This window comes from Bombina bombina, chromosome 2 (genome assembly GCF_027579735.1).
Source record: "Bombina bombina isolate aBomBom1 chromosome 2, aBomBom1.pri, whole genome shotgun sequence".
Classification (NCBI taxonomy): Eukaryota; Metazoa; Chordata; class Amphibia; order Anura; family Bombinatoridae; genus Bombina; species Bombina bombina.
The window spans coordinates 383930973-384003061 of NC_069500.1; positions in this window are offsets into that span (position 1 = coordinate 383930973).

The following is a 72089-nucleotide window of genomic DNA, read 5'->3' on the forward strand; positions in this document are numbered from 1 at the left end:
AGGCTCATCTTCCTTGCACGTCGCACTTCATCTGCCGTACCTCTCTGCCAATCCCTTCAATGGCTTCCTCTTGCCTCCAGGATTAAACACAAAATTCTCACTCTGACACACAAAGCCCTCAATTGCACTGCTCCCCCCTACATCTCAGACCTTGTCTCCAGATACTCTCCCTCCCGGTTCCTTTGCTCCGCTTATGATCTCCTACTCTCCTCCTCTCTTGTTACCTCCTCACATTCCTGTCTACAAGATTTCTCCAGATTGGCTCCCATTTTATGGAACTATCGCTCCACAAGAATCTCCCCTAGTTTTAAAAGCTTCAAGTGATCCCTGAAGACTCTACTATTCAGGGACGCTTACAACCTACACTAACCTTCCTATCTCCACTGCTATCCCCTAAAACCCCATAGCATGTAAGCCTATGAGCCCAGCTGTTTGTAGTTCACCTTCATAAGAGCCAACTACAACATTGCAACTCTCGGCAGGTCCCTCTCTCCCCATTTGATCTCTGTAATCATTTTTATATACCACTTATGTTCATATCGCTGCGGAACCTGTTGGCGCTCCACAAATACCTGATAATAATAATAACTACATTTGTTGAGCGACGTCTGCTGGATCCCTAAATCTTTTAGAACTATCCAAGTAATGCATAATAATTTCATTGGGGCTTCACTGGACATATGGGATGTAATTGTCCAACGCCCTAATCAGGGGCGAAACTACAGGGGGTGCAGAAGTCACAGGTGCGACTGGGCCCCTGAGGGTGGGGGCCCAGCTAAAAAAATTATAAAATAAAATGTTTTAATAAAAAACGTTAACCTACCACTGCCTGCACTGATATCATGTGAGTGTGACATGACTACAGGGGTTAGTATTTCTGTTTTACCCATTGGTGTTTATGTGTGTGTGTATGTATGTGACTGTGTGTGTATTTATGCATGTATGTGTGTGTATGTGTGTTTGTGTATGTTTGTGGAACCAGCAAATTACAGACCTTGTTACTACAGCATGGGGGGGCAGGGGGTAAACAGTGTCACTATACAGTACCACTATATACAGTATGGGGGGGTGGACCATGTCACTGACTACTGTGGTCACTTTATAAAGTACTGGGCAGGTAGGGTCAGGCCAGCCATCTCACCGGCAGATTACAAACTGTGTCACTAACTTACTATATACAGTACTGGGGGGTTAAATAGTGTCACTATATATATACAGTAATAGGGGGTCAGACCATCTTACAGACTGTGGGCACAGGGTACCTCCTTTTGGAAAAATTAATTAAACGGTAAGATGGCGCTAATAGCTTTGGGTTAAATATGGTTCTGTAATGATCACCAAATGTCCCTTTAATTATCTATATTCTATAGGGTTTGAAACTTTACTAGGAATCCAGAGGTAGCCTTCAGGTATATCGTTACCAAATAAAATATCTTATAGCAGTTCCCAATCAGTGCACCTCACACTTGTCTATTGTGACCAGGAAGTAAGAGTAGACTTAATTCTTAAGTTTAAATAAACATATATTTTATTATCCGCCAGTTAAAACAAACAGTATGTTGTCAAACGATTAGAATCTACTAAAGAACAAATTCATTCATACACACATACAGCCTCAGTTCCCTATCAGACTCTGTGTAGTGTCTATAAGTTAACCTAATTGAAATAGCAGCGAATTAGATCTTTCTACTGTGATATATAAAAAATGATATATAAAAATTGTGCAAAATACAAAAAATTGTGCAAAATACAAAAAAGGGATGGAAACTCCAAATAGTAATGAGATACTTTTTTCAGACACTTTTTTCCCCGGAACCGGTTCCTATTATACCCAAATATTCCTTCTTTGTGTTTATGTAAACAATGGAAATGTTAATGGTCTTTTTTTTTTGTTTTTGCAGAAATGGAATCTTCAATAGGTCAAACAGTCTTTTTCATAAGCACCTTTTCAATAAATAATTACGGATCCAATCTCAGTTAATAGCTGGGTTAAAATTTCAAGTTTCACCTCATACAGGTTTTCAGTTCAAGGTAACTTGGTAATAGTTCTTAAAAAAGCAGTAATTATTCAGCAGGTCAGCTAGTTTTTAGCTGTCTCTTACCTGCTTCCTCCTCCGGCGGTGTTTGTGTTATTGTCAGACCGGGAGTCCTCGTGCTCTTTCACTTCAAATGCGCTTCTGACGTCACCGGCTTCTAACAGCTGTTCAAAGGAATGAAAAAAATACTTGCACAAGTATGTCTTTGTGTCCGTTCACCGTTGATGTCTCTGCACTTAAGTACTTATCGTACGCAGAGGTCTTTGATTCTTCAGCTTAGCAGCTCTTTACTCCTTCCGAATCGTAAGTATATATTCTTTTGCAGGTATCGCTCACAGCACTTTCTACGCGTTTTCACCCCTCAGCAAGAAGATAAAGTAGTCTGTGTCTGAAGGTACCTCAATGCGATATCCAGCTAAGGCCTTAGCGTCTGTAACAGTCCGGCGTCGTCTGCTGGGAGAGAATGTCGGAAGTGAATGACGTCACTGAACTCAGCGTTCGGCGTGTCTCTTTCTGAAAACGAAGCACTGCTGTATCAATCAGGTGGGAGAAAAGTCGATCCGGTCACTCCTTTGATGGTTGAAGACTGTTAAAACAGGACATAAGGAGAATTCTCACCCGGGTATAAAGCTGACATACTCTTCTGCAGCTCTGCTTCTAGTTCCGCCGGCAAAGTGATCCAGAGATGAGAAGCGCGTCCACTCACAGGTGCAGCTGAGCCCGTGGGCCATGTACTGTCACTCCTCCTCCTGTGCAGCTGCTTCCGCTCAGCCGCTCCTGCCTCCTCACTAATTGCGCCTAAAAATTTAAAAAAATGGCGCCATTTTGTTTGTTTTTTCAAAACATTAAAAAAAATAAATGTTTGTTTGAACCCGCGGGGCCCCCCTAAGCCCTTGCCGCCAAACCCTAAGGACAGCCCTGATCTTCCCCGGAGCCAACTCAAGTTGCTGGAGGAGATGTGGTGAAGTTAGCACACATTCCCACATTTGGTGGTCATGCCCGCATTTAAGGCCCTATTGGTCTCAAATAGAGCGATGTATTACTCATACATTGGGCATAGACCTTTCCTTTTCATGCCCCATTATACTGCTTAATCATATTCCAAAATTAGGCTGTGTGTATCGCACAAAACTATTACAATTGATGCTAACTAATGCCAAACATCTAATACCCAGACTCTGGAAACAACAACAGCCTCCTACATTCGCTCAATGGGAATCTGAATTAAATCACATCACATTACTGCTACATTGGCAAGCAGAATTATATTCTTGATATAATTTTTATTTGGGAACAAAGAGGTAACATGTAATACTGAGGATGTTACTTATTTTGAGTGCTTTTCATTGTATTGATCTAGAGGTTTGGACATGACCTTGCCGTTATCTACGTGTTAAATGTAAGCACAGAGGTTTCTCTTTGTACATGTAAATGATATATGTATATTGTGAAGGATGTTCTTTCCCCTACCCCTGATTTCTTTCCTTTATACAATCATATCTTGGTTACCAATATGCCAGATTATACGTGATGTGTTTGCTTGCCCTGTAACTTACGATTGTAGTATATTCTTTTATTTCTGTAATTAATAATTGACTAACCTCAATGAAAACATTTACACACTAATGTTAAAAAACATTTATTAAAAAGTTATACACTTTTGAGTGCTTTTCCCTAATTTTGTGTGTATACATATATATATATATATATATATATATATATATATATATATATATATATATATATATAAGTATATATACATGTGTGTGTGTGTATACATATGTATTCATGTATGTAAATGTGTATACAGGTAGCCCTCAATTTACGCTGGGGTTAGGTTCCAGAAGGAATGGTTGTAAATAGAAACCGTTGTAAATTGAAACCCAGTTTACAACGTAAGTCAATGGGAAGTGAGGGAGTTAGGTTCCAGGCCCCTCTCAAAATTGACATAAGTAACTTATAATAAATTATTTTTAAAGCTTTAAAATGAAAACTATAAATGCTAAACAGCATTATAAACAGTATCAAATAATCACACAACACAGAATGCATCATCAAGCTAAGTTTAATGAACAAAAACATTTTTTACTTGCATTTTTCTGCATAAAGGTCTTTGCATTGAAACAGTAGCATACACTTTTAGCTAATATTGGGTCTGCAGCTATTCTATGCATTCCAGTCTGGACTGATTTAAAGGCACCCTCACCTCAAGCAGCTGGAATAGAATAAGAAAGGGAATTTTCCCTCACGGCTGCTAGATCTTGTTGCTTTGAAAGCTGCTCAATAGCTCAGGTCTGATTTGTTCACACTGAATAATTTCAGCCTGCTTGGCTTGCATATCTTTGCTGCAACACAATCGTACAGCTCCAACTACTGGCCTGCCCTTATTTTAATCAATGTGCTGCTTCTCGGTGCTTTTCAATAGCAGTCACATGACTGAAAATAAAGGGTGTTATTCTGAAACGGCACAAATTGAACCGGCACAAAGTGAGGGCCACCTGTATATGTATTTGCAGACATATATACACATATAAACACATAAATACATATGTAAACATATATAGGCATATCTATACATTCATTGGAGCCCTTTGTAATCAAGTAGCTGAATACATGTAAAATCAAATTTATGCAAAATTCCTATTTCATAAAGTGCTTAACTATGTACTGTAAACATTTCACATTCCCATGTTCTTCATATAGGGGAATATGTTCTATGTATTTTTAAATAAATATATATGCTATGTGAAGAACACTGGAATGTGAAATATTAATGTTGTGTTAGAACACTTGAGAAAATGCAATTGGGTTTGCCCAACTCCCCCCCCCCACACACACACACACACACTTTTCATGCTCCTTTGAAGTCTATGGGGGAATATGTTAACACAGGTGCAATATTTGTACTTCAGCTTCTTGCGCGCGTCTGATTAGCGTGCAAGCAAAACCTTTTTACTTTCAACTTGTAATATGCGCTACCAGATGCACCAAATAGCCTTCATCTAGCAAAGTTATCATGTGTGTGGGAGTGCAAACTACAGCTCCACTCGTAATGTAGCTCTATATGTCCAAAAGTATGTGGATACTATATGTAGCACTATATGTCCAAAAGTATATGGATACCTTGCCGTCACACCTATATGAGCTTGATGGACATCTGATTCCAAAATCATGGGCATTATTATGAACTTACGCCCTCCCCCCCCCCTCTTTACGGCTATAGCATCCACTCTTCATGATTTTGGAAAGTGTCTGTGGGAATTTGTACTCATTCAGCCAAAAAAGCATTAGTGAGGTCAGGTACTGATGTTAGACAAGAAGATCTGGCTTGCAATCAGTGTTCCAATTCATCCCAAATGTGTTCAGCTGGGGTTAAGGTCAGTGCTCTGTGCAGACTACTAGAGTTCTTCCACACCAAACTCATCAAATAATGTCTTCATGAACATCGCTTCGTGCACAGGGGTAAAGCAATGCTGGAACAAGAAAGGGCCTTTCCCAAACTGTTGCAACAGAGTTGCAAGCCTCCAAATGTCTAACATATCTTTGTGTACTGTAGCATTAAAATAAACCTTTCACTGGAACAAATGGGCCTAGCCCAAACCTTGAAAACAGCCCAGATCATTATCCCTCCTCCACCAAACTTTTCAGTAGGCACTATGCATTCTGATAAATAGCATTCTCCTGGCATCTGCCACAACCAGATTCTTTCATGAGACTGACAGATAGTGAAGAGTGATTCATTATTTTAGAGAACACATTTAATCTGCTCCAAAGTCCAGTGTTTGCATGCTTTACACCACTCCAGCTGATGCTTGGCATTTTGAATGTTGTTGTAAAGCTTGTATACAGCTGCTCGGTCATGAAAACCCATTTCATGAAGCTCCCTGATGTTGTTTCCAGAGGCAGTTTGGAGCTCTGTAGTGATAAATGCAACATGATAATCTATTTTTTACATGCTTCGGGCTTTAGCCCCTGAAGGCCCCACTCTATGATTTCCCATGGTCTGTCCCTTCTTGACTGGGCTTTTTTTTTTGCTCCTAGATGCTTCCACTTCACAATAATAACACTTAAAGTTTACCAGAAACATATTTTGTTGGACAGAAATTTTACAAACCGACTTGTGACAAAGGTGTCATCCTAAAACAGTGCCACATTTAAAGTCACTGAGCTCTTCAGAACAACCCATTGTACTGCCAGTGTTTGTCTATGGAGATTTCATGGTTTTGTGTTAGATTTTTTTGCACTCTATATCAATGGGTATAGTTGAAACATAGGAATATCAAGTATTTCTAACGTACGTTCAGCTTTAGCACAGTCTTGAGTAGTTTTGGGTTATCACACAAGAGATAAATGGGCCTATGGGTAGAGGGAGTTGGCATGGTCAAAAACCTGTGTGGTCTTACCAGCTTATGGAATAAAAAAATTTGACTTCTAAATACACTGGTCCATTAAAAGGTATTAAATACAACTGAAAACAGTATTGTTTGTGCTACCAATATTAAAACAACTCTTTTGAGTGAAATGATTATATATATATATATATATATATATATATATATATACAGTATACACACACACACACACACACACATATATATATATATATACACACACACATATATATATATATATATATATATATATATATATATATATATATATATATATATACATATATATATAAACACAGGCGTACCTCAGAGATATTGAGGGTTAGGGTCACAATATAGCAATAAAATGAGTCTCACTAATTATTTGTTTTCCAGTATATAAAAAGGTTATATTTACACTATACAATAGTCTATAAAGTGTGCAGTAGCATTATGTAAAGAAAAACAGTGTACATACCTTAAATCCAAAATCCTTTATTGCTAAAAAAAAATGCTAACCATCATCTAAACATTCTCTGTGTCATAATCTTTTTTGCTGGTGATGTGTATATACGCATATTTATGTGGATACATGTTTTTTGTGTGTATATATGTTGGAAAAATGGATAATAGACTTTCTTGACACAGTTTTGCCACAAACCTTCAATTTGTAAAACGATCATTATCTGTGAAGCGCAATAAAGCGAAAAGCAATAGAATGAGATATGCCTGTATATATATAAATACAAGAGTGCGCTTCAAATAGCTCTACCTATTATCTAATGTAACATATAAATTATAAATACAGTTTAACCATTTAATAAAATATACATGCTACAAAATATATAAAAGCAAATTTATACTTTATTTTCACAAGATATATATATATATATAAAACACTTTAAAATATTATAAGGTGCACCTTATAGTTAATAATATAACAATTTTATATTGCACAATAAGCAGCTTCAATACTGGACAAACCAGAACTCCCAAATGCTCAAGGATAAGGATATCTATGGTTACGTTAAACCAGATGTATATTTGTAACAATGTTCCTTTCACGCTTTTAGTAAAACTTTTCTTGTTGTAACAATTGTTAAAAGAGCCAGTGTGTTGTCCTCTTTTTGTTATACAATTATAGTCTTTTATATCCCCAAAATGGTCTTATTTTGACTGTATATTATACACATTGGGTAACTAATAATCGTTGGTTAATAAAATGTTCATAGACTGCAATTACTAATATCCTCTGTTGGCGTAGGTTTAATTGTCAAAATATTTGCCCCAAAAGGAAAGTTAATTTTCACTCACCAGAATCCGAAAGGTTTTCACTTTTACCTTTCCCCGACTATGCTACTCTTTCTTTTGCAGTGATATTGGCGTTTCCAAACCAGTCGTTGTTCAGGCTGTGACGTGTGACTCCTCACGTGATCGCTCCACTGCACCAATAGCCAAGTCGGGTTACCGGTGGCAATTTTTCAAATTTGCAATAGGATTTCTTCAAAGTTGCAGATTTCTTTCAAAGGTATAATATCCACAGTAATGGGGTCTCAACTGATCTTCCTTTCTCTTCAGTCACCCTCAATTATACTTGCACATCGGAGTTACTGTTTACAGGAATACAATTCCGTTGTAGAAGCTGGCCAGCTAAATGGATTCAATCCTCAGTCATCTACGCGTTTCAGCTTATGAGCTTTTTTCAAGATGAGTTTATTCCTCTGCAGCAGCCTTTTATACAGATTTCCTTAAAGGGATATGTCTTTCTTAAAGGGACAACTTATATCTTAGTTGCATCTTCGATTTTCTCTGCTTATCCTTTTTTATTGTGAGCTAGGGGTATTTTGTTGTAAATATATTACAATGAATTTAATCAAAAAACATCAAATAACATTAAAAAATGTTGTTATACACAATCACCATATATTTAATTTACTGGTGTTTACTATTTAGTGATTGGTTCAATCAAATGAATATTTAGAAGAAAGAGGATCAAAATAAGATACTCAAAAGTAAAAAATAAGATACTCAAAAAATAAAATAAAGAAAATCAAAATATTAAATAATTAATTAAATTGCTATTTTTTGCAAGTTCATATATTTGATTTATAAATTGATTTATTTTCTTAATACAAGCATACTTTTAAATAAAATGCATACATATTAATCTAAATTAATCCATATTGAAATAAAAAACTAGAATATTTAAAATAAATCTCAGATATTAAATGGTATATGTTACTTTCCTATTATTTGCTATAAATAAATACGGAATTAAGTGATTATCTATTAAAACTATCATACAATTAAAAATTATTTCTAAAACGATTAAAATCTATTTCTAAGATTACTAAAATAATACCAAATTTACCATTTAAAAATATATTATATAAAAGGATTAAGATCTAACTCAGCATTGAGACCTAAGGGGGTTTTGAAATTAAAAATTAATTCGGCTTCTGTCCTTAAAAGTTTCTTATTAATATCTCCCCCATGCCAGTCTTGTTTAATCTTTCTCAAGCCCCAGTATTTTAAGCCTTTCGGGTTTTGGTTATGTTCTTCTTTGAAATGTTTAGAGAGCAAATGTTTTTCGTTTCCATTCTCTATATTGAGGATGTGCTCTCTAATCCTATCCCTCAACCAAATATTGCTAATGGCATGGGCATTCTATTAGATACACAACATTTTTATCAAAAAATAATATAAAATTAGAGATCAAATAAAATGTTCTGATAAAAATGTTGTGTATCTAATAGAATGCCCATGCCATAAGCAATATTTGGGAGAGAAATATTTTACTAAAAGCGTGAAAGGAACATTGTTACAAATATACATCTGGTTTAACGTAACCATAAATATCCTTATCCTTGAGCATTTGGGAGTTCTGGTTTGTCCAGTATTGAAGCTGCTTATTGTGCAATATAAAATTGTTATATTATTAACTATAAGGTGCACCTTATAATATTTTAAAGTGTTTTAGATATATCTTGTGAAAATAAAGTATACATTTGCTTTTATATATTTTGTGGCACGTATATTTTATTAAATGGTTAAACTGTATTTATAATTTATATGTTACATTAGATAATAGGTAGAGCTATTTGTAGCACACTCTGTTTTCTTGTATTATATTTGTATTCAGTGTGGGTTTTGGAAAACCACACATTATAGAGTTGCTTTATTCTACCATTAAGGGTTTATTTTTCCTGTTATTTATAGTATGCCTGTATATATGTAAAACCTGCCCTCCTCCAATACCATATATGCTCTCTCCTGGTCACTCTCCTCAACCTATCCAATGATTATCCAGCACAAAACCACTGGTCAGAGCTTCAAGGAGTTACTACCAAACTCCAGCAAAACAGCACAAAGGAAAAGGTAGAAGCTCTCCAATATGCCAAATTTTAATTCTTTATTTGAATCATTTGCAGAGTCAAACAACCACAACGTTTTGGGGTAATTTTAATCATGTGTTAAATGTTTGTACAGGTACACCTGTTTAAATAGCTTCACTGGGATTTTAACCCTTACAATCTTGTAAAGCACATAGCTTCTATGAATTAGTGCCATCTATTGATCAGATCAAGGTATAATCAAGTACAAAGGTTTAAAAACAAACAGCTATGAAGCCTCAAATACAAACCACTTAAATGACTAACCTATAAATCATTGCATACAATTTACACTAAATATTTGTAGCAAAAATATTTACATACTATCACATTGCAATGATATTCAGTTTTAACAATATCAAACTCATATAAGCAATAAATATTAAATTAATAAAAGACAGCCCAAGCAATTTCTCTATTTAACCCCTTCGGCTCCAGGGTATCAAGGTGGAAGATCCAAAAGGTCTCACGCTGTTTGAGCGAAACATCCCTATTACCACCTCTTCTAGGGACCTTGATCTGTTCAATAACCTGGAACCGAAGCTGGCTAACATGATGTCCTGCTGCTATAAAATGATAAGCAACCAGAGCTGTCAGTGGCTTACATCTAATATTGCTCTTGTGTTCTGTTATGCGATCACTTATCCTTCTAGAGGACTCGCCAATATAGGCCTTCCCACATAGGCATTTAATCATGTAAATAACATAACTACTATTGCATGTGAAATAATACTTATAATAAAATTTATGTCCACTATGTGGATGTAAAAAATAAGGACTTTTAACTATAGAGTTACAATTACTGCACCCAAGACAAGGAAAACAGCCTAAATTTTCTTAGTGATATAATATTGTACCAATGTTTTACCAGAGCCAATGTATGCCCTAATTAAAGAATCTCTCAAGCTTTTACTCTGCTTGTAGGCTGGCATTGGCATTTGGCCAAACTCTTCTACTTCTGAATTGCATCTTTTCAGAATGCCCCAATGTCTTTTTATTATCTTCAAAACCTGATTGCTCTGTCTAGAAAACTCAAACACAAAAATCATCCTCTTAGAGTCTTTACTAGCAGACTGCTTAGGTTTCCACAATGCATCACAATCCAATTGGGACACCATATTTATGATGTCCGCAATTAGATCATTATGGTACCCCCGCTGTAGAAATTTTTCACCCATCTCAGATAATCTAATGGGGACCTTAGATTCTTCAATTACAATTTGTTTCACTCTGAGCAACTGACTTTTGGGTAATGACCTGATCAAGGAAGGATGATGGGCACTATCATAAACCAATAAGTTATTTCTGTCTGTGTCTTTCCTAAAGATATCAGTTTTAAAACTATATCCATCCTTGAACACAGTCACATCCAAAAAATCAATTGAACACTCACTATAAGTTAATTTGAACTTGATGTTACTAGTTGAGTAATTCAACTCATCCACGAATAGCACAAGGTCCCCAACGTCGCCCAGCCATACCCCAAAAATATCATCAATGTAGCGCCACCAGGTGGCGCCACATTGACGAAACAGGGCATTTTCAAACACAAATTTCTCTTCAAAGAGATTCATAAAAATGTTGGCATAATTAGGGGCGACGTTGGAGCCCATGGCTGAACCCTGCAACTGTAAATAGATGGAATCCTCAAAAAGGAAATGATTGTTGTAAAGTATTATCTCTAATAGTTGCAAGATAAACCAAATCTGTGGGTGTGAGTATGAACCAGCAGTAAATAATGCATGTTTTACAGCTCCTAGACCACTCTCATGGGTAATTGAAGTATAAAGACTTGCAACATCCAGACTGAAAAGAATGAATTTATCAGTCTGGAGTTGCAAATTATTTAACTTGACCAAAAAATAATTGGTATCCCTAATAAAAGTGCTTGACTGCTCCACCAGGGGTTTCAAAAGTCTATCCAAGAATATAGAGACATTATAAAAAATAGAATTAGTCCCAGCAACAATGGGACATCTTGGTGGAGCAGTCAAGGACTTATGGATCTTCGGCAAAATATATAACACTGATGTAATAGGATCTTTAACAGTCAGATATTTAGCTGTTTTATCATCAATAATACCATTATTTAATGCAAATTTGATAGTGGTTTGTATTTCTTTATTAATTTTAATAATGGTGTTACCTGGAATCACCTGATAGACATTACCAGTGTTTAGCTGTTGGAAAATCTCGAACTTATGATAACAAGTACCAAAGTATCACAAAAAAAAAAGGAAATAAGTGAAATAAATTTGATATGATAAGATAAACACAAAATAAAAAATATATGTGGTGCCACTAATATATGTTAAACCATAAAAAATGATTTAATATAGAAATATAGAAATCTAACAGAAGACTGAAGAGTGCCAAGAAGAATATACATATCCTTATATGAACTCTATATTAAATAATTTTTTATGGTTTAACATATATTAGTGACACCACAAATATTTTTTATTTTGTGTTTATCTTATATCACATTTATTTCACAAATCTCGAACTTATGATCTACTTTATTTAATACAACTGTTGCCCCGCCCTTATCTGCTTGCTTCAATACAACCTTTCATTAGATTTAAGAGACTTAAGGGCTAGATGGTCTGCAGCTGTAAAATTGGCCAAATTAGGTTTAAATTTAAATTTCTGATGAGTAATTCTAGATTGTAATTTATTTAAATCAGAGAGCACAAGTTGTTCAAAAGTTTCTATACTGTGGTCAGTGAGTGTGGGATAAAAAGAACTTTTGTTAAATAGTCCCAAATGTTTAATGCTCAAAGGGTTAACTTTATTATCACCAACACTGACAGACTCAGATTGTGCCCAATCAATTTCTCTATTTAACCCCTTCGGCTCCAGGGTATCAAGGTGGAAGATCCAAAAGGTCTCACGCTGTTTGAGTAAAACATCCATGGATTTTTCGCAGGGGGAAGGTGTCGACAGTCCAGGAGATGGGGCCAGAAGCACTGCAGACACCCACAAGAATATCCAGATAATGAAGACCTCGCAACAAGATATAGTAATCAATATATCAGACTGTCCACTTAACAATAGAGAGTCTGCGATTCTTCAAAAGGGACTTTCTTTTTGCCCGTTTAGTGACTGTAATTTTTTCAATTTAAACAGAGATTTTTTCGCAATATCAGATTGAAATTTTGGCACAATAATAGAAATAAGAGTGTGATACAGAGCAATGTCAATTTAGGCAATAATGTCTTACAATCTGAGTCTATCAGTGTTGGTGATAATAAAGTTAACCCTTTGAGCATTAAACATTTGGGACTATTTAACAAAAGTTATTTTTATCCCACGGTCACTGACCACAGTATAGAAACTTTTGAACAACTTGTGCTCTCTGATTTAAATAAATTACAATCGAGAATTACTCATCAGAAATTTAAATTTAAACCTAATTTGGCCAATTTTACAGCTGCAGACCATCTAGCCCTTAAGTCTCTTAAATCTAATGACAAGGTTATATTGAAGCAAGCGGATAAGGGCGGGGCAACAGTTGTATTAAATAAACTCAGAAACAGCAGTTATGAAGCAGCGGTCTTTAGTCTGAGCAGGCGGACAGGAATCGCTGCAATTCAACCCGATCGAGTACGATCGGATTGATTGACACCTCCCTGCTGGCGGCCAATTGGCCACGAGTCAGCAGGGGCGGTGTTGCATCAGCAGCTCTTGTGAGTTGCTGGTGCAATGCTGAATACGGAGAGCGTATTGCGCTCCGCATTCAGCGAGGTCTTGCGGACCTGATCCACACTGTAGGATCAGGTCCGCAAGACCTGTGATAAATAGAGGCCATAGAGTTATAGCGGGAGCAATAAATCCCGCTCCACTTGTAATTTAGCCCAAAATAAATGCTAGATAGATTGATACATTCCAAGAAAATATTAGTCTGAAAATAATTTGCAGATGTGTTTTATAAAGTTTCATTAGCTGTTTATATATTGACAAAATAAGTGTAAAGTTTTAGTGTCTATAAAACAATGGGAGCTACCATGTTGTAACTTAGGTTACCTTCTCCGCTGTGGCCAATTAGAGACAGTGATAAATAGGTCACTAGAGTGTGCAGCCAATGGCTGTGTGGAATATAATAGTGTTCTGCACTTCCATTTTAAACGGGAACTGAAAAGCTCACAATTTCAAAATGGAATTAAAGGAAAAGGGGACAAAATAAATAATGAAAGTAGATTTTTTTATGTATATGATTTATCATTTTATATTACCTTCTGAAAGTTTTTAATCTCCCTTTAAACCTGTTGTATTCTGGCTAAGATTTTAGTAAGCACACTGGAGATGGGTATTCAGAACATGTGTTAAAGTGGTCTGTGATACACAAAGCTAACAGATCCTTGGGGGCTGACTAAAATGTCAAGGTTTGCATTTTATTTTTTTGTATGTTGTCATCTCTTGTTCTATTACTGCTGTTACAAAAATAAACAAGGTTATTTAAATATATAAAGAGCAACATGCAAAATATCTAAACAGCATCATTCAATATTCTTTAATATGTGTACTCATGTAAATGCAACAAATCAACATGACCCATAAATCACATATTTGTAAACATATTGCCTCGACACCAACGGTCTGATTCTATAATGCTCTCTTGGCTTGTGAGATTCTATAAGAAACCCTGTCCTACGTCTATAAAGGCAGTTTTTGAGAACACAGTAAAAATTTTATTATTTACATTAAAAATTGTAACAAAATTGATCTGTGAAAATCATATTTTATAGAAAAATTTAAATTCCTATTTGTGCAGGAAATAAATTATTTAAGGTGCACAAAAGAAATTGAAATAAAACTAGACTGTACACACAAAAACTGTACAGCCCTTTTTTTTAATAGAATTCCATGAGAGCATCCCCTGCAAGTGTCATCCTGTTTTTTCATGTCTGACATGGCAAAGTTTAACCCATTAATGGATACCATACCCTGTATGTAGCGCAGTTGTTAAAGGGTCTACTAGTGCAGTTTTTCCAACAATGGAGGCATGCAGAAATAGTTCGGTCTTGCTGACATAGGAAAGACATGCTCTATTTCTGAATCATCTAAGAGGTATGTAAATGATCCCAAATGTACAGGTTACGTTGGTGGTCATTAAATAATCAAACCCTAAATGTGGTGTATGCTTATAATCACCTTCAAGGGTGTGAAAGTAAACAGGAATATAAACAATACACATGAAAATCATGTAAAAGCTAAGATATTTGGGTGGATTTAAAAAAATAATTTTTTTTTGTATCTTTGAGTAGAAACAACGTTAAAGTCTCTATATGTGCACTTTTAGCTTCAAGTAAAAACTGTTTTTTATTATTTTATTGAAATTTTGAAGCATAAAGTATAAAAAAGATGTCTCAACAAAAGCATAATCCAAGATACCAAATTGGAAGCACATTGTAAGACACTTTATAATGTAATAAGAATTGATACGATATGGCACAGTGTTACAGAAGGAACATGTATTAGCTGCTTATATAATTCATAAACAGATATACATAATGAACAAGGGAATATAAAATGTGATCAGTATCCTCTAACCAACCTAAAAAAAAAGAGAAAATGATAAGACAGGGAGCAGTAATCAGCAAATTATTTAAGGTAGCAAGAAAACAATATATTTCTCCCGCAGAAATTTTAAAGGGACAGTAAAAAAACAGAATTTTTATTGTTTAAAAAGGTAAATAATCCCTTTATTACCCATTCCCCAATTTTGCATAACCAACACAGTTATATTAATATACTTTTTACCTCTGTGATTACCTTGTATCTATGCCTTTGCAAACTACCCCCTTATTTAAGTTCTTTTGACAGACTTGCATTTTTAGCCAATCAGTGCTGACTCCCAGGAGCTTCACGTGCCTGAGCTCAATGTTATCTATATGAAAGACATGAACTAATGCCCTCTAGTGGTGAAAATCTGTCAAAATGCTTTCAGATTAGAGGCAGTCTTCAAGGTCTAAGAAATTAGCACACAAACCTCCTAAATTTAGCTTTTAACTAAGAATACCAAGAGAAAGCAAAATTGGTAATAAAAGTAAATTGGAAAGTTGTTTAAAATGACATGCCCTATTTAAATCATGAAAGATTTTTTTTTTTTACTTTACTTTCCCTTTAAAGAATGATACTTTACCAACCCAACAGATCAACACATAATGGTATTTTTCTGCAGTTAATATGTTGGTCAACTGACATCAGTTACTGATAAAGCAGGGGTTTAGTTCCAAAATTTGGAAATCATTTTTCTTACACTACTTATTAGTGTGTGTGTTAATTTAGAGAGGATGGAGCTATAGGCATTGTTTTATTAATTAAAAACACCATAGGGTCTATACGGACTGAGAAGATATAACCTTTTTAATTTTTAATTACACTAAGCTTTTATTAAAGGACACTGCCACTAAATATGTGTAGCTGTACTTTTATTATTCCACCTTCTCCAGCACTTGTATACATTTTGGTTAGTCTGAGAGGGATAAGGTACCATCTAGTCAAAAATGTTGGATTCATCTAGATAAATAATTCTAGAAAAAGAGGATCTGCCATTGTTAAAATATAATTTGCCATTCTTTATTAACAACCGTAATAACTACTCATTACTCTCTGCATGCTTTCTGGAAAGACGGAAGGTTTTGGGAAAAGTGACTTATCAACAATTTGAAGGCTGAGGATATTGTACCCTTGCACAATGTGTACGATAGTATATAGATTGAAATGGACTCGGAAGTCTAGAGAGACTTTTTTCGGGGTGTGATTAGATAAAATAAGACAGTAGTAAATACCTGAACCAAAGATTTACATTCCCATGTTCCAGGTCCATTAGCTCAGCTCTCAACTTAAACTTGCCTTACAACAGGAATGAGTAACAGATGATTGGCCTATGGATGTTATTAGGGCCTTTAAAAAGTTAATTCCTGGCCAAGGATAAATTCAGAATTTTGGAGGAGAGGGATAGGATGAGATGGAATTGTTGAAATCGAGTCAAATTTTGTAGTATCCTATTCCACAATTTGAAAGTCTCTAAAATTAAAGAGGTTTCTCTCTGAGTGAAATAATATAAAGGCATCCAATTTCATGTATAAAACCTTGTTAAATATATCTTCATGTGAAAACCAAGAAAATTTGTCATTTATTAAATTTTATTTTTTTACCAAATATTTTATGAGTCAAAAATATGTGAAATTGTTCCCTTTTATGCTGAAGCATATGTGGTAGTTGTTGCAGTGTGGTCTGTTAAATAATTAGCACCATAAAATACAGGTAGATATTTTTTATGTGTATGTCTATTGGCTCCAGAGCAGCATCAGAGCCCCAGGGTTTCCGCTAGTTAAGTAGCTTTGGTCTTAAAGTGAATGTCAACTTTCATGATAAAGTGCCTGTTTTTTTAAAAAAAACTATAAAAAACAGGAGCACTTTCATTCATGAAAGCTTACATTGCACCAGATTTTACAAATACTTACCTTCTTCTCCTGAAACACCGGATCGCCAATCCTATACCTGCAGGTTCTCTTCATCAGCATTGACTAAACCGGCTCTCTCCAATCACGGTTTCTCCCCAGGAGCATTCATCTGGTTAGGCCACGCCGTGGTTGGAGGAAGCCGGTTTTGTCATTGTTGTGTAAGTACAGCAGGAAGAAGCAGGTGGGATAATCAGCGATACGGCTTTTCAGGAGAAGAAGGTAAGTATTTGTAAAATCCAGTGCAATGTAAACTTTCATGAATGAAAGTGCCCCTGTTTTTAATCGTTTTTTTTAAAAAACAGGCACTTTATCATGAAAGTTGACATTTACTTTAAGACTGCTGCTACTTAACCTCTCCCCCACCCAAAGTGTGGCAGATTTCTATCATCCCGATACAATGATTGACAGCCCCCACTCCTGCGCAATTGGCCATACATGAGCAGGGGGAGGCATTGCAAAACAGTGGTTGTGCAATGTTAAATGCGGGAAGAGGATGCTCGCCGCGTGGCTGGGCACACAAGATTCATGATGAAGTCCTATGCCTTGGTTCGATTTGCTCCTTTGTTTATAAGCGAGTGTTCCAGTTAGCAGGTGGACAATTTTTGTACCATGTTCAGGCACACTACACTTTGGTATAGTCATTGAAAAATTGCAACCACATATTGTATCCTGCAACAATGATCACATTTGGGAAGTGCAGCATATATGATATACACAGGCTACTTATGCCATAATGTGATTTTGTACAGTGGGAGCGGGTTACCCATATTTTCATACTTTACAAATTTGCCTCTATGCTTCATTTTAAATAGCGCTGAAAGTCTATAGCTATAATACAGCTGACAAAATTCATCTTTTTAAATGTCTTTTGCCAGGTTTGTTAAAACATATTTAATAAATAATTGTAACAAGTATGTAATATAAAAATCATTCTCATGTTAACTTTCTCAAGAAAGAAAAACAACTACATTTTCTGTTATAAACAAAAATCATTCATCATAAAACAACAGTTACTATAAAACAACAATTAAGCCATATGTATGACTGCTTTAATTAACTAATGTTTATTTCCTGAGCAAAGATTCTTTATTGGCATCAAAAGATCAGCGAAGCAATATCTAAGCTGTTATACAGTTTAGCTCATTACTTATAAAGCACAATATTTACACAAAGCATTTATCATTTCATAAGGGTTTTTATATTTGCTTGTTAGTATATTTGCACACAAACATGCATATTTACAACTTAAAAGTCTATGAAAATCACAACATGTATTTAGAGAGTTAATATCACTGAACTTTTCTACAGCAAGTAATATACAGATTCCAGTAATAAATAATTGATTGATTTGCAAATCACCTATCACATAGATTGTTGTGTTTCTTCTTTCTGGCTTTCAAAGTATTAAATTTGCCAGGCAACTTTTGAAAATATTTATCAAAGCTATGGGTCTTGGTATTTTGAGGCATATAAATTTAATCTTTGTTAATTTTAATGCAGTAAATGTATTTTTAGAGATTATGTAAGTTTTATAACACAGTATTGTAGTATGTAATTCTACCATTATTAACATTTCATTTTAAGAGAGACTTGACACATATTCCACTGTCTTTTTAAAATCTCCAATGGCACGTTGCAAGTTAAAGGGACATAGAAATAATAATTTTAGTTCAATGCATCATTTTAAGTTTTTGCAAATAAACCATGTTAATCTTTTTTTTTTTTTTTTAAGTTTTTTTTTATTTTATAAATATTATAGTAATACTATTTATTTTTTATTTCTGGAAATCTTGGTAACACAGCCTTTCAGATGTCATTGAGAGGAGGACTGGCACATTCTTATTACCCAGTAGCGTAGGTATAACAACCCCTTTAAAATTCTATAGTTTATATTGAAAAAAGTGGTAGAGGACTCTTGGTTATCGTGTGGCAACATTTATGTAAGACAGGTTACAGCAATAGTAACCAGTGCTTCTGGGAAACACCAATGGTTGCTCACTGCTGAGGAGCATAGTAAATTAGGCACTTGGCTGGGCAGGCACAGCTCTGTCAACAAATGGGGCAGTGTAGAGACAGAATGCATGGTGTGCATATACTGTATTTTACACTCAAACCCTATACATCCATATATATATATATATATATATATATATATATATATATATATATATATATATATATATATATATAATTGTACCTACATTTATAGATGATTATATATAGGTAAAGATATATATAGAACTATCTATTTACAAAATACGAAGAACATATTCCCTTATGTGAAGAAAATGGGAATGTGAAATATTTACAGTAAATACACAGTATAACACTTTATTAAATTTGCATTGCATAAAAAGGTTTTTACATGTTTTCATCTACTTAACTGCAAAGGGCTCCAATACATATATATATATATATATATATATATATATATATATAAAATATATATATATATATATATATATATATATATATATATATATATATATATATATATAAAAGATAGATAGTTAGAGCCCAGCACCATAAATTTCAATGGCTTCCAGCCTGTGTGCCCGTCACTGTGGAGTATCAGCCACACTCCAAAAGATACAGTCCATACATGCAAAGTGTAACAGCACCACAGCACAGTCTTGCTTCTTAGAGGTGAAAAATTCTTTTATTGAGGTACAACAACCATAAAAAGGCGACGTTTCGGACCTACATGGTCCTTATTCATGCATAGTTAAAAAACAACTGAACAAACATTTAAAAAGGGTATCAGAGCCAATCAGGGTTTGGTGCTGTAAACTAATTGATTTAACTCATACCTGTTCAGGTATTGCAATTTGCTTTACTTAAGAGCCCTCTGGTGGCCCCAGAACACATAACACATTAAAACAGAAAAATATCTTATAAAAACAAATACAGATCATAGTCCCTATTCAGACCATAAGGGTGTAAAGTATTCAAACGTTTAATCCACCATACTTCTTTTTGCTTTAACTTTAATTCCCTATTGCCCCCTCTTCTATGTATGGGAATATGGTCTATAATTTGAAAGCGGAGTTGGCTAACTGTGTGTCCCATTTGTGTGAAATGTGCAGAAACTGGTAATGACAAATCTTTAGATTTAATAGAGGCCTTATGTTGGCTAAACCTATCCCTGGCAGCCTGGGTGGTCTCGCCGATATAACAAAGCCCACATGGGCATTTAAGTAAATAGATTACATAGTTGGTCTGACATGTATATAATCCATTTATAGTGTATTGTTTCCTTTTATCATTTTGTGCTAGGTATTTGCCTTTAATTATAGAGTTACACTGGGCACAATGCAGACAGGGATAACATCCCTTATTCGGTGTAGTTAGGTAATTAACATTAGATGGTTTGATAGTACCTATATCAGCACTAACAATATTATCCCTAAGGTTTTTAACCCTTCTGTATGAGGGCATGGGGGGTAATTTGAAAGATTCTACTTCTGGATTATATTTAGACAGTAAGTGCCAATACTTTCTTACTATTCTAAAAACATCACTACTCAGATCGCTATATTCCATAGAGAAGACCAGTCTGTTAGATCTATTTACTGTGCTATTTTTAGGATGTTTTTCAATTTGTTTTGTTTGTGTTTTATCTAACTCTTCAATACTCCTAGCTACTATCTCTTCTGGATATCCTCTTTGGATAAATTTATTGCCCATAGATTTCAATCTTTCTGGCAATATCTCTTGGTCTTGAACTATTCTCTTTGTACGCAATAGCTGGCTCCTGGGTATAGATTTGAATACAGTTTCTGGATGAAAACTTTCATATCTTAGCAATGTATTCCTGTCTGTTGGTTTAGTATAAAGATCAGTACTCAACTTTGTACCTTGCTTGTAGACAGTAGTGTCAAGAAAGTTAACTTTTTGATGAGAATATGTGAGTGTAAACCTAATGCCCACCATAGAGGCATTAATGTCCTCAACAAACTGAAGTAAGGACTCCAATGAGCCCCCCCATATGCCAAAAATATCGTCTATATACCTTAGCCAGAGCTTACAGCTACTGATGAATGGCTGACTATTGTAGACAAATTTGTTCTCAAAGCCACTCATAAACAAATTGGCATATGAGGGGGCTACATTGGAGCCCATTGATGTCCCCCGTTTTTGCATATAATATGTGTCCTGAAAAAGGAAATAATTACAGTACAATATCAATCTTAGCATGTCATCAACAAAATCAATCTGAGATGGATTATATAGTTTGCTTTCACTTAAAAAACTTTTAACAGTAGTTAAACCAGCTTCATGTGGAATTGAAGTATAGAGATTTACTACATCAAGTGTAAAGATTAAACATGTATCCTCTATTTCAACTCCTGCAAGTTTTGTTAGAAAATCATTTGTGTCTTTAATAAATGATTTTTGTTGTTTAACTAAAGGAAAGAGGATCTTGTCTAAAAAAATTGAAGTGTTAGAAAACACAGAATCAGTGCAAGCCACAATAGGGCGTCCAGGTGGATGTGTGAGGTTTTTATGCACCTTGGGCAATGTATAGAAAACTGGTGTTATTGGAAATTTGTTAAACAAAAATTCATAAATCTCTTTAGAGATAATATTGCGTCCCAAGGCTCTATCTAAGATTCCTCTAAGTTCACTTTGTATCTCTGTAAGGGGGTTGTGATCTAGTATTTCATAAACTCCCCCATCTGATAATTGTTGTAGAATTTCCTGAATGTAATAATCAGTATCTAATATCACAATAGTTCCGCCCTTATCGGCGTTTTTTTATTGTGATATTTGTATTACTTTTTAGGGTAGATATAGCCTCCCATTCCCCTTTAGTTAAATTGTGTTGTTTAGTATATGGCTGCAATTTTGCTTTCTTTACCAAACTAGCAACATCCTGTTGGACAAACTTAACAAAGGTTTCAATACCAGAGTTACTTCTAGGAGGTATAAATGAGGACTTTTTGTATAGATTCAACCTTTTTAGATTAAAACAATCATTCTGCATTACTTCATTTATTGCATTTTGATCACACAAATTAGCCATATTACTCCCACCATATAGTGCCTTTAACCTTAATGTCCTGAAAAATTTATAGAGATCTTTGTCTATCTCAAAATCGTCATGATCTTTAACAGGGCAAAATGACAGTCCTTTCATCAAGAGACTAAGTTCGTTATCTGATAGCTTATATCTGGAGATATTAATGACAAGGTTTTCTTCTTCAGACACAGGGGAGTTAATTTTAGGCAGTTCATTTACCTGTGTTGTTATCTTCTCATGCCCCGTTGATGTCTCCCTCCTCTCTGCTGTCTGTGCGGCCTGTATAGTTGCCGCTGTTGGTTCCATGAACTGCGGGTATACATCCTGGGCTCTCTTTGATCGGCGGTGCTTCCGCCCTCCCCTCCGGTGTCTCCTTCCGAACCGGAGTCTAAAAAACTCTCCCCGGATGATGTGCTTTCGGCCTTGTCCTGATCTTGATCCGTTGTTACTCTCGGCGTTCTCCTCCAGCGTGGGCCCTCACGTGACCTAGACGCATTGTCATGTGACCAATGATAGACTCGATGGTTGGCGTAATCCAGCTCATCTCTCACGAACTTAACCCTTTTTCTTTCTTCAAGCTCCAAGCGGTATTGTGATAACAAGGCATCAATTTCGTCTTTGGTGGTCTTTAACATCTCCAAGGTAAGCTTAGTTTCCATAGCTCGTTCTGTGTCTTGTACAGCTTTTTTCTGTTTTTCGATTTCAATTTGCAGACATTCCACCGTCAGGACAATTAGGTCAAATGAACATTTGTTCAATATACTTTCAAACTTATTTTTATAGATTTCGTTATTAGACAGGATGGTAGGTCTTAACTTCACCCTTAAGCCCCTAGGGATCCTTTTAATACGATAGTATTCTGCAAGTGTAACTGAATGCAGTTCCAGGGATATCAATTTTCTTTTTGTTTTTTCATACTCTTTCTTGATATCAACTTCAGCAGTATCCCTTAGAAAATTCCTTGATCTAAGGGCTAAAGAAGTGATGCGTGCAGCATCAATGTCCGAATAAGAGAACATAGATGGTTGTTTACCCTCCATAGTGTTTTCACTCGTATTAAAAGGATCCCTAGGGATATCACATTTGAATTCGAATATTACATTTATAAAACACAATTTTAGACTAGAAACACTATTTCGAATGTCACATTTGAATCGAATGTCACATTTGAATTTGAATATTACATTTAGTAAACACAGTTGTAGACTAGAAATACTATTTGAAATTTGAATGTCACATTCAAATTCGAATGTCACATTCAAATTCGAATATTACATTTCGAAATTGAATAAATACATAGCTAAACATTCTATTATTCAAACAAATATTTTCTAATTTCATTGAAAATTTGAAAATAGAATGTAAGAATGTTATATAAACATTCGAAATTCGATTCGAACAAACAAATGTATAAAAATTTGTTTTAAATTTCGAATTTTTAGAAACATTCGCCCATCCCTAATATATACCTATGTGTACTATGTGTACATATGTATTTATGCATTTATATAAATACATAATGAATATTTACAGACATATAAACATATGTATACAAATACATCTACATAATTAAGACATATGCATATGTTTGTATCTCCATGACATGTGTAAACAACCACAACAAACCCATTATTGCTCGTGCGTAACTGTTAATGCGCCACTCTGGCCATAAATGGAGACAAAAGAAGAAAGACAAAAAGAGAGGAAAGAAACAAGAAGGCAAGAGAGAAAAGAAGAGGGAATGTGAGAAAAAAGGCCAGGAGAGACAAAGAATGCAAAAAAGAAAAGGAAGTAGGAGAAGACAATGGGGAGGTCCACAGAAGTGTAAGAGAATAGGAGAAGAATAGGGTAGAGAGAACAATAAACAAGGAGAGAGGTAGAATAAGGAGAGAGTTAAAGGAGGGAAGAATAAAGGGTGAGAGAGTTGGAGGGGGAAAAAAGTGAGAAGTGAGTAAAGGGAGGGGAAAGTGAAGATGATGAGAATAGAAGAAGGGGAATGATAAACAGAATGGAAGAGAGAATAGAGTGAAAAGAAAAAACAATGAAAGGGAAGAAGAAAGAAGGCAACACAAGGACAGGGCCTTTACTCCTTTATCATTTATGGCATGAGGTAATAATTACCTTAAAATGCACCTAATGTTCATATCACTGCAGCACCCAGTCTTAAGAAGAATCTTACGGCGAGATTACGAGTTTTGCGTTAGCCTTAAAAAGCAGCATTGAGAGGTCCCAACGCTGCATTTTATCTAACGCTGGTATTACAAGTCTGACAGGTAGAGGCTCACCGCTCACTTTTCTTCTGTGACTCGAGGCTACCGCAAATCCCCTTACGTCAATTGCGTATCCTATCTTTTTAATGGGATTTGGCTAATGCTGGTATTACGAGTCTTGGAGAAAGTGAGCGGTAGAGCCTCTACCTCCAAGACTCCAACCGCATTTAAAAGTCAGTAATTAAGAGTTTTATGGGCTAACGCCGGAACATAAAACTCTTAACTACAGTGCTACAAAGTACACTAACACCCATAAACAACCTATGAACCCCTAAACCGAGGCCTCCCCACATCGCAAACACTATAATAAAATTATTTAACCGCTAATCTGCCGACCGGACATCGCCGCCACCTACATTATCCCTATGAACCCCTAATCTGCTGCCCCTAACATCGCCGACACCTACATTATATTTATTAACCCTTAATCTGCCCCCCCAACGTCGCAGCCACCTACCTACACTTATTAACCCCTAATCTGACGACCGGACATCGCCGCCTCTATAATAAATGTATTAACCCCTAAACCACCGCACTCGCAAACACTATAATAAAATTTATTAACCCCTAATCTTGCCCTCCCTAACATCGCCGCAACCTACATGCAATTATTAACCTCTAATCTCCTGCCCCCAATGTCGCCGTTACTATAATAAAGTTATTAACCCCTAAACCTAAGTCTATCCCTAACACCCCCTAACTTAAATATAATATAAATAAAACAAAATAAATTTACTATAATTAAATAAATTATTCCTATTTAAAACTAAATGCTTACCTATAAAATAAACCATATGATAGCTACAATATAATTTAATCATTACATTGTAGCTATTTTAGGATTTATATTTATTTTACTGGCAACTTTGTATTTATTTTAACTAGGTACAATAGTTATTAAATAGTTAATAACTATTTAATAGCTACCTAGTTAAAATAATTACAAAAGTTACAAATACACCTAACACTACACTATCAATAAATTAATTAAATAAATTAACTACAATGATCTAAACTAAAATACAATAAAATAAAATAAACTATATTACAAAAACAAACACTAAATTACAAAAAATAAAAAAATATTACAAGAATTTTAATCTAATTACACCTAATCTAAGCCCCCTAATAAAATAAAAAAGCCCCCCAAAATAATAAAATTCCCTACCCTATTCTAAATTACAAAAGTAATCAGCTCTTTTTCCAGCCCTTAATAGGGCTTTTTGCGGGGCATTGCCCCAAAGTAATCAGCTCTTTTACCTGTAAAAAAAACAAATACAAGACCCCCCAACATTACAACCCACCACCCACAAACCCCTACTCTAAAACCCACCCGATCCCCCCTTAAAAAAAACTAAAACTACCCCATTGAAGATCACCCAACCTTGAGTCGTGTTCACCCAGCCGGGCACCGATGGGCCAAAAGAGGACATCCGGTGCTGCAGAAGTCTTCATCCGATCGGAGCAGAAAAAGGTCCTCCATCCAGCAGAAGTATTCATCCAAGTGGCATCTTCTATGTTCATTCATCCGGCACGGAGCGGGTCCATCTTCAAGACATCCGACGCGGAGCCATCCTCTTCTTCCCGACGACTAATGACAAATGAAGGTTCCTTTAAATGACATCATCCAAGATGGCGTCCCTCGAATTCCGATTGGCTGATAGGATTCTATCAGCCAATCGGAATTAAGGTAGGAAAAATCCGATTGGCTGATGTAGTTCAATCTGATTGGCTGATTGGATGAGCCAATAGAATGCAAGGTCTGGCTGAATTGGATTGGCTGATTAGAATCCTATCAGCTAATCGGAATTCGAGGGACGCCGTCTTGGATGACGTCATTTAAAGGAACCTTCATTTGTCGTTAGTCATCGGGAAGAAGAGGATGGCTCTGCATCGGATGTCTTGAAGATGAACCCACTCCGCGTCGGATGGATGAAGATAGAAGATGCTGCTTGGATGAACACTTGCTGGATGAAGGACCTCTTCTGCCCCAATCGGATGAAGACGTCTGCCGCTCCGGATGTCCTCTTTTGGCCCATCGGTGCCCGACTGGGTGAACACGACTCAAGGTAGGGTGATCTTCAATGGGGTGGTGTTAGGTTTTTTAAGGGGGGATCGGGTGGGTTTTAGAGTAAGGGTGTGTGGGTGGAGGGTTGTAATGTTGGGGGGGTCTTGTATTTTATTTTACAGGTAAAAGAGCTGATTACTTTTGTAATTTAGTATAGGGTAGGGAATTTTATTATTTTGGGGGGCTTTTTTATTTTATTAGGGGGCTTAGTTGCCTGTAAAATAAATATAAATCCTAAAAATGTAATTATTAAATTATATGGTAGCTATCTTATGGTTTATTTTATAGGTAAGTATTTAGTTTTAAATAGGAATAATTTATTTCATTATAGTAAATTTATTTCGTTTTATTTATATTATATTTAGCTTAGGGGGGTGTTAGGGTTAGGGTTAGACTTAGGTTTAGGGGTTAATAACTTTATTATAGTAGCAGTGACGTTGGGGGCGGGAGATTAGGGGTTAATAATTGTAGGTAGGTTGCGGCGATGTTAGGGAGTGCAGATTAGGGGTTAATAAAATTTATTATAGTGTTTGCGAGATGGGAGTGCGGTGGTTTAGGGGTTATTACATTTATTATAGTGGCGGCGATGTCCGGTCGGCAGATTAGGGGTTAATAAGTGTAGGTAGGTGGCGGCGACGTTGGGGGGGGGGGGCAGATTAGGGGTTAATAAATATAATGTAGGTGTCGGCGATGTTGGGGGCAGCAGATTAGGGGTTCATAGGGATAATGTAGGTGGCGGCGGTGTCCGGAGCGGAAGATTAGGGGTTAATAGTATAATGTAGGTGTCAGCGATAGCGGGGGCGGCAGATTAGGGGTTAATACGTGTAAGATTAGGGGTGTTTAGACTCTGGGGTCATGTTAGGGTGTTAGGTGTAGACTTAGAAAGTGTTTCCCCATAGGAAACAATGGGGCTGCATTAGGAGCTGAACGCTTCTTTTTTGCAGGTGTTAGTTTTTTTTTAGCCAGCTCAGCCCCATTGTATCCTATGGGGAAATCGTGCACAAGCACGTTTTTCCAGCTTACCGCTACCGTAAGCAACGCTGGTATTGAGGGTTGAAGTGGAGCTAAATTTGGCTCCACAATCACTTTTCTGAGGCTAACGCAGCCATTCAGAAAACTCGTAATACCAGCATTGGCTTAAGGGAGCACTGGAAAAAAAAAGGCTTGTTAGCCCCGCAGGTCTTTACCGACAAAACTCGTAATCTAGGCATAAGATTCTTCATAAGTTTTTTGTGATTTGAGGGGTGTTTGCAGTTGCCCCTATATCACTGGCACCAGGTATAGTGCTGTTTGTTACTTGTACTGTTACTGCAGAATATAATGGCACTTTGTAAATAAATAATTACTGCTAATAAAAATAATAATTAAAATAAGGAAGACAAGAGAGTAGGGGAGGGTCATGAGAAAGAAGCAGTAAGGGGGAAAGGGAAAGAAGGAAATGCAAGAGTGGGGCTTAGAGAGAAATAAGTTACAGAGGTGATAAATTTAATTTGACCTGTAGCCTCTGCTGCTTTAGAACAGCTTCTTACTATAATTTATGTCTCCCAGGAGAACTTTATGAGGGAAGGGAGCATTGTAGCTGCCACTGGACCCACAATGGGTAAAAAAAAGACTGGGCAATGGAGAGAATGGGGTGGGGGAAGAGAATTGGGATTCACTGTCATGTTTCATACACAGCGTAACTCTGTACACATCTCACAGAATCACAAAGAGCTGCAGGTCACTGAGTCTCTCTGTATTCCATATTATTTCTCCCTTGTCTTCTATTTCTCTGAGTAGCACAATCTGAGCCAGTGACCTGCAGCTGACTGGGAGGATTTGCACAGGGCTGCAGGTCACTGCTATCTGGCACTCTGCTACACTGAGAGGGAAAACAATGGTTAATAAAGGAAGACTGGCAAAAACATGTAGATTGTTCATTTATGATTGTAATTTAATGTTTGTATGTTTAAAATTGTTAATTATATTTAAAAATTAAACAAAATTGTTAATAGTACACATCAGGTATTGATATAAACGCTTACATTTAGACACATTATGCAGTTTCTAACAATAACTTATCAATTAACCCTCATTCTTTACATTTAATATAATTTCATAGATTTTACTTTCATTAGAGGGGCAGTAAACACCTTGGCCTAGATTTCTAGTGGCGCGCTAACTGTTGCGCACAAGGGGTTTATATTGGCTCTTTGTGCGCGTAGGAAGTAGGGCTTTATTACGAGTTGAAAGTAAACGCATTTGCTTGAGCACAATTAAGTTTAATGTGCATTGAGATAGCACGACTTCAGCTCTGATTAACTGTTATGTGAGCCAAATAAGTTGCACAAAAAAATACATTTAAAAGTACAGTTACACTCATAATAACACTGTCTAAGCAAAACGATTACAAAAAAAATATTGCATTAAAATCATTAAAAAGTTATAAGGGCTCAAAGATATGAGGTCTCAGGAAAAGGGCTGAGAATGGGCTTTAACATAGAGATACATACACGTCTAAATATGTATATGTATGTATATATGTGTACATAAGTATTTAAATGTGTATATGTGTATTTACAGACACATATACACATATTAACACATAAATACATATGTATAAATATAGAGACGTATATATATATATATATATATATATATATATATATATATATATATATATGTGTGTGTGTGTGTGTGTGTGTGTGTGTGCATTGGAGCCATTTGCAGTCAAGTAGCTGAAAACATGTAAAATCATATTTACCATTCAATTATTCTTCACATAGGGAAATATGTTTTAAGTATTTTTAAATAAATTTTACTATATATATCTGTATATATCTTTACCTATATATAAAATCATATATTTATATTAGTTGCCTATATATATTTTACCAAAAAAACCATCAGATTTATATAGAAATATGTATTTAAGAATAAATACAACATTGGAATGTTAAATACTTCATGTTGTCAGATTTGTGCAACTTGTTGGGTGTTTTTTTTGCAAATTTTCACACTCCATTAAAGTCTATTGTGGAATACGTTAATATCCAAAGTTAGACTTTTTGCGCATGCAAGCAAAAGCTTTTTACTTTTAACTTGTAATAAGCGGGCTACCTGACGTGCGCAAAAAGCCAAAGTCTAGTGAGGTTAACGCGCAAGCGGGATCGCAAACTAACGTTTAACTTGTAATCTAGTCCCTTGTAATTACATGATTTGGGTGAGTTTGAAAATGTTTTGAATGCATTAAAGGGACATAAAACCTAACATTTCTCTTTCATGATTCAGATAGAGCATACAATTTACTCAATTTTCCAATTTACTTCTGTTATCAAATTTCCTCCATTCTCTTGGTACCCTTTTGAGAAGGAGCAGTAATGCATTACTGAGAGCTAGCTGAACACATTGGACGAGCCATATATGTGCAGCCACCAATCACCAGCTAGCTCCCAGTAGTGCATTGTTGCTCCTCAGCCAACCTAGATGTGCTTTTCAACAAAAGATAACATGTGAACAAAGTCAATTAGATAGCATAAGTAAACTGGAATGTCGTTAAATTACTGCATGCTCCATCTAAATCCGGACAACATGGCAAGTGCCCCTCCAGTTGTATGATTTAAAAAATGCCTAATTTACACACTTAAATCACAGAAAAATGGGGTAAAATAAATGATAAAAACAAGGTGGTTTACTACACCTAATTAAACATTTTGAGCTAGATTACAAGTGGCACTCTAACATTAGCGTGTGCGCGATATTGCAATTTAGTAACCTTGCTAACTTGTGTTCGTATTACACATTGAAAGCAAACACATACCGCCACCGCAATCTAAATTTTCACTCATCGAGATTGCATGAGTGAAGACCTCATGTAAAGGGTTAGGGATAAAATAAAAGTTGCAGTATACACAACATAAATGCATTAAAATAAAGTGTTACACTCATGAACACTATAAAATACTTTATAAGGGTTAAAAGTTGTATGTATATGACAAGGTGTTGGAATGGAAAGGCCTATATATATATATATATATATATATGTGTGTGTGTGTGTGTATTTATGTATGTATATACATGCATATATACACATATAAACTCGTACAGTATACGTATATATATATATATATACACACACATACACATGTATACACATGGACTCATATAAATGTATATATGGTGTATATATATACAGTATATATATATATATATATATATATATATATATATATATACATACATTTTTGAGCCCTTTTCAGTCAAATACCTTTAAACTTATATATTTTTTATTTGATTTTACTATTTTATTGTGTATTTACTATAAATGATTTACAGTCCAATGTTCTTCACTTTTAAATAGATATTCCTACATAAATCTGTATATATACTGTATATATACCTGCATATATTCATATAGAAATATAGCTATAGATATACAGGCAGTGCCCAGGTTACAAACAAGATAGGTACTGTAGTAAGTTGAATTTGCATGTAAGTTGGAACAGGCACTTTTATTAGGTGAAACTGTAGCCAAACATTTTTTTTTAGTTTTTAATAGCATAGGAAAAAGTTTGTTTTGTTATCTGTGCCCCAGTTCAGGAAATTTCACAACACTTTCTGTCATTGTGACAATAGGATTTTAAATATTTTGGGTTATCCTGGAAAGGATTGGTGATAAAGCTCTATTTTCTCTGTTTGTAAGTACGAGTTGTACTTAATCAGATGTCTGTAACCCGGAGACTGGCTGTACATAAAAATCATCATATACTATGTATATATATATCTATATACGAGTATCTTTTTTAAAAATAAAAAGAACATTGTCTTCTATGTGAAGAGCTTTGGAATGTAATGTATTTATAACTAACGTCGGGTGAGCGCATTTGGTCAAACACAGTTGTGTTAGATCTTTTTTAAAAACGTAATTCATTGAAGTCTATAGGGAGAAATCGTTAGTGTGGTCACAATATCTAAAGTCCTGAAGTTTGCGCGTGTCAGATTCGCTCACAAACCATTGACTTTTAACTTGTAATACGTTCACTAACCTGTCTGCATAACAAGTTTACTTCCAGCAGTGTTTGCGCTCAAGCAAAATCGCTAAATACCGCTCCCCTTGTAATCTAACCTTTGATTTTTAAATCTCAAAGTGTTTGCTGTCCCTTTAAACTCTGTGAAAACGTCTGAAAAATGATCTTCATATAATCACCATATAATCAAAATTAGGGCAAAGAGCAACAGAGCTTGCATGCAATGTTCTCACACAGCGCTTCTGACGGAATATAAGGGGGGATATACTGAAAAAAGCTAATTTGTTATAAAAAATAAAATGATCTTTAAAAAAAAAAAGGAAGCATTTTAATTTTTAAACTAGAATTTCTCTATAAATGCTCTTATTCAAAGTAGCCTTATACTTATGCACATTTTTTTATATTCAATGTAAAAAATGATATCCATTTACTCAGGAAGCAAAAATGAAAAATAAAAAAATATATGTATTGCTGAAAGATAAAAACTTAGAGTAATAGAATGTGTTTGACATCTTCAATGGTTCCTATTTATCCTGCAAGCCTGGCCTTTCAATTCACTTGAAGCTGCTGTTTCAATCTGTTCCATCTTTGATCTTTTAACCTTCCATTTCCGATAGGTTAAGACTAATTCACAAGAGCGACTGCTGCTTTTGAGCTGTACCTTTCTCCAACATCCTTCGGGCGCACATTGACTGACTGGGAAGAATTCAGCATTAGACGCCATAATGCTCCTTTCAAACAACAAAATTATTTATCTGAATTCCATCAGGAAAGGGCATAAGTACAGTTACTGACACAATCTGGGTCCTAATAGCATTTTAAAAACGATTTGCTCTCATGCAATGTCTAACCATGTTTGCTGTAATAAAAGACTCGCTGATTTCAGCACAGCTGTTTGATTGGAAAGCTAGAGGCACCTGGGATATTTGGAGTTTAGCAAAAAGATCATTTTAAACTACAATGGATTCTACCATGTTATATAAAGTACATTTGAAAATGAATTAGTTAAATGCATAATAATAGCTGAAACTGTATTGCATTGAAGGTTCTGAATTTCCATATTTAAACTGAAAGAAAAGTATGTTTCTCTGTTTTCCAAAATAAGGTAACATGAATTCTGACAGCTCTAACAATTCTCTTCATTGTACAGCAAAACATTTTTGATGTGTACAAGCACATTCTGAGAAAACTATACTTTGTTCAGAAAACAGATATAAAAATACACTGGGATAGAAGAATGCCTGACTGCAGCACTGTCAAATTTGCCTTCAAAAACAGATCCCATTTCTTCACACGCCATCAAGAGTTGTCACTTTTGTGTCAGACAACGTTCTGTGCCCATGTTCTTTACAAAGAAGCCATGTTTTTCTTTTCTTAAAGTATCAGGTTCTATTGAAAACTAGATTAAAGTTTAAAAAAAAATGTAATGCAAACAATACATTAAAATATTAACATTAAAATAAGTTAAAGTTAATGACAATTACACGTATGTCTACATTAACAGAAGGTGTATGTTTGTGCATAGCACATCCCTAACTGCTCACTGACCGATGCGGGTCAACTACTATATATTGGAGTACATACAAAAAGTTTCATGCCCTTTAATATAAATATATATATATATATATAAATATATATATATATATATATATATATATATATATATATATATATATATATATATATATATAGTGATTGCATAAGTCTGTGAAACCTTGAATTGTCCTCAGTTTGTTTGATTGTGAGCTTGCATTGTATAGCTGTATTAGGGACCCAGGTTTTGGGAGAAACTTTGACATGGTGCCTGGGCTTGTCCCATTTGGCCAGATGGGGTAACTAACTCTTCCAGTTTTGCCTTAAATCTTAGCTGAGAGCTGCAAGTGAGTGCTGGACTTCCTCTGTGTGTTGTATTAATTTATTTTGTAATTTTCTGTATGGACCTTGCACCCAGACTTGTCTGGGGTTAACTGCCTGTGACTCTGGAGACGGTACAGATACCTGTGATAGCTATTAAGCACCAAGGGGTGTGCATGTTGCAGGGTCATACTATGTGTACCCAGTTCAGTCTGAGAGTTCAGTCCCCTTCCGTGTTTTGTATATATATATATATATATATATATATATATATATATATATATATATATATATATATATATATAAAATTTATATATTAGGGATCTGCATTTGTTTTTGGACGAATGTACATTTGTTACAAAAATTGGATATGTGAAAATTAAAACATACCGAAGAAAATCTAGTGCAAGTTCTGGGAGCCAAATGTGCTAAGTCTTCTGCTAGCATGCCCAGGGCTCTGGCATGAAGAGGAATGAGTTAGCACACTCTCCAGAGTGTGTTAAGGTAAGTATTTTACACTTTAAAAGTAAGTATGTAGCTACAGGTGAACTTTTAACCTGTTGCTTCAAAACATTTACATTCATTTAACAGAAACAAATGTAAATTTTTAACAAAAATTTGATTTTCATTTTGTGTTAAACAAAACGAAAACCAAATAGTATAGAGAATATATATTCGGGGAAACAAATGTCCTCAAATATTCGTTACAAAATTTTTGTATGTAACAAAAATTTCTTCCCACAAATATATTATGTTAAAAGTACAGCAAAGAGTCCTGAGAAATCTCCATAAACATACCTCAAGGAGCTTTCCAACTATTATTCACATCTCCAACCTTATATGTACACTAGGGATGGGTGAATGTTTCTAAAAATTCGAAATTTAAAACAAATTTTTATACATTCGTTCATTCGAATCGAATTTCGAATGTTTATATAACATTCTAACATTCTATTTTCGAATTTTCATTTTCAAATTTTTCAATAAAATTTTAAAATATTCGTTAGAATAATAGAATGTTTAGCTATGTATTCATTCAATTTCAGAATGTAATATTCGAATTTGAATGTGTCATTCAAATTTGAAATAGTATTTTTAGTCTACAACTTAGTTTAATAAATGTAATATTCGAATGTCACATTCGAATTTGAAATAGTATTTCTAGTCTAATACTGCGTGTTTTAAATGTAATATTCAAAATCGAATGTGACATTCGAATTCGAATGTGACATTCGAATTCGAAATAGTATTTATAGTCTAATACTGTATTTTTTTAAATGTAATAATCGAATTCGAATGTGACATTCGAATTTGAATGTGACATTCAAATTCGAAATAGTATTTCCAGTTTACAACTGTGTTTAATAAATTTGATATTCGATTTGAATGTGATATTCGATTCAAATGTGATATTCGAATTCGAAATAGTATTTCTAGTCTAATACTGTGTTTTATAAATGTAATATTCAAATTCTAATGTGATATTCGATTCGAATGTGATATTCGATTCGAATGTGACATTCGAATTCAAAATAGTGTTTCTAGTCTACAATTGTGTTTTTATAAATGTAATATTCGAATTCGAATGTGACATTCGTATTCGAATGTGGCATTCGAAAACTGTAAATAACATTCTGATGACCCCTGCTTCTTAACTCTCTGCTGTAGACTCGCTTGTGTGAGCCTGCAGCCAAATACGATCCAAAACTGCATTTGTAGCTTCTTAAATGGAGCGCGCACTGTAAATATGTCCTCAAATATTACTGAATATCTAAAAGGAGGATATTTATATACTTTTGTAATTTTGTTGGATAATAAATACAGTGAACTGTTTTTTGGATAATAGAGTACATTTTGTTTTATTCTATGGCTCTATGATATATTGGATTGAACACCAAGGTAATTTAAAACATGTCAAGAATAAAATAACAATGAAAGCGAAAGAAATTTGCCATGAAAAAAAATGTTACAGCCAATTGCTAAATAGGTCTTTTAAAAAAAAAAAAAAAAAGATGAATACGATTATGCATTGCTTAAGGCAGTGTTTTTCAACCAGTGTGCCATGGCACACTAGTGTGCCGTGAGAGATCCTCAGGTGTGCCACGGCAGACTGACAACAGTGTGACATATTTTTTAAACTTTGCTTGTTTTTTACTCCCAGTGCAGGGGTAGTTTGTAGGAGGCATGGCATAACAGCACAATACAAACAGTATGTGTGTGTTTGTGTGTATGTGTATATATATATATATATATATATATATATATATATATATATATATATATATATATATATATGCTGTATTAGGCTACAATGTGTGATTTTTTTAAAATTTTGGGATGGTGGTGTGCCACAGGATTTTCTAATGTAAAAAAGTGTGCCACGGCAAAAAAAAGGTTAAAAATCACTGGCTTAAGGTATGTACATTTAGAAAATATTTACTTCATAGTGTTAAATAGGGTCTATGGATTATTCTTTTAAATCATGTTACAGTGTGTAAAGAAAATCATAGTAATTAAGTATAAACATATATGGAACGCTGTGGGACATCCTGGTTGGCAGAGCTGCACAATTTGGTTGGTGAGGGGTATATAAGAAGTTATGTGTACATATTAACTCTGTATATGTTTAATAAAGGGGGAGACCCCGAGACGTCATTAAACCAGTGATTGTTTTTGATCATAAGTCCGGTCTCTGTTTGGATTCCATATGTATACAGTATATATATATATATATATATATATATATATATATACACACACACACATAATCTGGCATCAGAATATTAAGAACATCTAGGGCTTTAAGAATTTCAGATGTGTTCTAAAGAATTGTATTAAAGATAGATTACATCATATGAAATAAGTTCAAATGTATTGCATCTCCTCCTGACATATTTTTGTATTCATTGGCCTGGGTCCTATAGAGAAATAACATTTTAAGGTTAAAGATGACACCATTTTTAATGGAAGAGAAAACAAAGAGCGCATCCGGATTCAAGTGAGTTTATTCAACAATGGTAATACTGACACACAAATAGGATAACACTTACAAGATTCCAGATAAAATAGGCAGATAGACAGATGTACAATTCGATGCTGACCGGACCAATCGCCACAAGCCCTCCAAGTGGTAGCTGGACCCCCACAGCAAACGACTTATTACAAGTATATTCACAATTTCACCTATGCAGTGTATATTTCAACCTCAACGCGTTTCCCCCGTTTAACGAACAGGCTTTTTCAAGAGGACAGGTCTTAGCAATATACTTAAGCTTAAGTTGTACTGTTCATTTGATCTAAATATAATATTCCACTTTGTGGTTTGCTTGGCACTTCAATAATTTCAATATTAGGTAGAAACAAATAAATAGAAAATGTTTAAACTTGTATACTGCAAGGGGATTGCGGCTAAAAATATAGATAATTTATTTGTATACACTTAGACTCTAGATCTATTTGTGTTCTATATTGCCAGTCATATATTGCCTTAAATTACTTTAAACTTCTACTCGGACAAATAGCTAAAGAAAATAACACAGCTGCCAAGATCATTAGCTGTGTATCAATGAAAAAATCTGCTGAGACTGAATGTTGCTTATATACCTACCTTAGCTTTTGCTTGCATAACTAGCTCACAGATAATATACTTCTAGTAGAAAGAGTTTTATCCAATTAATAAAGCCTGCTTGTGCAAGTTTGGATATTGTTTAACTTAATAAAATCTTGAATATTCGAGTACCGCTACCGAGGTATTTGCAAACTAGTGCTGTTGCATTGCTCTGAATCATGAGCCACCGCTATAACACAAACACTACACCAATGTTCTTTGATAATAGAGTACTTTTAAATATCGAATGACATTTTAAACTACTGCCGAACTTAACCAAATATTATTTTAACAACAGGAGAGGCAAGTTAAAAGAGGTCCCCGAAACATCACCACAATAAAGTGAGCATGGAACTTTGGCTGAAATCCAGCGAGTGAGGTCTGTATGTTATATATATAAAACTGGCATTGGAATATTCAGAAAATCTAGGGCTTTTACATTTTCAGATGTTTACTTCAGTGAGAGGATTGCATTAAAGATAGATTACAATATTTGAGACAAGTTCAAATATATTGCATTATATTGTAATGTAAAAAAATAGTGTCAGATGAAAGCTAAATTTGTGCTGAATATATAAATGTATAATTCACAGATAGATAGATAGATAGATAGATAGATAGATAGATAGATAGATAGATAGATAGATAGATAGATAGATGGATAAATAGATGATAGATATTATAGATAGATAGATGATAGAGTTTTCCTTTGCATATATACATTTATATTATTTATGTTAGGGTCCAATAAGTAATTGGAGCTTAATTGCTCAGTGTCAAATTACACAATAAAAATATAACAATAGAAAAATAGAGTTAACACTTTATTTAAAAAACACTTAAAGCCCCAAAAAAACTTTCATTTTTCAAATAGGGCATGTAATTTTAAACAACTTTCCAATTTACTTTTATCAACAATTTTGCTTTGTTCTCTTGGTATTCTAGTTGAAAGCAAACCTAGGAAGGCACATATGATAATTTATAAGCCCTTGAAGGCCGCCTCTATTTTATTTACTTTTCACAGCAGGGGAGAGCAAGCTCATGTAGGCCATATAGATAGCATTGTGATCACGCCCGTGGCTAGTGGCAGACACTGCACTAATTGGCTAAAATGCAAGTCAATAGATAATAACTAAAAGTCATGTGATTAGGGGCGGTCAGAATATGCTTAGATACAAGTTAGTCACAGAAGTAAAAAGTGTATTAATATAACAGTGTTGGTTTTGCAAAACTGGGGAATGGGTAATAAAGGGATTATCTATCTTTTTAAACAACAAAAATTCTGGTGTTGACTGTCCCTTTAAACAAAAAAATATTAGTCTGAAATTGGGATACAAAAGAGAGTGGGTATCACAACTGCTCCTTTATTTTAATATTCAATCTCAACACAAAATTACAATAAAAACATAAAGGCCAGAGTACCAGAGGGGGTGATCGGTTTGTTTCACAACTATTTGGAGTAAAAGTAATAGGGGAAGAGCTTACTGCAAAATCATCAAACAGGCTCAAATGCGTCCTCCTGCCTGCAAGCTTCAGATATTGATATTGAGCTCCTCTTATTAGAAATTAAACTATTAAATCCAAACGTTGTCTGTTCACACACGTTTATTAAATATTTTCAAATGTGTTCACTATGATTGAATACTTAATAGCCTCAATATTTATTGTTGTATAACGTAACATATGTTGCCAAAAATATCACATACATAGTTATTAACACTGTTAGCTAACCAACCTTCATGATCACACCACCCACTGCCCAACAACGCAATTTGTCACTACTAATGTGACTTCTAACACTCTGCAGGCCGCCTCATATCTCACAGAAAGACAGTGCAAGTTCATGTGTGCCATATAGCTAACATTGTGCTCAATACCGTGGAGTTATTTAGGAGTCAGCACTAATTTGCTAAAATTCAAGTTTGTAAATAGCACTGAGATAAGGGGGCAGTCTGCAGAGGCTTAGATACAAGGTAATCACAGAGGTAAAAAGTATATTAATATAACAGTGTTGGTTATGCAAAACTGGGGAATGGGTAATAAAGGTATTATCTATTTTTTAAACAATACAAAATTGTGGATAGGCTGTCCCTTTAAAAATCTCAATGTTGCTGGTTGCAAACAGTTGTTATATGGATTATTTAGATTCAGAATCCTTCCAAACAGCAGAGGTTATTTTGCTGTTCCTCTAGTTAAAAAATAATATATATATATATATATATATATATATATATACAGTGGGGCAAACAAGTATTTAGTCAGCCACCAATTGTGCAAGTTCTCCCACTTAAGAAGATGAGACACCTGTAATTTTCATCATAGGTATACCTCAACTATGACAGACAAAATGTGGAAACAAATCCAGACAATCACATTGTCTGATTTGGAAAGAGCAATAATTAGAAAATGGAAGACATACAAGATCACTGATAATCTCCCTCGATCTGGGGCTGCACACAAGATCTCACCTCGTGAGGTCAAAATGATCACAAGAATGGTGAGCAAACATCCCAGAACCACACGGGGGACCTAGTGAATGACCTGCAGAGTGCTGGGACCAATGTAACAAAGGCTACCATCAGTAACACACTATGCCCCCAGAGGCTCGGATCCTGCAGTGCCAGACGTGTCCCCCTGCTTAAGCCAGTACATGTCCGGGCCCGTCTGAAGTATGCTAGAGAGCATTTGGATGATCCAGAAGTGGATTGGGAGAATGTCATATGGTCAGATGAAACCAAAGTAGAACTGTTTGGTAGAAACACAACTCGTCGTGTTTGGAGGAGAGAGAATGCTGAGTTGCAACCAAAGAACACCATACCTACTGTGAAGCATGGGGTGGCAACATCATGCTTTGGGGCTGTTTCTCTGCAAAGGGAACAGGACGACTGATCCGTGTACATGAAAGAATGAATGGGGCCATGTATCGTGAGATTTTGAGTGCAAACCTCCTTCCATCAGCAAGGGCATTGAAGATGAAACATGGCTGGGTCTTTCAGCATGACAATGATCCCAAACACACCGCCCAGGCAACGAAGGAGTGGCTTCGTAAGAAGCATTTCAAGGTCCTGGAGTGGCCTAGCCAGTCTCCAGATCTCAACCCCATAGAAAATCTTTGGAGGGAGTTGAAAGTCCGTGTTGAGCAGCGACAGCCCCAAAACATCACTGCTCTAGAGGAGATCTGCATGCAAGAACGGGCCAACATACCAGCAACAGTGTGTGACAACCTTGTGAAGACTTACAGAAAACGTTTGACCTCTGTCATTGCCAACAAAGGATATATAACAAAGTATTGAGATGAACTTTTGATATTGACCAAATACTTATTTTCCACCATAATTTGCAAATAAATTCTTTCCAAATCAGACAATGTGATTGTCTGGATTTGTTTCCACATTTTGTCTCTCATAGTTGAGGTATACCTATGATGAAAATTACAGGCCTCTCTCATCTTCTTAAGTGGGGGAACTTGCACAATTGGTGGCTGACTAAATACCTTTTTGCCCCACTGTATATATGTACACTTTATAGGCATTTCCAAGAACAATTAAAAATAAACATATTTTACCAACAAAAGACCAAAGAAATACATTTATCTGCTAGTTATGCTGACACCCTACAGGATTCTACAGCTTGTAAATCAATCTGTATTCAAACAAAAATGTTATAGTTACAGAGTTGTCCCTGTAATAATTAAATGATAACTGTTGTCAGGCTACAGTAAATCTATTATATTAGATTGTATTTGAACAATTTTTTATTTATTTTTTTGGGGGGGGGGGGGGTAGTTCTACATTTTATTTTATTAGTTAAATCCAATTTTAGTCATATGTAATTCAGGGTTTTTAAATTCCACCACAAATTAGGTAATTTTATTGCACGCTTTCCCCAATATACAAAACATAATTATTAACCTGTATATAGGTGAGTAAAATCACTACAATGACAGAAAACCAATTAAACCATAAGAGATAAATAACAGGAATGTAATGCACATTGTGCCTAATGATAAGAGGAGTTTTAAGAAAGCAAAGCAAATATTAAAAGAAATGTGTAAACACGTCATTTTCAATATACTATTTTTATGCAAAGGGAAATTAAGTTAGCATCAATATGAATACCTACTGTATACAAAACTGGAATTGGAATATTCTATTGACAGAAGTTTTTTTAAACTAAAGGGCCCGAAAGGGTTATGAAACCCCAAAATTGTCTTTTTTTATTAAAAGTATACAATTTTTTTTAAATAATTCCAATTTACTTCTATTTTCAAATTTGCTTCATTACCATGGTATTCTTTGTTGAAGAGATACTTATGTAGGTCTCTCGAGCACTACAGGGCATGAAATAGTGCTGCCCTCTAGTGCTCTTGCAACTTCTGTAATATAGTACTTTAGACAAATGAGCGCTCTTGAGCTTACATTGCTGATTTTCAACAAAAGGTACCACAAGAATGAAGAAAATTTGATATTAGAAGTAAATTAGAATTATGAATTGGATTCCTGTGCTGCAGCATCATTGCCGTATGACTTGCTGAATGTAATGAGAGGTCATGACTGACTAAAGTGACAAATGCATTACTTACTATGCATAAAGCATGTAGGACCGCTCTATACGCTACTACACTGCAAAGAAGAATACGATAAGTGATGGAGTCAATCGTTAGTAACAGGAATACAAAAACATTATTTATTCTAAAAAGTTAAAAATGATACAAAATAGTAGCGCATTAAGTTAAGGAAGCATTTTATACAATACTTGCTATTACCATCACTTTAACTGTTGGAGGTATAACAATGCTATATACTATTTAAAATAAAATGCTTAGGCCTAGATTTAGAGTTTTGTCGGTAAGGACCCGCGTAGCTAACGCCGGCTTTTTTCTGGCCGCACCATAAAAATAACTCTGGTATTGAGAGTCCACATAAAGGCTGCGTTAGGCTCCAAAAAAGGAGCGTAGAGCATATTTAACGCAGCTTCAACTCTCGATACCAGAGTTGCTTACGCAAGCGGCCAGCCTCAAAAACGTGCTTGTGCACGATTCCCCCATAGAAAACAATGGGGCTGTTTGAGCTGAAAAAAAACCTAACACCTGCAAAAAAGCCGCGTTCAGCTCCTAACGCAGCCCCATTGTTTGCTATACGGAAACACTTCCTACGTCTGCACCTAACACTCTAACTTGCACCCCGAGTCTAAACACCCCTAACCTTACACTTATTAACCCCTATTCTGCCGCCCCCGCTATCGCTGACCCCTGCATATTATTATTAACCCCTAATCTGCCGCTCCGTAAACCGCCGCTACTTACATTATCCTTATGTACCCCTAATCTGCTGCCTTAACATCGCCGACCCCTATATTATATTTATTAACCCCTAATCTGCCCCCCACAACGTCGCCTCCACCTGCCTACACTTATTAACCCCTAATCTGCCGAGCAGACCTGAGCGCTACTATAATAAAGTTATTAACCCCTAATCCGCCTCACTAACCCTATAATAAATAGTATTAACCCCTAATCTGCCCTCCCTAACATCGCCGACACCTAACTTCAATTATTAACCCCTAATATGCCGACCGGAGCTCACCGCTATTCTAATAAATGTATTAACCCCTAAAGCTAAGTCTAACCCTAACACTAACACCCCCCTAACTTAAATATAATTTTAATCTAATGAAATTAATTAACTCTTATTAAATAAATTATTCCTATTTAAAGCTAAATACTTACCTGTAAAATAAACCCTAATATAGCTACAATATAAATTATAATTATATTGTAGCTATTTTAGGATTAATATTTATTTTACATGCAACTTTGTAATTATTTTAACCAGGTACAATAGCTATTAAATAGTTAAGAACTATTTAATAGTTACCTAGTTAAAATAATTACAAAATTACCTGTAAAATAAATCCTAACCTAAGTTACAATTAAACCTAACACTATACTATCATTAAATTAATTAAATAAAATACCTACAATTACCTACAATTAAACCTAACACTACACTATCGATACATTAATTAAATACAATATCTACAAATAACTACAATGAAATAAACTAACTAAAGTACAAAAAATAAAAAAGAACTAAGTTACAAAAAATAAAAAAATATCTACAAACATAAGAAAAATATTACAACAATTTTAAACTAATTACACCTACTCTAAGCCCCCTAATAAAACAACAAAGCCCCCCAAAATAAAAAATGCCCTACCCTATTCTAAATTACTAAAGTTAAAAGCTCTTTTACCTTACCAGCCCTGAACAGGGCCCTTTGCGGGGCATGCCCCAAGAAGTTCAGCTCTTTTGCCTGTAAAAAAAACATACAATACCCCCCCCCAACATTACAACCCACCACCCACATACCCCTAATCTAACCCAAACCCCCCTTAAATAAACCTAACACTAAGCCCCTGAAGATCTTCCTACCTTATCTTCACCATACCAGGTTCACCGATCCGTCCTGAAGAGCTCCTCCGATGTCCTGATCCAAGCCCAAGTGGGGGGCTTAAGATGTCCATGATCCGGTAGAAGTCTTCATCCAAGCGGGGCAGAAGAGGTCTTCCATCCGATTGAAGTCTTCATCCAAGCGGGGCAGAAGAGATCTTCCATCCGATTGAAGTCTTCATCCAGGCGGCATCTTCTATCGACATCCATCTGGAGCGGAGCGGCAGCATCCTGAAGACCTCCGACGCGGAACATCCATCCTGGCCGACGACTGAACAACGAATGACGGTTCCTTTAAATGACGTCATCCAAGATGGCATCCCTCGAATTCCGATTGGCTATCAGCCAATCGGAATTAAGGTAGGAATATTCTGATTGGCTGATGGAATCAGCCAATCAGAATCAAGTTCAATTCGATTGGCTGATCCAATCAGCCAATCAGATTGAGCTTGCATTCTATTGGCTGTTCCGATCAGCCAATAGAATGCGAGCTAAATCTGATTGGCTGATTCCATCAGCCAATCAGAATATTCCTACCTTAATTCCAATTGGCTGATAGAATCCTATCAGCCAATCGGAATTCGAGGGACGCCATCTTGGATGACGTCATTTAAAGGAACCGTCTTCTGCCCCGCTTGGATGAAGACTTCAATCGGATGGAAGACCTCTTCTGCCCCGCTTGGATGAAGACCTCTACCGGATCATGGACATCTTCAGCCCCCCGCTTGGGCTTGGATCAGGACATCGGAGGAGCTCTTCAGGACGGATCGGTGAACCTGGTATGGTGAAGATAAGGTAGGAAGATCTTCAGGGGCTTAGTGTTAGGTTTATTTAAGGGGGGTTTGGGTTAGATTAGGGGTATGTGGGTGGTGGGTTGTAATGTTGGGGGGGGGTATTGTATGTTTTTTTTACAGGCAAAAGAGCTGAACTTCTTGGGGCATGCCCTGCAAAGGGCCCTGTTCAGGGCTGGTAAGGTAAAAGAGCTTTTAACTTTAGTAATTTAGAATAGGGTAGGGCATTTTTTATTTTGGGGGGCTTTGTTGTTTTATTAGGAGGCTTAGAGTAGGTGTAATTAGTTTAAAATTGTAATATTTTTCTTATGTTTGTAGATATTTTTTTATTTTTTGTAACTTAGTTCTTTTTTATTTTTTGTACTTTAGTTAGTTTATTTCATTGTAGTTATTTGTAGATATTGTATTTAATTAATTTATTGATAGTGTAGTGTTAGGTTTAATTGTAGGTAATTGTAGTTATTTTATTTAATTAATTTAATGACAGTATAGTGTTAGGTTTAATTGTAACTTAGGTTAGGATTTATTTTACAGGTAATGTTGTAATTATTTTAACTAGGTAACTATTAAATAGTTCTTAACTATTTAATAGCTATTGTACCTGGTTAAAATAATTACAAAGTTGGGGGGCGTGTCTGACCATCGGCCAAGATGGCTGCTTTGTGATTCTAGCTGCTTGAAGGAGAAGATGAAACCACTGTTTACTTCACCCTACACGACTAATCTAGTATTATTTTGAAGACTCATTGATAGTGAATACTTGTGGAGCTAATCTACATTATTTTTATACCGGTTTTCAGTTCAGCAGCCTGAAATTGATGTGGTGCGCAGTGGAGGCCTACTCACGGCTTGGAGCAGCATCTACCCCCCCAGTATCCTGATCATTCAGAACATCCAGTCATTTGTACTGAAGTATGAAAAATTAGGGAAAGTAACGATACTCGATATAGACGGCCACTTTATGTTTATTCTGGAATAAAGATTTCATTGAAGGATAAAGCATTAACACAGTTACTGAACTTTTATTAGAAGCACAAGAACGACATTGCAGCGCAAAATGGAAGCTGTGGTGGACTGGGAAAATTCTGTTTCAAGCTTGATTGCTCATTACACGCAACAGTTTACCAGGGAGTTGCGACTGACTTTTACTGCACTTGGATATGAAAATGCCCCTGAGCGGTTTATACAACAGCCCCAGGATATACCAGCTATGGAAGCGCTACCGGAGGCTGATATTGTAGCACCTCAGTCCCCAACTCTCTATGCCGTAGCAGCACCACGGTCTCTAACTGCATACCCTGTAAGTATGGGAAAGAGACCACTTGTAAGCGTGCCCAAAGCACCTACAGCTGCTCAGTATAAGACGGAACATCCAGATGATTTGGCTCCCTTGCTATTGACTCAAGCGTCTACTGTATTGCTACCCAGACAGCTCAAAGGGGGTGAGTGGATATCTGCGGGATCTCGCTATGTGTTTCATGTGAGGCATGCACCTACAGATGGAATTTACTGTCTGCAGACGGCTCCCCCATTTGCTTCAGATCTGTTTGTTGTTGGGCCATGTGAACTATGGCGGTGGGACGTTGCCATAAAATGTGAGAGATCCGGAATTGGATAAGAACTTTTTTCCTCCCTAGAGGCTTTGGGACGCTCAGGATCGAGGTGAATTGCTTGATAACAGGGTCGGTTGGAACTTGGTTTAGAGACCTCTCCCCTGCCTCTCTGAGACTTGAGACTATTTTGCTGTTGCTCACTTCAATGTTAGGGTTTTGTTTTTTTTTTTTTTATGAGTCTCTTATGTTGCTAGTTTGTTTGCAAATTTGAGCGAACTGTTCACAGTCTGCCTCCTATTTTAGTACTTTAATTCCACACAAGCTTAGTGCCCAGATAAGACACAGCTCACTTCACCCTGTTACACGTCAGTGATCTTCTCTATCTGTTTGCAGGGCTTAGTACGGGAATCTACTAACATGCTTGGGGAAAATCTGTTGGATGTTGTCTAGTTAATGTGGGGTATTAAGGGAGATAAAGAGAATTACGGCTCTATGCACACATGCTGTTAGCTGGATAGTATAGATGTTGATATTTATATAAGCTTGTTAGTTCTCTGATATACAACATAGGAGATTTTGTCAGATCATCTAATATGCCATTTTTTATAGCTAAATATCCTGTTTAAACATGATACCATATTGCTGCCATATTGCTTTAGATCTAGCTATATGAGATGTTTATACAGCCTTAAGTATCATTGTCCCTAACTGCTAAGTTACATCTTTACTCATTCCCATGTTGACATATGGTTGCGGGTGCCTATTATATTAACCATATTTGTTATATTTTTGAAAAGTAGGGAAATAGATCCCTTTAAAGTAAGTATTTCAAAATGTATGCAATTATTGTGCTAGTATTTGAACTCTTTATTTGATCCCCCAGTTTCGCCCTGTCAGCGGCTGAGACAGGGTGAGAGCTATAGTTGTTATTGTTTCACCAAAGATAGTCTTACATATTAGTACATGGGTATACTGTGGTGGGCTACTAGTTTTTGCTTTCTAAAATAATAGTTTAACTACCTATTTTTATCGTTTGTAACGCTGAGTATAAGAATGTCATGCTTGTGTTTTTGTTTTTTTTTCTATCCATTGTCCATTACAAGGGTCCAAAAGTGGCCCTATATTATCGGCCAAAGTGTGATGTTTAAGGTTCACTCTACCTTTTTTGTTTTGTGTGGTACAGCCTTATTTGTTATATGCGTGACTACCTTCCATATATGTGCGATATTTTAGATGCAAGGGTTCCAAAGTGGCCCTATATATTATTTAGAAAATTTGAGGTTAAATTATTAATGCTGTATAATATTATGGAAATGTGTGATATATGTACAGTACTATATATTATTATTACTCGCCCTTACGGGTTGGGGGCTTATGTAACAGATTTCTTTGTACTGTTCTATTATGTACCTCAATAAAAATTATTAAAGTAAAAAATAATTACAAAGTTGCCTGTAAAATAAATATTAATCCTAAAATAGCTACAATGTAATTATAATTTATATTGTAGCTATATTAGGATTTATTTTACAGGTAAGTATTTAGCTTTAAGTAGGATTAATTTATTTAATAAGAGTTAATTAATTTCGTTAGATTAAAATTATATTTAATTTAGGGGGGTGTTAGTGTTAGGGTTAGACTTAGCTTTAGGGGTTAATACATTTATTAGAATAGCGGTGAGCTCCAGTCGGCAGATTAGGGGTTAATAATTGAAGTTAGGTGTCGGCGATGTTAGGGAGGGCAGATTAGGGGTTAATACTATTTATTATAGGGTTAGTGAGGCGGATTAGGGGTTAATAACTTTATTATAGTAGCGGTGCGGTCCGCTCGGCAGATTAAGGGTTAATAAGTGTAGGCAGGTGGAGGCGACGTTGAGGGGGGCAGATTAGGGGTTAATAAATATAATATAGGGGTCGGCGGTGTTAGGGGCAGCAGATTAGGGGTACATAAGGATAACGTAGGTGGCGGCACTTTGCGGTCGTCAGATTAGGGGTTAATAAGTGTAGGTAGCTGGCGGCGACGTTGTGGGGGGCAGGTTAGGGGTTAATAAATATAATATAGGGGTCGGCGGTGTTAGGGGCAGCAGATTAGGGGTACATAAGTATAACGTAGTTGGCGGTCGGCAGATTAGGGGTTAAAAAAATTGAATCAAGTGGCGGCGATGTGAGGGGACCTCGGTTTAGGGGTACATAGGTAGTTTATGGGTGTTAGTGTACTTTAGAGTACAGTAGTTAAGAGTTTTATAAACCGGCGTTAGCCCAGAAAGCTCTTAACTACTTACTTTTTTCCTGCGGCTGGAGTTTTGTCGTTAGATTTCTAACGCTCACTTCAGACACGACTCTAAATACCAGAGTTAGAAAAATCCCATTGAAAAGAGAGGATACGCAATTTACGTAAGGGGATCTGCGGTATGGAAAAGTCGCGGCTGAAAAGTGAGCGTTAGACCCTTTTTTGAGTGACTCCAAATACCAGAGTTAGCCTAAAACCAGCGTTAGGAGCCTCTAACGCTGGTTTTCACGGCTAACGCCAAACTCCAAATCTAGGCCTTAGCCTGTAGTGTTATATGAATTATTTCGATTCAGAAGCTTTTCAAACAGCAGAGGTCATATTACTGTTCCTTTAGTTAAAAAACAAAAAAAAACTTTAGTCATTTCCAATCAGAAATAGAGATAAACAGCTCAGTTTTTCTGAGGTCTGGGTAACTGTCTCAAATTCATTTGGGATCTCATGTGGAGTAACCAATGAAACATTACAAAATAAAACAGACCAATTTAAAATAAACAGATTTTACCAATGCTATAATATTAAAGGCCAAGTGTGTTTGTCCGAAGCTGTCATGCGCAGTAGAGACAGCGCAAGGACAAACACAACTTGCCTTCAACACACTGACCTGGCATATGGGCCTGCTTGGGCTGACCGTGCATGACGGGGTGGGCCAGGTGGGACGCGGATGAGGGGGGAGAAAGGAGAGAGCAAAATAGAGGGGAGAGACAGCAAAAGAGAGGAGGAAGAGCACAAAAGAGGGGAGAGAGATGGGGGATAGAGAGAGAGCAAAAGAGGGGGGATAGAGAGAGAGAGCAAAAGAGGGGGGATAGAGAGAGTAAAAGAGGGGGGATAGAGAGAGCAAAAGAGAGGGAGAGAGACAACATAAGAGAGGGGGGAGGGAGAGCAAAAGAAAGGGAAGAGAGAGTAAAATAGGGGAGATAGAGAGAGCAGAAGAGAGGGAGAGGGACAGCAAAAGAGAGGGGGGAGAATGGGGAGAGAGAGCAAAAGAGAGGGGGAGAGAGCAAAAGAGAGGGGGGGGAGAGAGAGCACAAAAGAGAGGGGGGAAAAGAGAGGAGGAAAAAGAAGAGGGGAGAGAGAGAGAGCAAAAGAGAGGGGGAGAGAGAGAGCAAAAGAGAGGAGGGAGAGCACAAAAGAGAGGGGAGAGTTAGCACAAAAGAGAGGGGGTGAAAGAGAGGGGGGGAGAGAGAGCAAAAGAGAAGGGAGAGAGCAAAAGAGAGGGGCAGAGAGAGAGAGCAAAGAGAGGGGGGGAGAGAGAGAGGGGGAGAGAGAGAGCATAAGAGAGGGGGGGGAGAGAGAGCAAAAGAGAGGCGGAGAGAAAGAGCAAAAGAGAGGAGAGAGAGAGCAGAAGAGGGGGGGGGGAAGAGAGAGCAAAAAAGAGGGGGCAGAGAGAGCAAAAGAGAGGGGGGATAGAGAGAGGGGTGGAACCACTGTACTGCAAAAACTGGCCCGTGTACACAGGCTTTAGGACTAGTAAATAAATAAAAGATCAAAGAAAAACATTTATATGCTAGTAACAGCTTGTAAATCATTTAGTGACAGCTTGTAAATCATTCTGTTTTCAAACAAAAAAATGTTATAGTCACAGAGTTGTGTCCTGTAATAATTAAAGGATGACTGTTGTTATGCTTTGTTAAATCTATATTAGCTTCTCTATATTAGCTTATATTTGAACACTTTATTTTTATTTGTATGAGAAAAAAAGAAAACACAGCGCATCCGCGATTCACAGCATCGTTTAATTCATAACACACAGCTCCACGTAAAATGTCACACTTACAAGATAAAGGATAAAAACTAGCACTTAGCCCACTGGCTGATGAGAAGACCGCCTGTAGTAGTTACCGGAAAGGATCACCTGGACGCCGGCCAGCAGCACCTGGAGTCACACTTCTCCTTGTCTCACAGAGCGGTAATAGATCAATAGCATATAGCAGTCCCTTTACCCAACGCGTTTCCTCTGCTCGCGGGCAGACTTTTTCAAGGGGATTTGTTCAACTGGAGTACTATACACTCCATACATAGACTGCTTTATAACGCCAAACTTCCTCTAGCTTAATTACATCAGATGTGTCCAGGTACCATAAGTGCTCTAATAAAATGGCAAATACCTAAATGCTTATAAAAAACGGACACATAGTATACACAATTGATAGAATAAATAAATAAATAGTTACAGCAATTGAGGATAACTATTTGCTATACATAATATAAATAATAAAAAAAAAAATAATTTCAATGTCTACTAAAATAGATACATCTTTCCAAACGTCTAAGTACATACTTCATCATCTAATTAATAACAGTGGACACTAAAAGTAATTTCCAAATTCAAAGTATGAAGTTAAAATATATATATATATATATATATATATATACAGATATGTCCATAAAATTCACTATTTCTATAAAAAACACACCATGATTAAAAAAATCCTAAGAGAAAATATATAAGAAGTTTAAATAAAATAGAATGGAATGGAACATACTCTTCTTAGTACTTCCTAAAACCACCACAGACCACATAGCGGGAGTCCCGTGAATCACCGGCTGCTCTGCCTGTTCGTTCAGCTTACCTCACTACATCGAGGAGTCTATCAGAACCACAGCTCCTACCATTTGGAACCTAACAGCTTCTTGCAAGAGTGCAGCTAAGTGTTCTCTTATATAAATATATGAACATTGTGCATTTTTACCGAACTTGGATAACACTGTTTGGGGCTATTTTTGAGACTGTGCAATTAATTACAAAGTGTTTTGGACTTCTATAAAGGACATTGGGACTGACATATACTCCTCCGTTGGGAGCTCAAGAGAAAGAGATAGTTATACATTCCATTAGAGTTTGTGTACCTGTTTAAATATTTCACATTCAGTATTTCATTTGTAAATTTGTGCCTATACATACCTATAATAGTTACATAAGGGCTACTGAGAAATAGGGTAAGCTTGATCGTCATTCCCTCAAGCTCATTTAGCGCAGTATTTGTTTGTTTTAATTTATTTTTATTTATATTAGTCCATTTCACTTTTTCTTTGCTTTCTCCCTTTTCTAATGTTAGTTAAAAGGAAGTAATATTTTTTACAATTTCACAAAACAAATATCTGAATGAATGCATCAATGATATTTAAAGAAAATGAAAAAATACTGATGAAATTTGTAAGCATTCATTCATTTTATTTAAATTACTTTTTTAATTCTTCCCTCAAGCGGGCTGGAGAGCCGCTCTAACCACGATTCTTTTCTTCCCCAGTTTTGCATAACCAACACTGTTATAGAAATATACTATTTACCTCTGTTATTACCTTGTATCTAAACTTCTGCAAACTGCCTCTTTATCTCAGATCTTTTGACAGACTTGCATTTTAGGCAATTAGTTCTGGCTCTTAAATAACTTTACATGCTCAAGCACAATGTTATTTATATGAAACACATGAACTAACAACCTCTAGCTGTGAAAAACAGTCAAATGCATTCAGATAAGAGGCGGCTTTCAAGGGCTTAGACATTAGCATATGAGCCTACCTAGGTTTAGCTTTCAACTAAGAATACCAAGAGAACAAAGCAAATTTGATGATAAAAGTAAATTGGAAAGTTATTTAAAATTGCATCCCCTTTCTGCATCATGAAAGTTTAATTTGGACCTTACTATCCCTTTTAGCCTCCTATTAACGCGACCCGGGGATCTGAGAAGAAGGATCAAGTTAGTGCAGCTCTGCAGCTCGTTAAAGGTAAGTATAATGTTACAGGTGAACTTTTTCACCTGTAGCAAAGGAACATTTACTTTTGTTTAACGAAAACTAATGTAAATGTTCCACAGATATTCAGTATTGGTTTTGTTTAAAGCAAAACACAATAGTGTAGCCAACGAATATTAGGGGAAACAAATTTCCCCAAATATTCATTCAGAAAGATTTGGACAAACCAAATTTTTTTTATGCACAAGTCTAGTTAAATCAAATTTTAACCATGTGTAATTCAGGCTTTTTTAATTATAGCACAAAATTAGGTAATTATATTGCACCTTTTCCCCAATATACAGAAAGAAAAGCTAATATTAAAAGAAAAGTTATTTTTATGCAAATGGAAAGGCATCAATCTATAATACACAATGAATAACCCATTACAATAAAGTTTAAGACTGCTATAAATGGAGCCAGCAAACTGCTTCTGAATTATTATTTTTTTAAATCTAGGAGCCAGCCTATGAATTAAAGGGACACTATAGTGCAAAATTGCATGCTGTAATTGTTTAGTGCATGTCATTTTTGCACTACTGACGAAATAACTGTGTGTGTTTTACCCACCCAAATGTATTAAATACACAGGTAAAGTCCTACTAGAGATCCACAGTAAACTGCTAACCCTGTGCAGGGCACAGAAGGCAGGACTTTAGCTATGAGTTTAATTATTTTGCGTTGGTATGCAGGAAGGTTGAGATGTTTGCAAAAATAACATGCTATAACAAATTAGAGCATGTCATTTCTGCACAACCTTCACTTAGCATGCACTGAACAGTTATTAACTTGGCAGAAACACAGAGAATAATATTTATCCCATTAGCTTTCAATAACATACAGGACATAGAATTAATCCCCTGGATTCCTTGAAGGTACAAAACACATCTGAACCACTTGACTGCCAGTTACACATGGAACACAGAAGTTAACTACTTTGTTGCTTAGTTACTCACATGAATGATAGCACTGGATACCAATACAATACAGACATGGACAGATTATGCCCACAAATACCAGTAACACACTGAACACACATATCAATCCCTTGGCTACTAGTAACTCATAAACCAGAAAATAAACTCTTGGCTGCTAGGGATACAACAAATCAAGACTAATCCCACATTTAACACTAAAATATTTCCAGATGTATCTTCCAAACCCTTTTACTGATTCATTCACTTAAGAAGGCATCCATTAGCAACAATGGTACCTAGCAAAAAAATTTTTTATCAAATTAGTTGCCTTTAGTGTAAATATTCTTTGTGGCCCAGCAATTTGCTTTTGAGACTATATATAGTATACTTAAAGTGACAGTAAAGTCCAAATTAAAAATGTAATGATTCAGACAGAGCATGTAGTTTTAAACAACTTTCCAATTTACTTTTATCATCAAATTTGCTTTTTTCTCTTGGTATTTTTTGTTAAAGGCTAAACCTAGGTAGGCTTATAGGCTGATTTCTAACACTCTGCAGTCCAAATAATATCTCACTGTCTGGCTGTGAATAGCTAATAACAAGTACTTAAGAGTCAGCATTAATTGCCTGAAATGCAAGTCTGTCAAAAGATCTGAGATAATGAGGCAGTCTGCAGAGGCTTAGATTCAAGGTATTCACAGAGGTAAAAAGTATATTAATATAACAGTGTTGATCATGCAAAACTGGGGAATGGGAAATAAAGGGATTATCAATCTTTTTAAACAATAACATTTTTTGTATTGACTATCCCTTTAATATAATGAGGTTACAATCACAATCAGAATTTGATTGTTTCTTCAGCAGTATTTTTTTTTATGGTTTCTGTGAAATATGATCCTATACTTATCATGGGCCAGTCCTGCTTAGCTGATCACAATCTAATTTCTCAATACTTAATTGTTAAGTGATATAACAGCTAAAATGACTTGATAAATAGCAGACAACTCTTTTAAAATTATTACATTTACTACCCCCCAAATTTTTTGAATATAACATTTGTTTTGTACATAGGTGACATTATGAAGATTTGTCTTCAAACAAATAGAAATGCTACCTGCTCAACCGGTAGAAAGTAATAGTAAGCACTTTTACACTAATAAACATTAGTGAAACCAATAACAAACACACATGCCACTATACCAATAATTCTCCTGTTTATATTGCTTAAAACATACACACACATCTCTAGGGGTTTGGTGCATAACAGGTTAATTACAAACATTCCACTTATTAGCATCATTACACACTATCAAAACCAGTCAATCAATATAGAGGTCCTGTGATGCAATCACGAAACCCACAAAATCCACATTATGTTAATAATAAATTGTGCACTTTTGTATTGTTTCTGGGGTAACAATCCCAAGTTTCTATGGTATTAATGGCAGAAGCAATTTTTTGAATGTGATCACTTGAAAAACACACTGACAATACAGTTCAGCATTTAAATATCTTGAGATTATGATCAGCCCTTAAATGTTTTCATGTTAGCAAAATATTAAAAAGTAAATATGTATCACTAAAGATCAAAACATATCTTCTTATTAGCTGTACAAGAGCAGCAATTGCAGTTTGTTTCCATACTGAACCTCATACAAAAGAACAAAAAAAAGAACAGCACAATATATAACTATAAGAATGTTTGTAGCAAAATGAACAACATGTGACTAAATACTTTTATTTATAGTTCATAGTAAATTTTAGAATAACTGTTGTACTGCAATAGAATGTCTTTTTGTAAAAGCAAAAACTGACAAAACCATATGAGCATTTAACCCAGCACACACCAGGGGCGCGATCCGATATTGATCGCAGTTTGCGGCGCAAGCGAGGGAACCGGCGTCGCCCGCAGTTTCAGCTCGCAACTCGAGCCATCCCATATAGGTCGCCGTCAGATGCTAACGTGCCGTAAGTCTCACAAACCAGCGATGTCCAGAAATCTGCATAAGTACAAATTTCTGGCGTCGCCAGTGACTTGCGGCACGTTAGAAACTGCCGGCGCCTATAAAACCTGACTAAAGTTTAAAACACCCGCACTGTCTAACACGCCTTCCTAACATAGCCCGCACTGTCTAACCCTCTATCCGCTATCCCCCCTCACTAGCCTAACAATAAAAAAGCTATTAACCCCTAAACCGCCGCTCCCGTACCCCGCCGCAACCTAATAAAGTTATTAACCCCTAAACCGCCGCTCCCGTACCCCGCCGCCAGCTATATTATATCTATAAACCCCTAAAGTGAGCCCCTAACACCGCCGCCATCTATATTAAAATTATTAACCCCTAATGTAAGCCCCTTACACCGCCGCCATCTCTATTAAAATGATTAACCCCTAATTTAATCTACCTACCCCGCCGCCAGCTATATTATCTATATTAACCCTAAGTATATTATAGTTAATATAGGTATTACATTATATATATTAACTATATTAACCCTAATTATATTAGGGTTAATATAGTTAATATAGTTACTATAGTATTTATATTAACTATATTAACTCTATCTAACCCTAACTAAATTTATATTAAATTAATCTAATTCATTTATAAACTAAAATATTCCTATTTAAATCTAAATACTTACCTATAAAATAAACCCTAAGATAGCTACAATATAATTAATAATTACATTGTAGCTATGTTAGGGTTAATATTTATTTTACAGGTAAATTGTTAATTATTTTAACTAGGTATAATAGATATTAAATAGTTATTAACTATTTAATATCTACCTAGTTAAAATAATTACCCAATTACCTGTAAAATAAATCCTAACCTAAGTTACAAATACACCTACACTATCAATAAATTTAATAAACTACAAACATCTATCTAAAAATACAATTAAATTAACTAAACTAAATTACAAAAAAAAACAAAAACTAAATTACAAAAAATAAAAAAAAGATTACAAGATATTTAAGCTAATTACACCTATTCTAAGCCCCCTAATAAAATAATAAACCCCCAAAATAAAAAAAATTCCCTGCCCTATTCTAAATTCAACAAATTTCAAAGCTCTTTACCTTACCAGCCCTTAAAAGGGCCTTTTGTGGGGCATGCTCCAAAGAATTCAGCTCTTTTGCATACAACAAATACAATACCCCCCCCCATTACAACCCACCACCCACATACCCCTATTCTAAACCCACCCAAACACCCCTTAAAAAAGCCTAACACTACCCCCCTGAAGATCTCCCTACCTTGTCTTCACCACACCGGGCCGAACTCCTGATCCGATCCGGGCGATGTCTTCCTCCAAGCGGCAAAGAAGAATTCTTCCTCCGGCGATGTCATCCTCCAAGCGGCAAAGAAGAATTCTTCCTCCGGCGACGTCTTCCTCCAAGCGGCAGCAAAGTCTTCATTCTTCCGGCGGCATCTTCAATCTTCTTTCTTCGCTCCGCCGCCGCGGAGCATCCATCCCGGCCGACTGCTGAACTTGGAATGAGGTACCTTTAAATGACATCATCCAAGATGGCGTCCGCCGAATTCCGATTGGCTGATAGGATTCTATCAGCCAATCGGAATTAAGTTAAAAAAATCTGATTGGCTGATTGAATCAGCCAATCAGATTCAAGTTCAATCCGATTGGCTGATCCAATCAGCCAATCAGATTGAGCTTGCATTCTATTGGCTGATCGGAACAGCCAATAGAATGCGAGCTCAATCTGATTGGCTGATTGGATCAGCCAATCGGATTGAACTTGAATCTGATTGGCTGATTCAATCAGCAAATCAGATTTTTTTAACTTAATTCCGATTGGCTGATAGAATCCTATCAGCCAATCGGAATTCGGCGGACGCCATCTTGGATGACGTCATTTAAAGGTACCTCATTCCAAGTTCAGCAGTCGGCCGGGATGGATGCTCCGCGGCGGCGGAGCGAAGAAAGAAGATTGAAGATGCCGCCGGAAGAATGAAGACTTTGCTGCCGCTTGGAGGAAGACGTCGCCGGAGGAAGAATTCTTCTTTGCCGCTTGGAGGATGACATCGCCGGAGGAAGAATTCTTCTTTGCCGCTTGGAGGAAGACATCGCCCGGATCGGATCAGGAGTTCGGCCCGGTGTGGTGAAGACAAGGTAGGGAGATCTTCAGGGGGGTAGTGTTAGGCTTTTTTAAGGGGGGTTTGGGTGGGTTTAGAATAGGGGTATGTGGGTGGTGGGTTGTAATGGGGGGGGGGTATTGTATTTGTTGTATGCAAAAGAGCTGAATTCTTTGGGGCATGCCCCACAAAAGGCCCTTTTAAGGGCTGGTAAGGTAAAGAGCTTTGAAATTTGTTAAATTTAGAATAGGGCAGGGAATTTTTTTTATTTTGGGGGTTTATTATTTTATTAGGGGGCTTAGAATAGGTGTAATTAGCTTAAATATCTTGTAATCTTTTTTTTATTTTTTGTAATTTAGTGTTTGTTTTTTTTTGTAATTTAGTTTAGTTAATTTAATTGTATTTTTAGATAGATGTTTGTAGTTTATTAAATTTATTGATAGTGTAGGTGTATTTGTAACTTAGGTTAGGATTTATTTTACAGGTAATTGGGTAATTATTTTAACTAGGTAGATATTAAATAGTTAATAACTATTTAATATCTATTATACCTAGTTAAAATAATTAACAATTTACCTGTAAAATAAATATTAACCCTAACATAGCTACAATGTAATTATTAATTATATTGTAGCTATCTTAGGGTTTATTTTATAGGTAAGTATTTAGATTTAAATAGGAATATTTTAGTTTATAAATGAATTAGATTAATTTAATATAAATTTAGTTAGGGTTAGATAGAGTTAATATAGTTAATATAAATACTATAGTAACTATATTAACTATATTAACCCTAATATAATTAGGGTTAATATAGTTAATATATATAATGTAATACCTATATTAACTATAATATACTTAGGGTTAATATAGATAATATAGCTGGCGGCGGGGTAGGTAGATTAAATTAGGGGTTAATCATTTTAATAGAGATGGTGGCGGTGTAAGGGGCTTACATTAGGGGTTAATAATTTTTATATAGGTGGCGGCGGTGTAAGGGGTCAGATTAGGGGATAGATAAGGTAGATGGCGGCGGTTTTAGAGGCTCACAGTAGGGGGTTAGTTTATGTAGATGGCGGCGGGGTCCGGGAGCGGCGGTTTAGGGGGTAATAACTTTATTAGGGATTTCGGGGGGGGGGGGGGGATCGCGGTTGACAGGGAGATAGACATTGCGCATGCGTTAGGTGTTAGGTTTTATTTAGCAGATCGCGGTTGACAGGGAGATAGACATTGCGCATGCGTTAGGTGTTAGGTTTATTTAGCAGCCAGTTTAGGGAGTTACGGGGCTCCAATAGTCAGCGTAAGGCTTCTTACGGCTGCTTTTTGTGGCGAGGTGAAAATGGAGTAAGTTTTCTCCATTTTCGCCACGTAAGTCCTTACGCTGCATATTGGATACCAAACTGCGTGGGTTTGGTATACCTGCCTATGGCCCAAAAAACTGCGGGCGACGGCAGAAATATACGGGCGTAACTTCTAGGTTACGCCGTATATGTGATACCAAATCCGCGCAAATATTGGCGTCGCCGGCTTTTGCGGGCGACAATTTATATCGGATCGACCCCCATATAGATAATGCACAATGTATCAGTATGAAGGATTATGCTTGACCCAATTACAGCTCATTTTGCAAGTAAAATGTTTAACAATAAATTCAGATTCAGAACATAGAATGAGAATAAAAAGCACACATAAAGCTAGGTTATAATGAACCATCAGGACATCAGGCCATCATCAAAAACAGGGATTGCCAACTGGATGTCCATGGACCACATGAACTCTCTGCACTAGTTTCTGCTGGCCCAGGAAACAAAGCAGAACTGAGATTGGGTGCCATTTGGGTTTTGTCGCTCCAGTAATAAAGGGAACCACATATATGCTTTGGTAAATTATGTCTAGTGTGCAAACTCAAACGAGTCCTCTGAAGGGGAGAAAAGCAAATAGAGGGTACCCTGCAACATACCTTAAATCTGGCCTTGTGCAACTAGACATTGTTTAGAAAATAAATTAATATACAGCCCTTAAGACTTCTAAAAAACTGATCTGTATTCCCCACATGTTAGGAAGATGGACATAACTGATATAAACTCATTCACAGACACACAAACACACATACACTACACACATACACACACACACAAACATGCACACAAACATATATATATATACACACAAACACATCAACATACATATACACACACACAAACATGCACACAAACATATATATATATATATACACACAAACACATCAACATACATATACACACACACAAACATGCACACATACACATGCACAAACGTGTATATATGTATATATATATATATATATATATATATATATATATATATACATATATACACAAGCATACAAGCATACATATACACACACACATAAACACTTAAATTACATGTATATATATACATAGACACACATATACACATACACACACACATACATACACACATACGCATCTACACACACACAAACATACAGTATATATACACACACAAACATACATATACTCACACACACACATAAACACTTACACATACACACATAAACACTTAAATACAAACACACATATATACACACACACATACACACAAACACACACACACATGCATACACACACATATACATATACATACACACACACAAACACACACATATACATATACACATACATACAAACACATATACATATACACATACATACACGCACGTACACACACATACACACACATGCACATACAAACACATAAATAACCTATGCACAAAGAGATTACATATTTTATTATTATTATATTATATTTTAATATAAAATAATGTCCCAGACAAATATCCTAAATGAAGCGATTCAAGCAGATAATCCCCTTAAGGGTTTCTAGCTCTCAATATAACCCCAATCCATATGTGATAATAGCACAACTTTAGAATTCATTATCTCCTTTGTAATGATCCCATGCCTCCTGGGATATGACAACCTCAGTGGTACTCTCGGCAGCTCACCATTAAAGGGACAGTCTACTTGAAAATGTTTATCGTTTAAAAAGATAGATAATCCATTTATTACCCATTCCCCAGTTTTGCATAACCAACACTATTATATTAATGCAGACAGCCTCTGCAGACTGCCTCTTTAGCTCAGTTCTTTTGACAGATTTCAATTTTATGCAATCAGTGCTAACTCATGGCACATATGAACTAGTGCTGTGTAGCTGTGAAAAACTGTCAAATGCAAATAATAAGAGGCAGCCTTCAAGGGCTTAGAAATTAGCATATGAGCCTACCTAGGTTTAGCTTTCAACAAAGAATACCAAGTGAACAAACCAATTTTTGAAGATAAAAGTACATTGGAAAGTTGTTTAAAATTGCATGCCCCATCGGAATCATGAAAGTTTCATTTTGACTAGACTGTCCCTTTAAGTATATGCAATATATAGGAACTAGACACACAACATACAATAATGATATTAATATAGTTTTCTTAGTTCATTTTCAAAGAAGTATGCAGTGTGTAAAAGCCATTTAGCATACAACATATTTAACATTGCCGATAGTTCCTTAATTTATGTGAATGTCCCAGAACTTTCCAAAACATTGTGTAAAAGCGCTTTAGCATACACATTTATCATTGCTGATAGTTCCTTAATGTATGTGAATGTCCCAGAACTTTGTGCATCCACTATTAATAAATATTAATAAAAGTCCTTTCTGAGGTACAAATAATTTTTGCCAAATCACATTTCATAAAAATGCATAGTTCAATGATGTATAACTAAAACTTTCCTTAAAGGGACATGAAACCCAACATTGTTCTTTCATGCTTGAGATAGAACATACAATTTTAAACAACTTTCCAATTTGCTTCTATTGTCTAATTTGCTTTATTCTCTTGGTATCCTTTTTGAAGGAGCTTTAATGAACTACTAAGAGCTAGCTGAAAGCCTATGACAAGAGGCATACATATACAGCCACCAATCAGCAGCTTCTGATCCTACCTACATATGTATACTTTTCAACAAAGGATACAAACAGAACAAAACAAAATTAGAAAATAAAAATTAATTAGAACGTTATTTAAAATTGCATGCTCTATCTGAATCATGAAATAAAAAATTGTGTTTCAAGGTCCTTTAAAGCAACAGTAAACTCAAAATTAAACTTTCATGATTCGCATTAAGCATGCAATTTACTTCTCTTATCTAATTAGATTTTTTTTTCTCTTTGTGTCCTTTGTTGAAAAGTATACCTAGGTAGGCTCAGGAGCAACAATGCACTAATCGAAACTAGCTGCTGATTGGTTGCTGCAAAATGTGTCTCTTGTCATTGGCTCACCAATGTGTTTCGCTAGTTCCCAGTAGTGCATTTCTTCTCCTTTAACAAAAGATCCCAAGAAACTAAAGCAAACTTTATAATAGAAGTAAAATGGAAAGCTGTTTAAAATGGTATGTTCTGTCTAATTCATAAAATAAAAGTTGGGTTTTATGTCCCTTGAAGCTTTTCAGAGGTTTAACAATTTCTTCTGCATCAGACTAACATACATTGTAAAGCTCCTCTTCCTTGGTAACACCCCTACACAGTACTGTCACATGAGAGCAGGAAATCGTGCACAAGTACTGGCCTGAGCCAAACTCTTATTATCTACAACACTCAACAGGTTCCCACAGTTAACATATTTCACACACGTGAACAGCACAACTGCAGCACCGTCTATGCTGACTATGGACCTATGTGAATGTTTGTTCCTGACATACAATAAAGATATTTGAGTCACATGGCATCACCAATAGCCCTAACATCAATCATTTAGCAACACTTAGACAGCAGTCCAACTAAAACATCTAAAGAGCCAACTACTTACACATGAAGCTTAAAGGGACACTAAACACACTTTTTTTCCTTAATAATTCAGATAGAGCATGCAATTTAAGCAACTTTCTAATTTACTCCTATTATCATTTTTTTTCTTTGTTCTCTTGCTATCTTTATTTAAAAAGCAGGAATGTGATGCATAGGAGCCGGCCCATTTTTGGTTGAGAGCCTGGGTTATGCTTGCTTATTGGTGGGTAAATGTCAGCGCTATCCATGGTGCTGAACCTAAAATGGGCCGGCTGCTAAGATTTACTTTCATGATTTTCAAAAAAAGATAGCAAGAGAACGAAGAAAAATTGATAATAGGAGTAAATAAGAAAGTTGCTTAAAATTGCATGCTCTATCTGAATCATGAAATAATATAATTTGGGTTCAGTCTCCCTTTAAGGTTCCTAGTTTGTTTTAAGCACAAAGATAGAATCTACACTAACAAAAAAGTAAAACTAGTAGAGAAAACAATTATGTGATTGTTTTTTTTTTTCTCCAAATTTGTCATCAAATGTAGACAGAGATCTCTTTAACTATCACATATTTTGATTAACTATTTTTGATCTAATAAATAGTAAACAGCGGTATAATTAATTTGTTCTCTCACAATTACTATACAGTTTAATTTTCAAATCACATCTTTCACCTTGACAGTTCTTTAAAGCAATGTGTAATTTTACAAGAATGTAATCAAATATCAAAACAGCATATATGACCTAGGGGCATATGAGCAGTTTCTACAAAAATATCTTAATTAAAATCTATGTGTCTTCTTGTTTATAAATTACCTAAAAACTTTCAAATACAATAGCATCTTCCTAAGTTCTGCCAAGGGCTAATTACTGAATATATGGCTGATTGGCATCTATTGGGGTAATAGAGATATGAGGTTTTTAGAATTTAACACACACATCCCTATTGCCTTAACATATTCAATGAAGTCATACCTTAGGTAACTGGCCTAAACCAAGGGGCATTGTAAAGCAAAAATGACATGCCCAAGAGCTATGTTTACTTTAAGGCACTGCCCAATTATATGTCCTTCTTAAGGTAAGGGCAATGCCTAAACAAATGCCCTTTTCAGGGGAATCTTTTGTTAAGATAGGGTTTTTTTAAACTTATTTTTTTTAGATAGTTGTTTTAATGGGAAAAAGAGCTGAAATCACTTTAGGGCAATGCCTTACCAAATACCCTTTGATAGGCTTTTTTTTTTTAGAAGGTGGGAGGTTACTTTTATTTTAGAATGGGGTTGTATTTTTTTATTTTTTAGAAAAAGAGCTATTGCTATAGTAAATGTTAGTGTTAGTATATGTTTTTTTTTATTTGGGGGGTTTAAGAGGACTTTAGTTTTAGTATAGGCATAACTGGTTTGTTGATTTTTGTTTGTTTTTTGTAGTGCTTTTTTTTGTAATGTGTTTTTTATTTTTTATAATGGGAGTGTTAGGTTAGGGTCTTGGGACAGTTATCTGTTAGGTAGTTAAGCAGTGTAGGGTTAGTTTGCATTGGGGTGGTTGTGGCAAGTTAGAGGTTAATAGGTTAGGGGTGTTTGCTTTTGGGGTTGTGGTGGCTTAGGGGTTAATAGGTTAGTGGGTGTTTGCATTGTGTTGTGGCAGTTCAGGGGTTAATATGTAAGGGGGTGTTTGTGTTGGGAGGTTGTGGCGGTTTAGGAGTTAATAAGTTAGGGGGTATTTGTGATGGGGGTTACAGAAGTATAGAGGTTAAGCCGTGTAGGGGTAGTCTGTATTGGAGGGTTAAGGAGGTATAAGGGTTAATAGGTTAGGATGATTCTTGTAGTGGGCTATTGGCAGTATAGGGGTTAATATGTTAGGAAGTTTATTGTGGTGGGCTATTGGCGGTATAGGGGTTAATAGGTTAGAAAGTTTTTTGGGGTGGTCTATTGGCTGTATAGAGGTTAGTTAATGTAGGGTTAGTTTGCAGTGGTGGGTTTTGGTGGTTTAGAGGTACCTAGGTTTATTTATTAGACTTTGTGATATTTATTCAAAAGGGATCCTTTATTTTACATCACCAATGTTGGTGCCGATGCTACTTGGAATATTTCGCCAGCATCACCACACATTGCAATGTTTAGTAGAACATCTCTCAGTGACGTTACCTTTAAACGGTAATGTTGGTACTTTTGAATATTTCACAGGCATTCCCGACATTGTGTCAGATACCTTTTAAATATATTGCCACCTTGCAGCACTTTCGAACATTGTGGCCTTAGAAATGGGGTCTTCTACCATGGAGCCTATTTTTATTCAGATAGTAACAGATGGTGCGACTTCAAACTGTTACGTCTTGAGCTTTAAAGTCAGCTTGGATCTGTTTTGAAGGTGTCCTTAGTTTCTTCTCCACCATTCAAACAATCATTCTCACCATTCTTGGGTCAATTTTCCTTCTGCAGCCACACCCAGTGACGTTGACTACAGTCCCATGTGCCTTAAATTTCTCAATAATTTTGGCAACAGTGCTCACAGAAACATCAATCTCTTTAGAGATGGTCTTGTAGCCTTTACTTGGCTATTACCTTCTTTCTAACCTCCTCCGACAACTCTGATTTTCCTTCTCTTTCCATGTTCAGTGTGATACACACAGTAATACACAACAGCAGAGTGAGTACTTTGCTCCATTAAAACTGTCTGAATAAGCAATTATAAGATTGGAGGCACCTTTAAAAGAGAATAGTATGCTTGAAGTACCACTACAAAACATTATTGTAACTTCTAAAGGGTATCAATAGTATTGTCCAGGTCATTTTAGAATGTCTTTATAGAATAAGCAAAAATTGGCACCATACTTTGTGCAAGTGCCCAATGTATGGACGACAAAACATATTTTAATTTCAACACTTTTCAGGGCGAATGGTGCATTATTTGATAAAAATGCAACGGGACCAATATTTTCAGCCACATAGATAGATAGATAGATAGATAGATAGATAGATAGATAGATAGATAGATAGATAGATAGATAGATAGATGATAGATAGATAGATAGATAGAAATATAGATAGATAGAAAGATAGATAAATAGATAGATAGATAGATAGAGAGAGAGAGAGAGAGAGAGAGAGAGAGAGAGAGAGAGAGAGAGATACATTTTAGTTGATGTTAAAAGCTCTTGTACAAGTCTTGGCAAGGAGAAAGACCTTATGGGTTTCTAATTCCATATGGAAAAAGCAAATAACTACAAAGGGTATCAAATAATTGTTTCCATAGAAATTGCCATCTAAACTTAGAAAGCACAACTCATCAGTGCATGAACATTATTATTAAATAAAAAACACCACTTTTGAACAATGCTGATTGCTAAAATAACTTCCCTTCTATTGCTATGGATCCTCTGTGATTTCTTTGATTTATGATTTCTACAACATTTGACCAACTTTATGGCATTATTTTAGTATATTAACATATGATTTATATTATTTTCCTCATATTAATATCAAGTCAATGAAAACAGTGATCTGACTAGTGTTGGGTAGTTTACAATTTGTTTGTAGTAAATTTGATGTGAGAATAGCATTATTTAATCTAAGCCATAATATAACTCTGTATAAAAAGCATCATTCCTATGCTCTATATAGACTGCTATTCAGCTAATGACATAAAAGCTAAAAAAATAATAGGTATAGACAATTCAATTGTGGTTATTCTGGAAGGAAAGCTGTTGAAGTGATTTTATCTTGATCCGGAAAAAGGAAAATGTCATAAATACAATTCTGTAAAAGATGTCTTTTTCAAACAAATCACAGAAAACATAACAATGGAAAATCTAATCACGGATACAATTAGAGGTGTTTTGTGATGGTGGAATTTTGCATTCATAAAGCTTTATGCCAACTATATTTTCAAATTTCCTTTTGACTTCAAAAAATAGTTTTGGTTAAAAAAAATTGCTTAACAAATGCAATAGAACATTGCACTCTTTGTTTGTTTCCTGAATACATTGCATTGCTTTATTTCTGTCTTATATAAAGCCACACCATTTTACAAATACTCATCTAAAGGAAGGTGAGAGTTTATGCATTGAAACAATTCTATTTTCTGCACATGTATAGGGTTTAGGTTCAAATTCTGTGCTAAAAGTGTGTGTCAGACAAAGTATGGAAGATTGAGGGTTATAGCTGATCAGTACTTCACTAAGAGAGTGTAACATCTATTGTATACTAACATCAAGTATGCAGATATTTTTCATTTCTTTCCACCAGCTGAATGTAGACTAATTTCCTGCTTGCTTGGGTGACACAAAAAAGCTATTCTTTCTAAGCTTATCAAAAACCATACAACACACAGGGCCAGATTACAAGTGTTGTGCTATTTAGTGCTTTCGCTCTCGCACAAATACCGCCAGAAATAAAGTTTTAACTTGCGTGGGTTAGTGCACGTATTACAAGTTGAAAGTAAAATGTTTGTGCGTGAGTGAAAGCCGACACACGCTAACTTTAGGACTTTGTATATAGCGACTGCTTTAACTTCTTCCCCCCATTGACTTCAATAGAGTTCCCCAAGCTGAAAAAACTAAAACGCATCGCTTGTGTGTTAAACTGACACGTATAAGACCAACTGCGCTAACCCTAAGTTATGTATATTTTACATTCCAATGTTCTTCACATAGAAGAAAATGTTATATTTATTTATTTACATTAAATTTACATTAGATTTACATTAAATTTGATTGCACTGAAACAAATGTTTTTACTTTCAACTTGTAATATGTGCGCAAATTAACACACTGACAATATTCTTATATCGTTTGTGTGCTAATGAGTTTTCGCTTTCTCTTATCAGTTTTCTCTAATTTCACAGCACCAATCACTCAAAGCATTAATCAGAAAATGAATCACCTAGAGTGCTTTGCCTAACTATGGGGTTTTATCACAAGCCAAACGTATCAAATAGTTATCAACAGAAAAGCACTATTACTATTACAATCTATGGAGATCTTTGTAGATAAATCATTTGATACGTTTTTAACACTCATTTAACACCAACTCATTCATATAACTTCTGATTTAAAGAAATTATATACTGTATATATATATATATATATATATATATATATATATATATATATATATATATATATGTTGTAATATGCAGAGGGGAACCAGCACACACTTTCAACAATTCACCATCCGGGGTGCTCTTCAAAAAATATACATATAAAACAGGCAATGGGAAGGCACTCACCGTCATAAATAAATCACTTTATTTCTTGTTAACGTTTTTGGGGTGAGTGCCTTCCCATTGCCTGTTTTATATATATATTATATATATATACACAGTATATATACAGTATATATACAATACATACCCTTTTATTTTTAATTCTACCTACCAGATCTCATAAGCACCACTCAAAAAAGTATTTGTTATTGAAAGGGACATTTGTTTAAAATATGTTCTTGTCCCATTCCCTACAGAGGTAAAAAAAAAATCTCTAACCTAGGTTTTCTTCAACATTGATTCAAGCTTCCTAAACCAAAAATTGATTTACAGCATTTTGAAGAAAACATACATTACATTAGACAGAATTTGTCTTTTGGCCCTCTTCAGAGCTTGGGACACGCACAATATATTACACAATAGCAAAAGTTATTTAATTTAAATGTAACATTATGGGACCAGTGGAATAAGATAAAAAAAAGAAGGAACAAGTGACAGGGAGAAAGCTTTAGATTCGGATAAAAACTGAGAAGATTATAAACAATAACTTAAAGGAACAAATGAATACTTTGTCAGTTTAATGTTTTAAATCTAAACAAACAAGAACTGAATTTACTTACACAGAGTAACTTGTATTTAGCTAAATAGCATAGAACCAGTGCTTTGTGCCAGAGGTAGGTATGGGTATTTGATAAAGTTTGACTGACATTAAAGGGACACAATGCAAACAATTGTAAGCCTTATATAGTTAGTGCACTTTGTAGTAGGTTTCTTAAGAGTAAATCATAACTGCCAGTGGAAAATAAATGTTTACCTTGAGATAGCACTCCTGGAAGGCTTCCCTATGCACCAGAGTTGTAGTTCTTAGATTCAGAAATTTCATTGGCTGTGTATGAATCTAAGAAAATAACTGTGCCAGCTTAAGGCTGGGGAGCCTTACTGGTGTGCTATTTCAAGTTTAAAATGCATTTTACACAAACAATTATGAATATAAGCTACACAAATATTCTAATATTTACATATCAGATCATCAATGAAATTTTTGAAAATATGGTTTGCATGAGAAAGTTAAAGCTTAAGCGATAAAATAACAGAAAGTACATGTTTCTGCAGAACACATTCTCAGGAACAATTGTTTAATGGCTGATTAAGACAATTACCTCATATCTACAAAAAGAGTGTGGAGAAAAGAAAAGAAATCCACTGAAAGAATGCAACTCTAGCACTCTATGACCAGACTAAAGAGGCAGAAAAAAATCTTTTATTCTTCTAATTAAAAATGGGTAGATGAACAATTAAAAAATGTTAAAACAAGTTTTTACTTTTTCTGGCCTTACCAAAAGCTCAAAGTCAGGCACATCTAGCCCTACTGCTAATTATGATCACTAGCGCAAAAAAACTGATCCCCAAAAAGTGGAAAACCACAAAGCCCACCCACACTAGGAGAATGGTACTTACAGGTAGAGGAGATGCTCCTTATGGAGCGGTATTATTATTTGAAAAAACATAAACTAGATAAGTATGAGTTTATCTTAGCCCTCTGGCATGGTACTGTATAACTACCGCCCTCACCGAAACGCCCTATGCGCTGCATGACTGACCACTTCCCACCACCCCTCCTCCTCCTCTCCCCCCCCCCCTTTTTTTTCTCCTCTCTTCCTTCTCTTTCCTCTTCCTTCCATTCAGGATCCCATGTATTAAGGGATCCTCTTTACTTCCTCTGATCCAATGATCTTCCCCTCCCTTACTTGCTTTCTATTTTGATCTTCACAACAAGACCTTAATTTAAAAAATTACTTTGACCAAGCATTCTCACCCTGAGTGTTGGGAACGCTGTATATTTAAGCATTAAGTTGAAGAACCTATTAGATGTTGGAACACAGCTGTATATTTGAATATGACTTATGCAGCTTATGTTTTGTATGTACTTTTTCTTTACTTCAATAAAGCTCTTTTAAAAAAAAAAATGTTAAAACAGTGTGAGACCATGAAATGAGCAAAGTCTAGAGTGTTACACACAAACAGAGAAGAATTACTGTACAAAAAGACCAAAGTAGATCCCAAAACTCTGAGATTAACTCTGACGTATAATACACAAACTCCACAAATAATTAATATAATAAAAAAACATTGGAACATTCTGATGAAAGGTCCAACTTTAAAAACAAGTCTGGGGGACAGACCAGCAATTGGGTATAGACGTACCAGAAATTTAAAAGATCTAATTAGTAGTAGCCATCTGCAAAATAACAGAACCAAATCTGCGTTCACCCCTGGAACATTCAGATGTGGGAATTGCAGCACATGTAAATATATCATTAAGACCACCAAAATCACAGATAGATTTGGGGAGGAACATGCAATTAAGAGATACATCAGCTGCAACACGGATTGAGTAATATACGCATTATGCTGCAGATGTAACATGCTTTACATTGAAATGACGACACGCAAATTGAGACTAAGGTTAATGGAGCATTTGCGAAATATTAAAAATGCAGTAAAAAATCAAGAAAATGGCAACATTTTCTTAAGTGTAGCTTCTCATTTTTTTGTCATTTCATAACTCAAAAAGAGATTAATTACAATGCTGGGGTATACAGAAAATCAGCCTAGGGGTTAGATCAGGAGATTTTGAATCTACCCTCCTCAGAGCCGAAAGCAGATGGATCTCTTTATTAAATACAGTCCATCCAAGTGGAATGAATGAACAAAATAATAATTATTATGTATTCCTTTAAGTCATTACTAGGGAAAACAGTGTCCATACCTAAAATAAGTATACATAACATCAGCATTACACACTTTGGATTCAGAGAGAGGTTTGCTGGAGTAATTAAGTTCATTCATAAGAAGGGAGGTGTATGTTGTTCAGTCAGTACTGTACCATACCCTAATCTTGGTTCATTATAGTGATCGATATATAGAGGCCTATTTATCAAGCGGTCAACCACAAATACGCTGGATTTCCGCAGCGTAATTGTGGAGAGCTTGAATACCCTTAGTTATCAAACCCTACAGACCGGCAAAAGTAGAAATCTGTGACGTAACATACGATCAGCCGGTCTCAGTCCAACACAGATCGATGCTTACGTCACTACAGATGTTCCGAATGTAAATTCGGCACTATCTGACTACTTTTGCTAGTTAACAAATATCTACCAGGTACGCTCGCCACTATACCGGCCCAGCGTACCTGGTTTTCAATTTGCCACCCTGGAGGCGGCGGATGCCATAGGAATCAATGGGAGTCTGAAATCAGCGAAAGCTCATGTTCGCTGCTGCCCGATATCCCATTGATTCCTATGGGAGAATAAAAGTTACGTTTACACCTAACACCCTAACATAACCCCCGAATCTAAACACCCCTAATCTTCCACCCCCTACACCGCCGCCACCTACATTATACTTATTAACCCATAATCTGCCCCCCCAACACCGCCGACACCTACATTATACTTATTAACCCCTAATCTGCTGCCCCCTACACCGCCGCCACCTACATAAAGTTATGAACCCCTATCCCGCCGCTCCTGGAGCCCAACACAACTAAATAAATGTATTAACCACTAAACCCCTGGCCTCCCACATCACTAGCACTTACTAAACCTATTAACCCCTAATACCCAGGCCCCCACATCGCCATAAACTAAATTAAACTATTAACCCCTAAACCTAACAACCCGCTAACTTTATATTAAATATTAACTCATCCCTATCTTATAATAAATTTAAACTTACCTTTAGATTTAAAATAAACTATATTAAACTATTAATTAACCTACCCTATTATACTAAATTACATTAAACTATATTAAACTATTAATTAAACTACCCTAACTATTATACTAAATTACAATAAACTATATTAAACTAATAATTAACCTACCCTAACTATTATACTAAACTGCATTAAACTATATTAAACTAATAATTAACCTACCCTAACTGTTATACTAAAATTACATTAAACTACAAATTAAATTAACTATATTATATATTTAAACACCTAACCCTACTCAAATAATTTAAATCTACAATAAAAAATTACAAAGTTACAAAAAACTAACAACTAAGTTACAAAAAATAACAAACACTAAGTTACAAAAAAATTAACACTAAGTTACACAAAATAAAAAATAAATTATCAAAGATTTAAACTAATTACACCTAATCTAAGAGCCCTATGAAAATAAAAAAGCCCCCCCCCCCCCAAAATAAAAAAACCCTAACAATAAACTACAAATAGCCCTTAAAAGGGCCTTTTGTGGGGCATTGCCCCAAAGATATCAGCTCTTTTACCTGTAAATAAAAAATACAAATACCCCACAACAGTAAAACCCACCACCCACACAAACAGCCCCCGCCAAATAAAAACCTAACTAAAAAAACCTAAGCTCCCCATTGCCCTGAAAAGGGCATTTGGATGGGCATTGCCCTTAAAAGGGCATTTAGCTCTATTGCTGCCCAAACCCCTAATCTAAAACTAAAACCCACCCAATAAACCCTTAAACAAAACCTAACACTAACCCCTGAAGATCCACTTACAGTTTTGAAGATCCGACATCCATCCTCAAAGAAGCCGGGAGAAGTCCTCAACGAAGCGGCAGAAGTCTTCATCCAAGCTCGCAGAAGTCTTCACCCAGACGGCAGCTTCTATCTTCATCCATCCGGCGCGGAGCGGCTCCATCTTCAAGACATCCGACGCGGATGCCGACGACTACCCGACAAATGAAGGTTCCTTTAAGTGACATCATCCAAGATGGCATCCCTTAGATTCCGATTGGCTGATAGAATTCTATCAGCCAATTAGAATTAAAGTTGAAAAAATCCTACATAAATAGTTAAACTAATCAGGAGCGCTAAAAAGCTAAAAGCGATTGCCTAATAATATTATTAAAGTGACAAATGTATGTGCAAAAAATTAATTGCAGATAATACTAATAAAGTGCAGAAATTCGTAAAAAAGAAGAAATGTTTTCAAAATAAGTGTATCTAAATTAGTAATAATTTATCTAAAATTTATATTAAAGTGCACAAGTGTGGAAATAGATCCAGACAGGTATGCGTCTATATTAACATATGTCTATATAGATACTATGTATCTGAAAATATGAAGTGA